This window comes from Tachyglossus aculeatus, chromosome 2 (assembly GCF_015852505.1).
Source record: "Tachyglossus aculeatus isolate mTacAcu1 chromosome 2, mTacAcu1.pri, whole genome shotgun sequence".
Lineage (NCBI taxonomy): Eukaryota > Metazoa > Chordata > Mammalia > Monotremata > Tachyglossidae > Tachyglossus > Tachyglossus aculeatus.
Window position 1 is genome coordinate 134,707,228 of NC_052067.1, and position 72,089 is coordinate 134,779,316.

General features: G+C 44.3%; 1 protein-coding gene and 4 pseudogenes across 1 annotated transcript; 3 read left to right on the forward strand and 2 right to left on the reverse strand.

Moving 5' to 3' along the window:
• Window positions 1–16,239: 16,239 nt before the first annotated feature.
• On the forward strand, window positions 16,240–17,193 carry LOC119919459 (olfactory receptor 52E8-like). Its single transcript, XM_038739880.1, has one exon. The coding sequence runs from the start codon at window positions 16,240–16,242 to the stop codon at window positions 17,191–17,193; it is 954 nt and encodes a 317-aa protein (XP_038595808.1).
• A 13,596-nt stretch (window positions 17,194–30,789) lies between these two features.
• Window positions 30,790–31,725, forward strand: LOC119919515 (annotated as a pseudogene).
• Window positions 31,726–40,494: 8,769 nt separating this feature from the next.
• On the forward strand, window positions 40,495–48,959 carry LOC119942726 (annotated as a pseudogene).
• Window positions 48,960–53,334: 4,375 nt separating this feature from the next.
• On the reverse strand, window positions 53,335–54,293 carry LOC119942732 (annotated as a pseudogene).
• Window positions 54,294–65,253: 10,960 nt separating this feature from the next.
• On the reverse strand, window positions 65,254–66,080 carry LOC119940354 (annotated as a pseudogene).
• Window positions 66,081–72,089: the final 6,009 nt, after the last annotated feature.

Below are 72,089 nucleotides of genomic sequence, written 5' to 3' on the forward strand. Positions count from 1 at the left end.
AGAAGCTCACTTCCAATCCACCACCAAAACCTGCAGGTCTCACGTCCGCAACATCGCCAAGATCCACCCTATCCTCTCCATCCAAACTACTACCCTGCTGGTTCAATCTCTCATGCTATCCCGACTGGATTACTGCATCAGCCTCCTCTCTCATCTCCCATCCTCCTGTCTCTCCCCGTTTCAATCCATACTTCACACTGCTGCCCAGATCATCTTTGTGCAGAAGCGCTTTGGGCATGTTACTCCCCTCCTCAAAAATCTCCAGTGGCTTACCAATCAACCTATGCATCTGGCAAAAACTCCTCACTCTTGGCTTCAAGGCTCTCTATCACCTCGTCCCCTCCTACCTCATCTCCCTTCTTTCCTTCTACAGCGCAGCCTACACCCTCCACTCCTCTGCTGCTAACCTCCTCACCGTGCCTCATTCCTCTCCTGTCCCCACCGTCGACCCCCAGCCCACGTCCTCCCCCTGGCTTGGAATGCCCTCCCTCCACACACCCGCCAAGTTAGCTCTCTTCCTCCCTTCAAAGCCCTACTGAGAGCTCATCTCCTCCAGGAGGCCTTCCCAGATTGAGCCCTCTCCTTCCTCTCCTCCTCCTCCCCCTCCACATCCCCCCACCTTACCTCCTTCCCCTCCGCACAGCACCTGTATATATGTTTGTATATATTTATTACTCTATTTATTTTACTTGTACATATTTACTATTCTATTTATTTCATTTTGTTAGTATGTTTTGATTTGTTGTCCCTGTCTCCCCCTTCTTAGACTGTGAACCCGCCGGTTGGGGTAGGGGACTGTCTCTATAGGTTGCCAACTTGTACTTCCCAAGTGCTTAGTACAGTGCTCTGCACACAGTAAGCGCTCAATAAATATTGAGCCAGGGGAATACGACAGCCTGGACACTATCATGAAGCAGCTCTTGACCAAGTATGAAAACTTGTTTGAGACTTCGTTTCCGTATTCGATGGGCTGGCACGCCCAGCCCGCACCCTCCGCTCCTCTGCCACTAATCTCCTCACCGTGCCTCGTTCTCCTGGCCCACGCCATCCCCCTGGCCTGGAGTGCCCTCCCTCCGCACATCTGCCAAGCTAGCTCTCTTCCCCCCTTCAAAGCCCTACTGAGAGCTCACCTGCTCCAGGAGGCCTTCCCAGATTGAGCCCCCTCCTTCCTCTTCCCCGCTTCTCCCTCCCCATCCCGCCGCTTTACCTCCTTCCCCTCCCCACAGCACCTGTATATATGTATGTATGTTTGTATGTATTTATTACTCTATTTATTTTATTTTGTTAGTATGTTTTGTTTTGTTCTCTGTCTCCCCCTCCTAGACTGTGAGCCCACTGTTGGGTAGGGACCGTCTCTATATGTTGCCAACTTGTACTTCCCAAGCACTTAGTACAGTGCTCTGCACACAGTAAGCGCTCAATAAATACGATTGAATGAAATAAATATGACTGATTGAATGAAAGGGGTCTCCATGGAAGAGCGGTGTGGGAGAAGGAGTTGGATTTTCTGGTTAAAACTGGGTCAGAAGGGAGTTGGCAAAGGGCAGCAGCTGGCCAGAAGATATCCATGGGTGCTGCCAAATGGCAGAAAGTCTAGACGTAATGCCCCCTCCACGAGCCCTTATTTGACTGGTGGAACCAGGAAGACTCGGGGGAGGAAGGTGATGGGGGTGACCAGGAAGAATTGTGATGGGACAAAGTGGCCAATCATTCATTCAGTTGTATTTACTGAGTGCTTACTGTGTGCAGAACATTGTATCAAGAGCTTGGGAGAGTGCAATATAACATAAACATACACAGTCTCTGATCACATTGAGCTTACAGTCCCTTATTATCATAATAACAATAGTAATAGCTTTAAGAATAACAAAAATAATAATAATAGCAATTAAGTGCTTACTGGGTGTGAGGCATTTCATTAAGCACTGATGTAGATACAAGATAAGTCAGTTGGACACAGTCCCTGCTCAACGAGTTGCTTAAAGTCTAAAGAGGAGGTGGAATAAGTTTTGAAATCCCTTTATCCGGAAGAGGAAACTGGGGGACAGGGAAAGCAAGTGACATGGACAAGCTCATGCAGCAAGTGTCAAAGATGAGATTAGAGTCTCGCTCCCACTGGGCCACATATACTTTCTTGAGGGGGAAGGTACTTCTTCAGAAAAGGAAGCCAAGAAATGAGGAGTGATGTTTGATGTACGGTCCGGAGCTCTTTGGTGTTATACCAGGAAGAATATGCATTTATCTTTGGTGCAAAATGTTTTTTTTTTTTGGAAAAATATTTGATTTTAAGTTGTAAAATAATCCTGTTGGTTGTTTCTTCTGGAATTTATCAATATTAACGTGTATTAGTATTATCAATAAACAAATACTAATGATTGATTCTCTGGAACTGGAGATTACTCCCAGGACATATATGCTAGGTAATTAGTTTATCAGTTGAAAGCATTTATCGAGCCCGATACTTGAGCCCTTGCTGGTTCTGTATTTACTGTACTAAACACGTGTCCCAGGTTTGGAAGGAAAAGTCCTTAGCCATCTTGCTGGCTCCAAAGGTCCTGGATAGAAGCACCCAGATGTGGTCCCAATTCTGGTTCAGGAGATGCCTCTGAGGTAAGGATTGAATAGATATCAGGCAGTGTGGTCAGTCTTTTCTTTTATTAGTGGGGGTGAGTGAAGGTGGCTGTGGAGTTTGTGCCCAAGATTCAGGGATTCAGGAGAAAACATTTGGAGTTAGGAGTATGAATGAAATAGAAAAACAGTACTCTGCCAGTTTTGGGCAGCCTGAGCTCAGAAATTCATAAATCTAAGGACCCTCGGACACTGACGTAAGATGTGGGAGCAGGAGCATTCATTTTTGACCAGAAGGATTTTATGCCCTTTGGGTTCTAGTTTCAAGCTAATATTATTATGTGATTACTGTGGCATGTACTAAGTGCTTAGCATTTGTAAGCCCTGGGGTAAATGCAAGGCTATGAGACAGTACCCAATCTCTGTCCCACACAGGCATAACACTTCCACACCCCACATTACATGGAAGCAGTGTGGCTTGGTGGAGAACAGCATGGCTCAATTCAATCAATCAATCGTATTTATTGAGCGCTTTACTGTGTGCAGAGCACTGTACTAAGTGCTTGGGAAGTATAAAGTTGGCAAACATATAGAGACAGTCCCTACCCAACAGTGAGCTCACAGTCTAGAAGGGGGAGACAGAGAACAAAACCAAACATATTAACAAAATAAAATAAATAGAATAGATATGTACAAGTAAAATAAATAAATAAATAGAGTAATTAATATGTACAAACATATATACATATATACAGGTGCTGTGGGGAAGGGAAGGAGGTAAGACTGGGGGTATGGGAGACAGGGACGAGGGTGGGAGAGGAAGGAGGGGGGTTCAGTCTGGGAAGGCCTTCTGGAGGAGGTGAGCTCTCAGTAGGGGCCTTGATGGGAGGAAGAGAGCTAGCTTGGCGGATTGGGCAGAGGGGAGGGCATTCCAAGCCAGGGGGATGACGTGGGCCGGGGGGTCGACCGCAGGACAGGCGTAGAACGAGGCACGGTGAGGGAGATTAGTGGGCAGAGGAGTGGAGGGTGTGGGCTGGGCTGTGGAAGGAGAGAGGGAGGTGAGGTAGGAGGGGGCGAGGTGATGGACAGCCTTGAAGCCGAGGGTGAGGAGTTTCTTCTGCCTGATGCGCAGATTGATTGGTAGCCACTGGAGATTTTTGAGGAGGGGGGCTCGGTGGAAAAGGGCACGAGTTTGGGATTCAGAGGTCATGGGTTCTAACTCCGGCTACTCTCCACTTGTCAGCTGAGTGATATTGGGCAAGTCACTTAACTTCTCTGTGCCTCATTTGCCTCAACTGTAAAATGGGGATTAAGACTGTGAGCCTTACATTCTTGGTACAGAGCTTTCCCAACAATAGGCTTTCAATAAGTGGCCACAACGACTTTATAGTCTAGAAAGGGGAGACAGATATTAATATAAACTGATTACCGATGTATAGTTAAGTACTCTGGGACTGAGGTTGGTCTGAACATCAAGTGCTAAAGAGAAAAAGGCGGTCGGGTAAAAGAGGCTTTAATTGGGAAAAGCCCCTGGGAGGAGATATGACCCTAATAATGCTTTGAAGATGGGGAGAGTGGCGGTCTGCTGTAAATGGAGGAGGACAGTGTTCCAGGTCAAAAGGAGAATGTGGGAAAAATGGTCAGTGGTGAAATAGATGATATGTAAGAAAGAAGTTCCTAACCATGAATAATCTTAAACACAGAGACAGATAAAAATGGACATGGATGACTGCTTATGATGGATTCCCCCTGTAGCAGGAAATGATGATGACATTCAGCCCTGAGACTTCAGAAGCTAGTACCTGCACAGGTGAGTAAATTACAGAGCTAGTATCTTACTTAAATTACTAATTAGAATCTCTTTTCTGCAGAGTCTTTAGAGAAAGAACAGACTCTTCTGTCCTGGTTGAGGGGACGATCTAGAGGCAGAGGAATGGACTAAATGAGGGTGGAAACATTTAGAGGAATAGGAACCTCTGCAATTTCCTTGTCCTCAAATACAGGCAGTGTTAAACCTTCCTGCATCCGTAAATTGATTCAAGTGTTCTCAGCCCTTGCCCTCGTGGGAGGGGGACCCTCTCTCCCCCTCCCCTCGTGGCCCTAAACTAGGGGAGTTGAAAATACAAATACCATATTGAATGAATGAAAGGAGTTCCCCAACAGAAATACAGTGTGTCATTGTGGTTACTGGTTTAGGTATGAAAAACTGGAGGTGGGGAATGTCCACAGAAGCACAACCATGAAGGTCAAGGGGATGAGGAGCTTCCATGTCGCCACTTTCTGATCATGAGTCAAGGTTCCCACAGTCAGTGGGCACCTTTTTGGCAAAATGAAAGACAATCACCTGCCAAGGTGTGAAGCAGACCTGCAGCATGGCTTAATGGATAAAGCACGGGCCTGGGAGATAGAAGATTGTAGATTGTAGTTCCTAATCTTAGCTCTGCCACGTGTCTGCTGTGTGCCCTTGGGCAAGTCACTTCATTTCTATGGACCTCAGATGCCTCATCTGTAAAATGGGGATTGAGATTTTGATCCCCGTAACATCGCCAAGATCCGCCCTTCCCTCTCCATCCAAACCACTACCTTACTGGTTCCATCTCTCATCCTATCCCGACTGAATTACTGCATCAACCTCCTCTCTGATATCCCATCTTTCTGTCTCTCCCCACTTCAGTCTATACTTCACGCTTCTGCCTGGATAATCTCTGTGCAGAAATGCTCTGGGAATGTTACTCCCCTCCTCAAAAATCTCCAGTGTCTACCAGTCAACCTACGCATCAAGCAAAAACTCCTCACTCTTGGCTTCAAGGCTCTCCATCACCTCACCCTCTCCTACCTCACCTCCCTTCTCTCCTTCTACAGCCCAGTCTGCACTCTCCGCTCCTCTGCCGCTAACCTCCTCACTGTGCCTTGTTTTCGTCTGTCCCACCATTGACCCCTGGCCCACGTCCTTCCCCTGGCCTTGAATGCCCTCCCTCTGCACATCCGCCAGGCTAGCTCTCTTCCTCCCTTCAAAGCCCTACTGAGAGCTCACCTCCTCCAGGAGGCCTTCGCAGACTGTGCCCCCTTATTCCTCTCATCTTCCCCAACCCCACCGCCCTACCTCCTTCCCCGCACAGCACCTGTATATATGTTTGTACAGATTTATTACTCTATTCATTTTTATTTACTTTCATGTTACTTGTACATATTTACTATTCTATTTATTTTGTGAGTGATGTGCATCTAGCATTACTTCTATTTATTCTGATGATTTTGACACATACCAACATATTTTGTTTTGTTGTCTGTCTCCCCCTTCTAGACTGCGAGCCCATTGTTGGGTAGGGACCTTCTCTATATGTTGCCAACTTGTATTTCCCAAGTGCTTAGTACAGTGCTCTGCACACAGTAAGCACTCAATAAATATGATTGAATGAATGAATGAATGAATGAATAGGCACTGTGTCCCACCCCAGAGCATAGTACAGTGCCTGGCACATAGTAAATGCTTAACAAATACCACAGCTATTATTATTATAGCTAGCCTAGCTGGTTTTGTTTGGTTTGTGGTTTTCCTCCTAGCAGCTTGATATCAAGTGAAGTGATGTGGGCCTATCTCTGGAGATCTTTATGGAAAGAACTGTAAGTGCTCTTACTGTTCTGGTAGGGGACAAAATACAAATTAAAACACTGAGGAAAGCAGGTTAGAAGTCAACAAATCCAGAAGAGATCAGAATGAATCCTACCAGCACCATGGGCAGCTTTGTCCTGGCAGGGAGGACAGCTGAGTGGAGAACTGAATCAATGGAATGGTTTTTTCTACCCCTTCTTGCCTGGGAAGTTGTTACTTTGCCCATTGCTCTCTTGGGCTCTGAGAAAATAATTGAGTTAACCAAACTCCCTGCCCAAATGGGCTCTGATTTCTTAATGATTCATTCATTCAATGATAATGATGGGGTTGTTTTGTTAAGTGATTACTTTGTGCCAAGAACCATCAGGAGCAGCATGGCTCAGTGGAAAGAACATGGGCTTTGAGTCAGAAGGTCATGGGTTTCAGATCCCGGCCTCCACCAACTTTCAGCTATGTGACTTTGGGCAAATCACTTAACTTCTCTGTGCCTCAGTTTACCTCATCTGTAAAATGGGGATTAAGAACTGTGAGCCCCCCATGGGACAATCCTGATCACCTTTGTAACCTCCCCAGGCGCTTAGAACAGTGTTTTGCATATAGTAAGCATTAAAGAATACCACCATCATCATCATCATCATAATCAAGTTGGACATAGTCTCTGTCCCACATGGGGCTCATAACTTTATGAGATGGAGCCCTGGTACTGATTCCCATTTTACAGATGAGGAGAACCGAAGCAAGAAGGGTGAGTGATTTGCCAGCAGTTATGCAGGGAGGCAGATGACCTGGGTTTCTAATAACCAGCTCTTTCATTTGCTTGCTGTTTGACTTGGGGCAAGTCACTAATGTCTCTGTGCCTTAGTTTTCTTCAACTCTAAGAAATGGGGATTCAGTATCTGTTCTCTCTCTTACTTAGACTTTGAACCCCATATGGGACACGTACCTTGTCCAACTTAACTTGCATCTCCCAGGCACTTGAAACAGTACTTGACACATAGTAAGTGCTTAACAATGATAATAATAATAATAATATGGAGGCAGAATTTGCTGTGACTTTCAGGCCCATGTTTTTTCCATTAGACCACGTCCCGTCTCTCTCATCATCATCACCACCATCTTCAGTATTGATGGATCTTCTGTGTACATATCACATGATTGGGAACATACAATGAAAACAGAAGGTATGGTCCCTGTCTTTGAGGAGTTCACAATCCAATGGGTAAGACAGGCAGACACTGATATCATATCTTGCATTGAGGGAGGCAAGGAGGGGAAATGTAGTTCTAAATGGTCTAGTCTTGTCTTATGCCGTCAAGTTGTTTCCAACCCATAGTGACACCAAGGACACATCTCTCCTAGAACACACTGCTCTCCATCTGCAATTGTTCTGATAGTGTATCCATACGGAAGTGGCTTAACATTGCCGCCTTCCATGCAGTAAACTCGAGTCTCCACCATCGACTCTCTCCCATGCCGCTGCTGCCTAGCATGGGTGAGTTTTGACTTGTATCAGAGTACCTTCCACATTCTAGTTACTACCCTAGCTAGGAACGGAATGGTTAGGCCTCTGCTTGACTGTCCCTCCCATCGCTAAGACTGGTAGTGTTCCGGAAACTCTCCAGTTGCCACCATGAGAGGGGAGATCTAAGTTGGCAACTACAAATGGAAGCCAAAAATGAATATGTAAGTGAAATAAATAAGCAGATAGCCTCTTAAATCCTTAGGTTCATTCATTCATTCAATCAATCGCATTTATTGAGCACTTACTGTGTGCAGAGCACTGTATTATGAGCTTGAAAAGTACAATTCAGCAATAAAGGGAGACAATCCCTGCCAACACCGGGCTTACAGTCTAGAAATGGAGACAGACATCAAAACGAGTAAACAGGCGTTAGTATAAATTAATAGTATTATAGATATATGCACATGAAAAGTGCTTAGCACAGTGCTATGCACACAGTAAGCACCCAATAAATATGATTGAATGAATTAATGAAAACAAGTAAATGGATGGAGAGTGGTGGGAATTAGCTATCTGCATCTGACTTGCATTAAATGTCCTCTCACTCAAGAGGGACATTAGATGTAGTAGTAGTAGTTGTTGTCATGCTAGTAGTATTTCCTAAGCACTTTTCTAATCAAAGGGTAAGAACACACAAGTAGGAATTAGATATGGTCCCTGTTTTCCAGGATGCTCGCAGTCCAAGTGTGGGGAGAAAGGACTAGAAACAGATACATCAGGAAAGATGCAACATTTTGTGATATGTACACAGAACGCTGCAAGCCCCTGACATCCCCCCAGTGTATTCTCCCTTCCTGTCAGTTGGACCTGGCTTATTGGGAAACTGAACCAGAACCCAGAAGGTCAGTGTGTTACTCAGAAGACCACCCATATAACGGGTCAAATTGGAAAGGGATGAGGAATCAAATCACCCAGGAGATAAGGAGATAAACCCAGAAGGAGCAGGGTGATTGAGAGTTATCAACAGCCAAAGAGTCAAGATGTAGGTTTTTCCAGGGTCTTTAGGAGCAGCCAGGCTCTCCTTGTAGAGATCCAGAGGAGCCAGGTTGCAAAGGAAAAGGTCAAAGTAGGTCACTCCAACCTAGAGATGTCTCAACGATTCAGAGGATTGAAGTTAGGAATGCAGGGACTCTTCTGCCCTGCCATTGCAGGTTCCAGGGAGCCTTGAAGGGAGGCAGCTCCCAAGAGGTTCAGGTGCAATAAACATCCCTCCCTTCTCTGGGCAGTACAGGCATTAGATTCAGGCCAATGCTCCTTGTCTGGAGAGCCCCATCCCTGCCAGAGGATTGCTGGGACAGCAGCAGAGACACGTGAGTCTGTTTGGGCTGGGCTGGGAACAAGAAGGGTGAAGGGTGCAGAGACAGACACTGGCTGAGGAAAGGAGAAAGCTGAGCGAAGGAGAAATTCTGCTGGTGCCGATCACCGCAACACCCCATCCTGCCCATACAAAGGAAACACTGGGCTACAGCTCCAAGAGGAGTGATGAGGAGAGGGTGCAGAGGGGGCAGGGGTGGGGTATCTCCAGCAAAGCCTAGGTGATGGATGGGGGATGGTGCAACCCTCCAAGGCAGCACAGAGAGTCTTCTCCAGGCATCTCAGTAGAAAAAATGTCAATGTGTCAGGGTGAGGTCATGTGTACTCTGGGTACAGGGGCATATAGAAAATGTGGATGCTCTTACATAGGGCAGTTCAGACTCCCAAAGATCTGCTGCCTCTTAAGCCATCAAACATTCTGGTCCCCACACTAATTTAGATTTGATTCCCAGCCCTTGCGAGGAGAGATGCTCAACGTTTTTGGCTGGTGGTGATGCACCCTTGGTGAATAAGGTCCTCATAGTCACAATCCTGGGTCTGTCATTCATCAGTCAATCAGTGGCATTTATCCAGCACTTTCTGTGTGAATGATAAAATTGTGTTCTTGGGACAGCATGTTATAACAGAGTCGGAAGATACGTTCCCTGACCACAAGCAGCTTATAGTCTAGAAGTCTAAATAAATATTATTTATTTAATATAGATAAATAAATTATGGATATGTACATAAGGGCTGTGGGGCTGTGGGTGGGATAAATACAGGGTGTAAATCTAAGTGCTAGAGTGATGCATGGAAATTCATTCAGGGATAGAGGTAGCAGGGAAGGTGGGATGGCTCAGTCTGAGACCCTAAGCAACAGTTTGAAAAAGGGGCATAAATCTTGGGTGTAGTGAGTGTGTTCCTGGTAAATGGGGTTTCCAATGATTTGGATTCCAGGTGATTCTAGGTAGGAAAAGAGACAAGATTAGAAAGGAAGAAAGGTAAACACTTGAAACAAAGATCTGACCTCTTCCAATTCTCAAAGCTCCACCTGTTGTAAAGGCAGCAGCAGCAGCAAGAATACATTAATAAAGCCACATTGGGAGAGAAAAGCAGTATTCAATGATGGAATACGTAGTAAGATCCTCTCGATTTTACCTATTCTTCTCTTTAGCAATGGTAGCACCTGTCAAAACTTTCTAATCTACCTCTTTGTATCCTGATCTTCCCCAATCCTTTATTTACCGAGAACAAACCCCCTCCTGATGGCCTTAGTTTCTCTGTCATCTCCCACCTCTATGTCACATAGTTTATTAATATTAATAATAATAATAATAATAATGGGATTTGTTATGCACTAACTTTGTACCAGGCACTGTACTAAGTGCTGGGGTGGGTACAAGCCAAATGTGCTGGACACAGTCCATGTCCCACAGGGGTCTCACAGTCTCAATCCCCATTTTAAAGCTGTGGTTACCGAGGCACAGGGAAGTGCAATGACTTGCCCAAGATAACACAGCAGACAGGTGGTGGAGCTGGGATTAGAACATATGACCTTGAGACTCCAAAGTCCTTGCTCTAACCACTATACTGGACTTCTTCTTTACACCATGCTACTTCGGTAGTTTGAGGCTACTAATTCTTCATCTTCAAAATACTTGTTGAGTCCACCCTGTTTCCATGTACATATTACAGTTCATTATTAGAGTTACTTAGATGACCTGCTATTAACCATGACCTTTTGAGGAAATGGTGCTGCTCTGAACACTGCCTAATACTAGCTGATGTATTTCACAAGTTCATTGACGAGTTTATCTCTGTGTAGCAACCTACAAGTGACTCCAGTAATGCAGATAATGTTAAATGCATTTGGAAGATCCATAAATATAGCAAATAAAGGTCTTTTTGATGTTTCTCCCTGTATGTCCCCTGAATTTCTCATCCTACAGAGATCATGTCTGCTGAGCTGTGTTGTGTTTTGAAGCCCCATTGAAGATCAGATAGTAGGTACATGAAATGCAAATTTTTAAAATGATATTTGTTAAGCTCCTACTATGTTCCAGGCACTATACTAAGCTCTGGGGTAGACAGAAGCTTCATATTTGACATACTGCCACTCTTCCCATATTCAAATCTCTCTGAAAACCATATCTCCTCCAGGAAGCCTTCCTGGATTAACTTGGCATCTTCCTACCCTATTCTCCTTCATTTCTGCATTGCCCCTTCTACGTCTCTTAGGCTCTAGGGTCTGTACCTTGAGATGCAGCATGTCTTAGTGGAAAGAGCATGGGCCTGGAAGTCAGTGGTTGTGGGTTCTAATCCCAGGTCCGCCACTTGTCAGCTGTGTGATTTTGGGCAAGACACTTAACTTCTCTAGCCTCAGTTACCTCATCTGTGAAATGAGGATTAAGACTTGTGAGCCCCCCCATGGGACAACCTGATTCCTTTGTACTTATCCCAGTGCTTACAGCTGCGTTTGGCATATAGTAAGCGCTTAACAAATACCATTATCATTATTATTATTATTACCTTCTAAGAACTTTGAGAGTCACCCCAACCCCACACAATTTAGGCAAATATCCTTATACTCTGCTTCCTGTATCTACTCCAGCACTTAGAGCAGCGCTTGGCACATAGTAGGCACTTAACAAGCACGCTGGAGAAGCAGCGTAGCTCAGTGGAAAGAGCCTGGGCTTTGGAGTCAGCATTCACGACTTCAAATCCTGACTCATCTGACTTGTCAGCTGTGTGACTTTGGGCAACTCCACTTCTCTGAGCCTCAGTTACCTCATCTGTAAAATGGGGGATTAAGACTGTGAGCCCCCTGTGGGATAACCTTATCAATTTGTAACCTCCCCAGAGCTTAGAACAGTGCTTTGCACATAGTAAGTGCTTAAAACATGCTATTGTTAATTAATTAATTTACAAATGTCATTATTATTATCATTATTATTTTTCCCCTGTGTGTAATTTATTTTGTTTATTGTCTCCCTTGCTAGATTGTTAACTCCTAGAGGACAGGAATCATTTCTACTAACTCTATTGTATCTACCAAGTGCTTAGTACAGTGCTTTGTCCCAGTACCTGCTCAATAAATGCCATGGATTTGACTGATTTCTCTGGAGAATAAAAAAATATGTAGTGTGTACAGAACATGGAGTTATTTACATGCAAAAGCTTATCAATTTCATGTCACAGCAAAGAATCCCTCAACAGTATAGTAGGACTTAGCGGCATGTCCTGTTACGACCTTCATCTAAATTAAGACTATTATTCCATAATATGGCATTGTGTCTATTGGTTCCTCTCTTGGGGTAAGGTTGGCAGCCATCTCACTCCCTGACAATGTGCTGGTACTTATGGATGTCTCCCTGATAACTTTTCTAGCTGGAGCATCCAAGTCCTAGTATTAGTTGTTGCCTAAATCTGGGATTTCCCATCATGTCCTACTCCTCTGGTCATCCAGCTGGGTGCCCCTCTTGGATATATTGTGAGGCTGCACATATGTGATTCATCCTGATTCTACTATACTATACTATAGAGAAGCACAATGGTGTAGTGGATAAAGCACAAGCCTGGGAGTCAGAAGGTCATGGGTTCTCATCCCAGATCTGCCACTTGTCTGCTGCATGACCTTGGGCAAGTGACTTCACTTCTCTGTGCCTCAGTTTCCTCATATGAAAAATGAGGATTGAGCCTGTGAGCCCCAAGTGGGACAGGGACTTTGTCCAACCCAATTTTTTTATGTTCTCCCCAGCACATAGCACAGTCTCTAGCACATAGTAAACACTTAAGAAATGTCATAATAATGATAATAGTAATAACAATAATAATAATAATGACACTCCCAGATATCTTTACATAGCTTTCCACTGTGGTGACAGAACTAGTGATAATTCAGGGTCGTCATGTCGAGGCAAGGGACAGAAAAATCTGTGGACAACAGAGCTACGGGGAAACGCAATTCTGATGCATGGCTGATTTTGGTTCTTCCCTCTTTCCTAGGATTAGCCAGATCATAATAATAGTAATAATAATAATGATGATGTTATTTTTTAAGCAGCTACTATGTGCCAAGCACTGTTCTATGTGCTGGGGTAGATAAAAGGTAATCACATTGTCCCACTTGGGGCTCACAGTTCTAACCCCTGTTTTACAGATGAGTTAACTAAGGCACAGAGAAGTGAAGTGACTTGCCCAAAGTCACACAGCTAATAAGTGGTAGAGCTGGCATTAGAATCCATAACCTCTGACTCCCAAACCTGTTCACTTTCCACTAAGTCACGCTGCTTTGTCCAGGAATTGTTTCAATTCTTTAGAGAATCTGGGTTCCAGAAGGGGGACAGAGAGGAGATCATTTCTTTCAAAGACTGCACTCTGAGCACAGACTTTCGATTTTGTACTCTCCCAAGCATTTAGTACAGTGTTCTGCACTCAGTAAATATTCAATTAATAACACTGATGATTGACTGACTGATTGACTCATTGATTCATTGACCAGAAAATCCTATTTGCTCTGCTGGCCCAGGATCAGTGCAAGGATCATGATGGAGTGATTCAGTCGGGATTCCACAATCAATCAATCAATCAATCAATCAATCGTATTTATTGAGCGCTTACTGTGTGCAAAGCACTGTACTAAGCGCTTGGGAAGTACAAGATGGCAACATATAGAGACAGTCCCTACCCAACAGTGGGCTCACAGTCTAAAAGGGGGAGACAGAGAACAAAACCTAACATACTAAAAAAATAAAATAAATAGAATAGATATACAAGTAAAATAAATAAATAAATAAATAGGGTAATAAATATGTACAGGCATATATACATATATACAGGTGCTGTGGGGAAGGGAAGGAGGTAAGATGGGGGGATGGAGAGGGGAAGGAGGGGGAGAAGAAGAAGGGGGCTCAGTCTGGGAAGGCCTCCTGGAGGAGGTGAATTCTCAGTAGGACCTTGAAGGGAGGAAGAGAGCTAGCTTGGCGGATGGGCAGAGGGAGGGCATTCCAGGCCCGGGGGATGAAGTGGGCCAAGGGTTCATGGCGGGACAGGTGAGAACGAGGCACGGTGAGGAGATTAGCAGCAGAGGAGCAGAGGGTGCGGGGTGGGCTGTAGAAGGAGAGAAGGGAGGTGAGGTAGGAGGGGGCGAGGTGATGGAGAGCCTTGAAGCCCAGGGTGAGGAGTTTCTGCCTGATGCACAGATTGGTAGCCACTAGAGATTTTTGAAGAGGGGAGTAACATGCCCAGAGCGTTTCTGGACAAAGACAATCCGGGCAGCAGCATGAAGTATGGATTGAAGTGGGGAGAGACATGAGGATGGGAGATCAGAGAGAAGGCTGATGCAGTAGTCCAGATGGGATAGGATGAGAGCTTGAACAAGCAGAGTAGCGGTTTGGATGGAGACGAAAGGGCGGATCTTGGCAATGTTGCGGAGCTGAGACCGGCAGGTTTTGGTGACGGCTTGGATGTGAGGGGTGAATGAGAGAGCGGAATCGAGGATGACACCAAGGTTGCGGGCTTGTGAGACGGGAAGGATGGTAGTGCCGTCAACAGAGATGGGAAAGTCAGGGAGAAGGCAGGGTTTGGGAGGGAAGACAAGCAGTTCAGTCTTGGACGTGTTGAGTTTCAGGTGGTGGGCAAACATCCAGATGGAGATGTCCTGAAGGCAGGAGGAGATGTGAGCCTGGAGAGTGGGGGAGAGAGCAGGGGCAGAGATGTAGATCTGGGTGTCATCAGCGTAGAGATGATAGTTGAAGCCGTGGGAGTGAATGAAGTCACCAAGGGAGTGAGTGTAGATCGAGAACAGAAGGGGACCAAGCACTGAACCTTGGGGAACCCCCACAGTAAGGGGATGGGAGGGGGAGGAGGAGCCTGCAAAAGAGACTGAGAAAGAACGACCGGAGAGATAAGAGGAGAACCAGGAGAGGACGGAGTCTGTGAAGCCAAGGTTGGATAGCGTGTTGAGGAGAAGGGGGTGGTCCACAGTGTCGAACGCAGCTGAGAGGTCGAGGAGGATTAGGATAGAGTAGGAGCCGTTGGATTTGGCAAGCAGGAGGTCACTGATGACCTTTGAGAGGGCAGTTTCCATGGAATGTAGGGGACGGAAGCCAGACTGGAGGGGGTCGAGGAGAGAGTTTGTGTTGAGGAATTCGAGGCAGCGTGTGTAGACAACTCGTTCAAAGAGTTTGGAAAGGAATGGTAGGAGGGATATGGGGCGATATCTAGAAGGTGAGGTGGGGTCAAAAGAGGGTTTTTTTTAGGATGGGAGAGATATGGGCATGTTTGAAGGCAGAGCGGAAGGAACCAGTGGAGAGTGAGTGGTTGAAGATGGAAGTTAAGGAGGGGAGAAGGGATGGAGCGAGAGATTTCATGAGATGAGAGGGAATGGGGTCAGAAGCACAAGTGGATGGAGTAGCACGTGAGATGAGGGAGGAGAGCGCCTCTGAGGATACTGCTGGGAAGGATGGGAGAGTAGCAGAGAACGTTGAGAGCCGGGGGGTTGGAGAAAGAGGGGGAGTGACTTTGGGGAGGTTGGACCTGATGGATTTAATTTTGTTAATGAAGTAGGAGGCCAGATCGTTGGGGGTGAGGGAAAGAGGAGCGGGATGAACCGGGGCCTGAGAAGGGAGTTGAATGTATGGAAGAGCTGGCGGGGATGATGGGCATGGGTGTCAATAAGGGAGGAGAAATAGTTTTGTCTGGCAGAGGAGAGGGCTGAGTTAAGGCAGGAAAGGATAAACATGAAGTGAACGAGGTTAGCATGGTGTTTAGACTTTCGCCAGCAGCGTTAGGCAGCTCGAGCATAAGAGCGAAGGAGGCGGACAGTGGCAGTGATCCAGGGCTGTGGGTTAGTGGTACGAGAGTGGCAAAGGGAAAGGGGAGCGAGTGAGTCTAGCTGAGTAGAAAGGGTAGAGTTGAAAGCAGTAATCTGATCATCAAGACTGGGTAGAGAGGAGAGGGCGGCGAGGTGGGGTGTCAGGCGCTCAGAAAGATGGATGGGGTCAAGAGAGCAGAGATCTCTGTGAGGTACTAATGCGATGGGACAAAGACGATGTTGTCTGGTTCATTCTCGGCCAAGCATCATTATTGTTATAGTTATATATGTAGCATCTTTCCTAAAGAGAAACCAAGAAAAACAAATGGATTCTACTTGGATAGGTAAGCAATAACATATTTTCTTTAGGTCTTTCCAGAACTCACGATAAGTGACATAAGGAGGATGGAGTCTCTTCCAGTAATCCCCATGGCCAACAGCAATCACAATAACACCCAGTACCATCCCTCTTCCTTCCTCCTGCTGGGGGTGCCGGGGCTGGAAGCTGCACACTTCTGGATGGGCTTTCCCTTCTGCACCGTGTACCTGATTGCGTTCATGGGGAACTGCACCATCCTGTTTGTGATCAAGATCGAGCGGAGCCTCCACCAGCCCATGTTCTACTTCCTAGCCATGCTGGCCACCATTGACCTCGGCTTGTCCACGGCCACTATCCCCAAGATGCTGGGCATCTTCTGGCTCCACCTACGGGAGATCAGCTTTGAGTGCTGCCTCACCCAGATGTTCTCCATCCACATGTTATCTGGCATGGAAAGCACAGTGCTCGTGGCCATGGGCTACGACCGCTACGTAGCCATCTGTAAGCCCCTTCAGTACTGCACCATCCTCACCAATAAATCCATTAGGGTTATCCTAGGGTTAGCTGTCCTGAGGAATTTTTCTCTGATGTTTCCGATGGTGTTTTTTCTCTTGAGGTTGCCCTACTGCGGCCACCGAATTATCCCCCACACCTATTGTGAGCACATGGGCATTGCCCGATTGGCGTGTGCAAGTATAAAACTTGACATCATTTATGGTCTATGTGTCATCTGCCTAGTTTTTTTGGATATACTGCTCATCGCCATCTCCTACATCAGGATTCTCTACACTGTCTTCAGACTCCCCTCCCAGGACGCACGACTCAAAGCCATAAACACTTGCATCTCCCACATCTGTGTCATTCTGGCCTTCTTCTTCCCGGTCCTCTTCTCCATCCTCACCCATCGCTTTGGACACAACAAAATCCCCGGCTACATCCACATCCTCCTGGCCAACCTGTACATTGTTGTTCCTCCCGCCCTCAACCCCATAGTCTATGGGGTGAGAACCAAGCAGATCCGTGAAAGTGTATCCAGCATTTTCACAAAGAAGCAGTCATTCTGATGGGAACAACTGGAAGAAAGTCCATCTGATCATTCCCTGCTGGTTCCCATAATGCAAATAGAAGCTAATAATATAATTGGGGACTGGCACCAGGTAACTAATCTTTTGTTTTAGATGAAGGCACTGCTAATAGTGAAGTACTTTCCATGGAATAGAATTTGTTCCATGAAAAAAACTATGTTTACAAAGCCCTCATGAAGGAAGGTGGTAGACCAGCCATCTCATATCAAATTTGCAATGATAGCATTTTCTTAGTCTTGAGTCTGTACCATAGAATTTTCTCACAATGAACACATCCACAGTTTTAGTAACTCACCATTCCCAACCTTACACCCTACTTTATGCGCTATTCCCTGCCACGACTATTCCCAAATTGAAAGTCATTTACTGTAACTACTGAGCAACTTGAAAATGTACCCTAAAACCTGTCATGGAATCAATTATTATTCAGCTGTCTAATCCAGCATTGTGGTAGAAAAGTCAGCAGCCTTACCAGCTTTCTGTCCCCTTCCCTAAAGAAGGATAAAGATACCAGAACACAAGACAAAAAGATATCCCTCTTTTATTAAATAAAGGACTTTCCCTGAACTAAAGATAGGCTTGAAAATTAGCTAAAAGAATTAATCAACAATGAGCATTGAGAAAATGTAAATGGTATGAATTCTAAGTAAGATGAGCAACAGCCAAAAGGATCATAAAATATTATCCAGGACCATAAAGCAATATTTCTCTACCCAAGGCTCCAAACTCAACTCAATTTTCACAGTCTTGGGAATCCAACACAGTTTTCTCTGCCCATCCAGTTTCAGGGAGGCCTTTTCTCTCAGCTCTGCCCAGTCAAGAGCAGAAGCTTCTCATTTGCCTCCATTTCATCCTTTCTCTAATCCTGATCCTGGACCCAATTCCCACTCTTGCATTGGATTGGCTTCCTGTCCAGCCCAGGTGATGCTCTATCCTTACAGGTGTCTGCCATTTTCTTTTTGCTCCTTTTTGGAAGCCTGGGAAACAGCAAATAACTTTCCTTTATGGATCCTTTATGTGTGCATGGGCCTTATAGATCAATAATATTCATTGAGAAATTACTGAGTGGGGAGCACTGTACGGAGCACATGGAAGAGCACAACATAACCAAGTTGGTAGTCACATTCCCTGCGCACAGCAAGTTTGCAGTCTAGAGGGGCAGACAGACAATTATCTGAATGAATAAATTAAATAACAGTTATGGACATAAGTGCAAAGGGGCTGAGGGAGGGATGAATAAAGGGAGAAAATACAAGTGCAAGGGTGACGCAGAAAGGAGTGGGAGAAGAGGAATGAAGGCCTAATTGAGAAGGCCTCTCTAAGGGCTGGCCCTTAACATAGTGTTAGTGACAGTAATAGTAGTAGTAGTAGTTTGTAGACTGTGAAACTGTTGTTGGGTACGGACCTTCTCTGTATGTTGCCAACTTGTATTTTCCAAGTGCTTAGTATAATGCTCTGTACACAGTGAGCGCTCAATAAATACGATTGCATGAATGAATGAATGAGTTGTAGTAGTAATTGTAATGGTATTTATTGAGTGCCGGTTGCATGCAACACACTGTACTATTCTCATCGGAATGTACAGCAGAAGTAAAACATACATTTCCTACCCACAAAAAGCTTACAATCTAATAGGGAGACAGATGTACAAGATTTATGCAAATAATGGGAATTATTGAAAGAAGATGAAGCTGTTCTCAACAACCACATTCCATCAACAGTGTATAAGGCTTCCTGTAAGAGAAATGTCCTCCCCCCCCCAAAAAAAAATAAGGGAAAGAACCCTCCATAGCCTTAGTATAATTACCAATCCAATGGGAAAACACACTGAATGATCCACAACCATGTAGTGAGTTGGTTCGCCTTTACACTGGTTCAGGCATCAATGGACTCTGACCTAAGAGCAATGATCATTGTCCCCTGGACCCTTTTAATACCCTCCAACTTTACTTACTCCTTGGTTCACTCTGAAGGTGGCCTTCCTTGCTTCTGACTGAAGCCTGCGTGGTCTGGAGTGTTCCTGAGGTACATCTGCAAATATTGGGGTGTCCCTTGGCTAGGAAGCTGCACAGTCCTTGCAATGCGGTCATAGTGGGGTAAGCTAAGCTAGTATGACCTTGGGATGACTATCCAGTGAAGAAAAGGGGGGAAGATTTCCTTCCCCTTCAATATTGCCAATATCAGGTTTTCCTGGTGATGACTGGATTATCTATTCCTTGTTGTCATTCTATTATCCTTTGTCCATTATGCTTGTAACTGCCCCAATCCCACCACCCTTTCATGTTCTATTGACTATTCTGTGGCTACTGGTCCCTCACTTCTTCTCCCACTCCCTCCTGCATCACCCTTACTTGCTCCCTTTATTCATCCCCTATCCCAGCCCCACAGGACTCATGTACATACCTGTAATTTATTTATTTATATTAATGTCTTTGTCCCCAGCTAGAGTGAAAGCTCGTTGTGGACAGGGAATTTGTCTGTATACTGTTATAGCACTCTCCCAAGTGCTAACTACAGAGCTCTGCACACAAGTACTCAATAAATACAATTGAATGAATGAATGAATGAATGAATGAATAGCCGATGGTGATGTAGACTGAGATTCATGAAAATTCAGGTTCTGTGCCCTCTGAATAATTAAAAATATGAATTACGGTACTTATTAGCAATTATCATGTGCCAAGTACTGTTTTAATCCCCGTGGTAGATACAAATTAGTCTCGTTGGGCACAGTCCCTGTTCCACATATGGCTCACACTCTTAATGGCTTCAACTGGGTAGTAAAAGGGGTAAAAAGAAATACATGTAGCAAAACATGTAGAGAAGCAGCGTGGCTAGAGAAGCAGCATGGCTCAGTGGAAAGAGCCCGGGCTTTGGAGTCAGAGGTCATGGGTTCAAATCCCAGCTCCACCAATTGTCAGTTGTGTGACTCTGGATAAATCAATTCACTTCTCTGGGCCTCAGTTCCCTCATCTGTAAAATGGGGATTGACTGTAAGCCCTCTGTGGGACAACTTGATCACCTTGTAACCTCCCCAGTGCTTAGAACAGTGCTTTGTACATAGTAAGCGCTTAATAAATACCAATATTATTATTATTATTATTAAAACAGTATGGCCAGTGGATAGAATGTGGGCTTGAGAGTCAGAGGAACTGGGTTCTAATCCTGGCTCCTCCACTTACCTGCTCTCTGACCTTTGGCAAGTCACTTAAATTCTATGAGTCTCCTTCCCACTTAGATGGTGAGCCCTATAGGGTGGTGTAGTGGAAAAAGTCCAGGGTTGGGAGTCAGAAGGCAAGGGTTCTAATCCTGGCTCCGTCACTTTGTCTGCTGTGTAACCTTGGGTAAGTAACTTTACTTCTCTACGCCTCAGTTACCTCAACAGTAAAATGGGGATTAAGACTGTGAGCCCCACTTGGAACAATCTGATTACCTTGTATCTACACCAGCACTTAGAACAGTGCTTAGCACATAGCAAGCACTTAACAAATACCATCATTATTATAATTATATATCTACCCCAGGGCTTAGTACAGTGCTTGGCACATAGTAAGCACTCAAAAAATACCATGATGATGATGATAATTATAATGATGATGATGATGATGATGATGATAATGATGATGCCCTTTGGGATTGGGACCACAGTCGTCTTGTGGGCCGGGAATAGGCCTACTGATTCTGTTGCATTGTACTCTCCCAAGAACTTAGTATAGTGCTATGTGCACAGAAAGCACTCAATAGATACCATTGATTGGTGGAGTGAATGAAAGAAGAATCAGGTAAGGGATGGGGAGAAAATTCAGTAAGCACCGCCCCTCTCTAAAATAAAAAAATATAAGCAACCTTCCTCAGTGGCTTTGGGCACTCCTGACTATGATCAGCCACCTTAGGGCCATTAAAACTGGATTGGAACCCCTCACTCTTCTGTCCTTTCTCTCTGTGCCTATTGGATCTGCCCATAATTTATTTTGCTCTCCATCCCCCTACAAATGACTTTCCTTGCATCGTACGTTTCCCCAAGCACTGTCTTCCTAGAAGATGCTTGAATTTCCATTTAAGATTCACCCATTTCCAGGTTTCCACTTGGCCCAAGAGAGCCATGAGGTCCTACATTACACTGCAAAACTCCTCTCCTTCCAGAGTCCCCACATGTCTGCCTGTCAGTGCCATATAAGTCTCGGTGAGCTGACAGCTCACATGAAGAATGTCTGGAAAATCCTTTCTCTGTTTGGAAAGGATCAGGTCCCAAACAGGCAGTGGACATTGGCCTTGGTTAATCAAACCCCGGATCTTGCTACTGGCCACCAGCCCAGCCTTCTTACATCTCACCGTAGTAGTTGTTCCAGTAGTATTTACTAAGCGCTCTACTAAGCACAGGGTAAGAATACACAGTTGATGATGATGATGGCATTTATTAGGCACTTACTATGTGCCAAGTACTGTTCTAAGTGCTGGAGTAGATACAAGGTTGTCAGGTTGTCCCATGTGGGGCTCATGGATTTAATCCCCATTTTACATATGAGGTAACTGAGGCACAGAGAAGTGAAGTTACTTGCCCAAAGTCACAAAGCTGATAAGTGGTGGAGCCAGGTTGAGAACCCCGACCTCGACTCCCAAGCCCATGCTCTTTCCACTAAGCCACACTGTTTCTACAGGTGGAAGTTCAATCACTCATCATATCTTGACTGGATTACGGCATCAGCATAGTTTATGATCTTCCAACCTCCTGTCTTTCTATTATTCACTCTGCTGCCCAGATTATCTTTCTACAGAAATGCTCTGGGCATGTTACCCCCCTCCACAAAAATCTCCAGTGGTTGCCTATCCACCTTCCTATCAAGCAAAAACTCCTCACTATTGGCTTCAAAGCTCTCATCACCTTGTCACCTCCTACCTCACCTCCTTCTTTCCTTCTACAGCCCAGCCTATACACTCCTTTCCTCCGCCACTAACCTCCTCATCGTGCCTCATTCTTGCCTGTCCCACCATCGACTCCTGGCCCACATCCAACCTCTGGCCTGGAATGCCGTCCCTCCTCACATCCACCAAACTAGCTCGCTTCCCCTCTTCAAAGCCCTACTGAAAGTTCACCTTCTCCAGGAGACCTTCCCACACTGAGCCCCTTTTTCCCATACTCCTCCCCCCTCCCCCCACTCCCTCCTTCTGCCCCACCCCCTCCCTTCCCCAGAGCACTTGTGTATATACATATACATATATAATACATATATTACTATATAATGCTTTATAATATACTATACTATATAATACTATATATATAGTATAGTATATAGTATATATAATACTATATATAGGTATATATAGTATATATGTGTATATACAGTATTATATAGTATAGTATATAGATTATATAGTAATATATGTATTATATCGTATAGTATATATAGTTATATATATATATATATTAGTCTATTTCATTAATGATGTGTATTTATCTATAATTCTATTTATTTATTTTGAAGCTATTGATGCCTGTCTACTTGCTTTGTTTTGATGTCTGTCTCCCCCCTCCTAGTCTGTGAGCCCGTTGTTGGGTCAGTATTGTCTCTATCTGTTACTGAATTATACTTTCCAAGTGGTTAGTACAGTGCTCTGCACACAGGAAGCACTCAAAAATAATGAATGAGTGAATGAATAAATCAGTTATACATCAGCAACCATAGAGTCAAGATTTAGGTTTCTCCAGGGTCTCTAGGAGCAGCCATGCTCTCCTGGTAGGGATCCAGGGGAGGAAGATTTCAAGAGAAAGGGTTAGAGTCGCTTAATCCAGCCAAGAAATGGCTCACCAATTTAGATGATCAGAGTTAGGAATGCAGGGAGGCTCCTGCCCTGCCACTGCGGGCTCCAGGGATCCTCGAGGGGAGGCGGCTCCCAAGGGGTTCAGGTGCAATAAACTTCCCTCCTTTCTCTAGTCCATAAAGGCATCACATTCAAGGTGATGCCCTATGGCTTGGCAGCCCCATCCCTGACAGAGGATTGCTGGGACCACGGCAATGTTGCGTGAGTCTGCTTGGGCTGGGCTGAGAAGAAGAAGAGTGAGGAAGGTGAACCCCAATGACCCAACCTGGGTTTAGCAGAGACAGACAAAGGCTGAGGGAAGAAGGGAGCAGGAAGGTCTGCTGGTGCCAAGCACCACAACACCCCATCCTGGAAGTAAAAATGAGACACTGGGCTACAACTCCAAGAGGGCAGTGAAGTGATGACGAGAGGGTGCAGAGGGGGCAGGGGTGGGGTATCTCCAGCTCAGCCTTGTGATGGTGGGACCCTACAGGGCAGCACAGAGAGTCTTCTCCAGGCATCTCAGAGGAGAGCATGCCAGGGTGTCAGCCCGAGATCAGATGTACTTAGGACTCCGGGATGTAGAGGCAATGGAGATGTTTTTACACTGGGCAGTTCAGGCTCCTTGGGAGACTCCCAAGGAGCTTCTGCCTCTTCGGTCATCAATCAACCTGGTGCGCACACTGATTTCAGTATTATTTCACCCCACCCCCTGAAAGGAGAGGTTCTCAAGGCTTTTGACATATGGATGATACAACCTTGGTGAACAAGGGATTCATAGCCATAACCCTGGGTCTTTGCCATTCATCAGTCAGTGCTATTTATTGAACACTACAGTATGCTCTTGGGAGAGCATGATATAACATAGTTGGTGGACACTATCCTTGGAGCTTGCAGTCTAAAGGGGAAGGCAGGGATCCTTATAAACAAATGAATTATAGATATGCACATAAGTGCTGTGGGTCTGAGGATGGAATAAATAAATTGTGTAAATCTAAGTGCAAGGGCAACACGTGGAAATTCATTCAGGGCAGAAGTAGCAGGGCTCAGTCGAGAACTTGGGCATCAGTACAAAAGCATGTATATATCGTGAGTTCTCTTCCTCCCTTCAAGGCCCTACTGAGAGCTCACCTCCTCCAGGAGGCCTTCCCAGACTGAGCCCCCTCCTTCCTCTCCCCCTACTCTCCCTCCCCATGCCCCCCACCTTATCTCCTTTCCCTCCCCTCAGCACCTGTATATATGTATATATATATATAGATAGATAGATAGATAGATAGATAGATAGATATATGTTTGTACATATTTATTACTCCATTTATTTATTTTACTTGTACATATTTATTCTATTTATTTTATTTGGTTAATATGTTTTGTTTTGTTGTCTGTTTCCCCCTTATAGATTGTGAGCCCACTGTTGAGTAGGGACCGGCTCTATATTTTGTAAACTTGTACTTCCCAAGCGCTTAGTACAGTGCTCTGCACACAGTAAGCACTCAATAAATACAATTGAATGAATGAATGAATGAATTGTTCAATCGTATTTATTGAGTGCTTACTGTGTGCAGAGCACTGTACTAAGCGCTTGGGAAGTACAAATCAGGAACATATAGAGATGGTCCCCATCCAATAATGGGCTCACAGTCAAGAAGGGTGTAATCAGTGTGCTCCTGGAACTTGGTGTTTCCAGCAGTCTGAGATCCAGCTGATTCTAGGAACACAAAGAAATGACCTCTCCCAATTCTCAAAGCTCCAATGCTTGCAAAACCAGCAGTCTGGTCACTGACATTTTTCTAATGAATACCTACTTCATGTAGTACACTGCTTTTATTCAAGACCTGTTGGCTTGAACAGCATCTTCCTCTGGCCATTTTATTAGGCTATAGAGACATACAAAATATTCTCAAAGAATATTTTAATGGAGCTTATTTACTAAGAGAGAAAAGTGAAATAGGGGATGGAGGAGAGTAATAGATGGGGAGAGAGAGAGAGAGAGAGAGAGAGAGAGAGAGAGAGAGAGAGAGAGAGATGGGGAGAGAGAAAAAAGCAGTTTTATGTTTTTCTTGGAAGTTGTCAGTGGTGTGAATTTGGGCAAGTCACTTAACTTCTCTGTGCCTCAGTTACCTCATCTGTAAAATGGAGATTAAGACTGTGAGCCCCATGCGGGACAAAATGATCACCTTGTATCCCCCCAGTGCTTACAACAGTGCTTTGCACGTAGCAAGTGCTTAGCAAATACCATTATTATTATTATTATCATTACCAGTAAGATCCTATCTGTTTCATCTAATCTTCTCTTCATCACTTGCAGAACCTCTCAGTGTTTTCTAATCTACCTCTTGGTTTCCTAAACCATCCCCCAGCTTTTATTCATTGAGAACATCCTCTCTCTTGATGGCCTCAGTTTCTCTGGCTGTCATGTCCCAACTCTATGTCACATTGTTTGAGACTAGGAATACTTCATCTTGAAAATTCCTGTTGAATTCACCCTACTTTCATGCGCACATTTCAGTTCATCATTAAGGAGTTGCTTAGATGACCTGTTATTTTCCATGACCTGCCAGGGAAGCTATGTTACTATGGACATTGCCTATTGCTAGATGTCTGTATTCCACAATTTCACTGGCAAGTCTGACTTGCCAGACATAAATCAATGGGATTTATTAAGTGCCTTACTAAGTGCTGAACTCTGAGGTAGATACAAGGTGATTTGATTGGACACATGGAGTTCAAAATATCCCCTCCCCATTTTATATGGGAGGAAACTGAGGTCTGGGGAGATTAAGTGACTTTCCCAAGTTCACAGATCAGGCCAGTGGCAGAACTGGCAATTGAATTCTTATCTCCTAATCCTCAGTCTTGTGCTCTTTCCACCAGACCACATTGCCTCTACCACCTGATGTTGAATGTGGTTCATAAATGACCACTGTCCTTAAAAATCCACGCAGAATAAGCCATCATAAGATTTCTTTATGAGAGAGGGCAACACCACAATGTTAAAACCTTAGTAATAAAGCCCTAAGTCCCATTTTGGGGGATTGCTAGGGCATGCCATATTTCTTGATTTCATTTTCTCCTTCTTTATCCACCTATGCATGTTAGATAGGGATCTTTTGAAGTAACAGAATATAATAACAGTATTATAGTTTGAATATGCAATGAAGAATTTTGGATTTGTATAGGATCTCTCCCCTCTCAGTGTTGCACCTGGAGAGTTTCCAGGACTCTACCAATCTCAGCATGGGAGGAAAAGTCAAGCAAGGGGCTACTCATTCTATTCCTAGCTTGGGCAATGGCTAGCAAGTGGAGGGCAATCTGCTACATGTTAAAACTCACCCGTACTGGTCTGCAGTAGCATGGGAGAGAGTCGAGGGTGGAGACTCAAGTTTACTGCGTGGAAGTAGGCAATTTCATTCATTCAATTGTATTTATTGAGTGCTTACTGTGTGCACAGCACTGTAGTATGTGCTTGGAAAGTACAATTTGACAACAGATAGAGAAAATCCTTATGGTAAACCACTTTCATATTTTTACAAAGCAAACTCTATGGATACACTACCAGAATGAATGTAGATGGAGAACGGGGCATTTTAGGAGAGAAGTGTCTGTGGTGGCGCTTTGGGTCGGAAATGACTTGATGGCATAAGACAAGACAAGGATTTCTCTGATTCAAATTAGTTCATAGACATCATTATCATTCAGATCAACTTCAGTTACTGAGTACCTAATAATGATGATAATATCTGTGACATTTGTCAAGTGATTACTTTGTGCTGAGTACTGTGCTAAGCCCTGGGGTAGATACAGTACAATCAGATCAGACACTGTCCATGTCCCACATTAGGCTCAAAGTCAAAAGGGGAAGGAAAATCAGTTTTAACCCCCATTTTACTCACTTGAGGAAACTGAGCCCCAGAGAATTTAAGTGATTTGCCCAAGATCAACCAGGAGGCAAATGTGGGGTGCTGGGATTAGAACCCAGGTTCCCTTACTCCCATTCCTATGCTCTATCCAACAGGTTGAACGGTGAATCTACTATGAAAAGTACCGAATCTCACATTATTTTTAAATATAATACCTGGAAAAGACAAGCAGACATATACTGATGAATACCCCAAAATTGAAACAGGGAAAACACAAACCCAAGTAGATAAATAAACCGATTTTGAAATAACAGAATGGATTAGTGAACGTGGGGCTCAGCTGGTTGATAGAATGATATGATAAAGAAGGGGTGCTCTCTTTCAGGCTTACTGTCCCTTCTTATGGCTGAGCTGAACCCCTGGGGTCTAGACCCCAGTGGGCATAGTGGGAGGGGGTCTCTCCCTGAGTGGAGAGGGTTGGTAGTGGGTGGGTGGCAGCGGTGGTAGTGGTGGAGCAGATTACTGGATGCAGTCTAGGTGAGAGGCACCCCTTGGAGGGATCGGGTGCTGTTTCTTAGTGGATAGAGCATGGACCTGGGAGTCAGAAGGGCCTGGGTTCTAATTCTGGCTCCACCACTTGTCTGCTGTGGGACCTTGGGTAAGTCATTTCACTTCTCTTTGCCCTGTTATCTCATCTGTAAAATGGAAACTGGAGCCCCCTGTGGGACATGGACTGTGTCCAATCTGATGAGCTCTTATCTAGCCCAGTGCTTAGTACAGTGCATGGCACATAGTAAGCATTTAACAAATACCATAAAAAAACTCATGTGCGTACCCCTCAAATGTCATTTCCGGCATCCAGCAGCTCATAAACATCCTATGATACTCGTGGCCTGTTGAGTGGTAAGCATTTCCCAAAGGATCAGAAGCATATTTTGCTATCAGTTTCCAGACCCCTTGTTGCACTCTCCAACATTGCAGCATGGATATACTAAGCAAGTGTGAACCGTCCACACCTCCCTGCTCTAGTCTAATGGTTACATGGTAGTTCTGCCATGACTAGCATGCTATTATGGACTCAGATTGTGATCTTTTATGTAATGGTGCTTGGTTTGTGCTTACTATGTGGCAAGCACCGTACTAATTGCTGGAGCTCATAGTCTTAATCCCCATTTAACAGACAAGGTAAGTAGAGAACTTAAGTACTTTGCCCAAGGTCATGCTAAAGATGAGGTGGATTAGAACCCAGGTCCTGTGACTCCCAGGCCCATGGTCTTTCCACTCAGCCATGTTGCTTCTTTATCTGAGGAACTTTTCTCGGCAGCCTAATTTGCAGAGTTGTTGCCGGACTCCAGTGACGCAGTTCATGTTAAATGCATTACAGAAGATTGAGAAAAATAGCTAATAGAGGTCTTCTTGGTGTTCTCCCCTGTATGTCCCCTGAATTTCTCAAGATCATGTCTGCTGAGCTGTTTTGTGTACTGAAGCCCCATTGCACTTCATGTAGTAAATACATGATATGCAATTTTTTAATGATGTCTGTTAAGGGCTTACTATGTGCCTGGCACTGCATTAAACTCTGGGGTAGGTACAAGTTAATCAGGTTTGGACACAGTCCAAATCCCAGATGGGGCTCAAAGTCTTAATCTCCATTTTACCGATGAGGTAAGAAGCCCAGAGACGTGAAGTGACTTGCCTAAGGTCACACAGCAGACATGTGACAGAGCCTGTATTTGAACTCAGGTCCATCTGACTCCCAGGCCCAAGTTCTAAACCCTAGGCCATGCTGCTTCTCTACTAGGGCTTGATCCAGAAGGAGTTTACCTGGGATCCTGCACAGAATGGTGAGATACCCAAAAAATGCCTATCAGGTCTCTCAACTTTTTTCTTGAAAAAGGTGATTATTGCTCCAGCCTTGGAGGCCTGGGTCATTCCTACTAGTTGAATTAGCTCATCTGGATGTGTAAACATTTGGTTTCCTCTTTTCAGAAAGATTTCTGAAGGAACACCATCTGATTAAGTTTTATGACTATTTTCAAGACTTTAAGATGGTGCTAGACCATGCCTTCACATTTGGGTTGTTTCTCTATTCTATAAAGGACCTCAGCTTTGATGATGAAAGGGTGTTCAGAATCTCTTCGAAAGATTACTGGAAAAAAAGAAGTTCAAAACCACAATGAAATGAAATTCATAAATAGGTCAGAGGAGTAACTACAGAGAGAAACAGTGTGGGCTAGTGAAAACAACATCACTTGGGTGTCAGAGAAACTGGGTTCTTCATTTCTCTGTACTTCGCATATTGGTAATTTACTTCGATGATTGTCTCTCTCGCTAGATTGTAAGTTCTTTGAGGGCAGGAATCGTGTCTACCAACTCTTTAATATTGCACTCTGCCAAGCACTAAGTACAGAATTCTGCACACAGTGATATCATTGATTTGAATGATTGATTTCTCCAGAGAATAAAAATGTGTAGTGTTACAGAATACAGAGCTATTTACCACAAATATACCTTATCAATTTTGTGTCACACCAAAGTATCCCTCAGTAGTGTAGTAAGACTTAGCAGAGTGTTCAGACACAACCTTCTGCCAAATTTGAGACCACTTTTTTCCAAAATATGGCACACTGTCTATTTGTTCCTCTCTTGGGGTAGGGCGGCAGCCATCTCGCTCACTGACAATGTGCTGGTATTTCTGAATGTCTCCCCAATAAATTTCCTAGCTGCAGCAGCCTGGCCCTCATATCATTGGTGCTTAAAGCTGGGATTCTCCTGTCATGTCCTACTCCTCTGGCCATCCCACTTGGTGACACTTTGGTCACGCTGAGAAGCATGTTACCTAGTGGATAGAGCGTGGGCCTAGAAGTCAGAAGGATCTGTTTTCTAATCCCACCTCTGCCTCTTGTCTGCTCTGGGACCATGAGCAAGTCATTTAACTTTTCTGGGTCTAAATGACCTCATCTGTAAAAAAGGGATTAAGACTGTGAGCCCCACGTGGGGCAGTGACTCTGTCCAACCCGAATTGCGTGTATCTACTCCAGAGTTTAGTACAATGATAATAATAATAACAGCTATGGTACTTGCTAAACACTTACTATGTACTATGTATCCCAGCTCTGCCACTTGTCAGCTGTGTGACTTTGGGCAAGTCACTTAACTTCTCTGGGCCTCAGTTACCTCATCTGTTAAATGGGGATGAAGACTGTGAGCCCCACATGAGACAACCTGATTACGTTGCATCCCCCCAGCACTTAGAACAGTGCTTTGCACATAGTAAGAGCTTAATAAATGCTATCATTTTTATTATTATTATTACTAAGCATTACTCTAAGCTCTGGGGTGGATGCAAATTAATCAGGGTGACAAAGCCCCTCTCCCACGTGGGGCTCACACTATTCCCAATTTACAGTTGAGGTAACCAAACCCAGAGAAGTTAAGAGAATTGCCCAAGGTCACACAGCAGACATGCACTAGAAATGGGTTCTAATCCTTGTTCCTTCTGACACCCAGGCCTTTGCTCTATCCACTAAGCCACACACAATTATTATTATTATTATTAGCAGTAGTAGTAGTAGCAGTAGTAGTGGTGCATAATGTGAGGTTGTTTAAATCTGGGATCATTTTTTCATTGTCCCACTCCTCTGAGCATCTGACTCTGGAACACTCTGACACTCTGGGAAATATTTTGAGGATACACATATGTGATTGTAAAGGTTCTATGAGGGATTTGTCTCTAGATTGAGGTAGCATCTTTCACAAAGAGAGTCCAAGACAAAGATTACTGGGAAAAACAAATGGATTCCACTCGGGTAGCAGAGCAATAATGTATTTTCTTTAGGTCTCTCCAGAACCCATATTGAATGAAACAAGGAGAACAGAGTCTCTTCCAGTAATGTCCACGGACAACAGAAATCACAATGGCACCCAATTCCACCCCTCCTCCTTCTTCCTGCTGGGGGTACCAGGGCTGGAAGCTGCACACAACTGGCTGGGCTTCCCCTTCTGTGCCGTGTACCTGATCGCTCTCATGGGAAATGGCACCATCCTGTTCGTGATAAAGACCGAGCAGAGCCTCCACCAGCCCATGTTCTACTTCCTGGCCATGCTGGCCACCATCGATCTGGGCTTGGCCTCGGCCACCATGCCCAAGATGCTGGGCATCTTCTGGCTCCACCTGCAGGAGATCAGCTTTGGGGGCTGCCTCACCCAGATGTTCTTCATCCATGTGTTCACCGGCATGGAGAGCACCGTGCTTGTGGCCATGGGCTACGACCGCTATGTGGCCATCTGCAAGCCTCTCCGCTACTGCACCATCCTCACCAATAAATTCATTAGGTTATTCCTAGGTTTAGCTATCCTGATAAATTTCTCTTGGTTGATTCCCACGGTATTTCTTCTCATGAGATTGCCCTATTGTGGGCACCAAATCATCCCCCACACCTATTGTGAGCACATGGGCATTGCCCGCTTGGCATGTGCAAGTATCAAAATCAACAACATTTATGGTTTATGTGTCATCTGTCTTTTTCTTTTATACATGCTGCTGATTGCCATCTCCTACATCAGGATTCTGTATACTGTCTTCAGACTCCCCTCCCGGGATGCATGACTCAAAGCCATAAACACTTGCAACTCCCACATCTGTGTCATCCTGGCCTTCTTCACCCCGGCCCTCTTCTCCTTCCTCACCCACCGCTTTGGGCACGACAAAATCCCCGGCTACATCCACATCCTCCTGGCCAACCTGTACGTGGTCATCCCACCCGCCGTCAACCCCATCGTCTACGGGGTGAGGACCAAGCAGATCCGTGAACGTGTATACAGCATTTTCACAAAGAAGCAGTCATTCTGACCAAAACAACCTGAAGAAAGTCCACCTGATCATCCCCACTGGTTCCCACAATGAAAATACATGCTATTAATATAATTAGGGATAGTCATCAGGCAGGTAATTTTTGTATTCAGTGAAGGCACTGCTAATAGTGAAGAATTCTCTGTGAAGTAGAGGTGTTTACGTTGGCAAAACCCACATGAAGGAAGGTGGTAGACCAGCCACCTCATATCAAATTTGTGATGGTTGCATTTTCTTTCCCCTTAGTTTGTGCCATTGAATTTCCTCACACTGAACATGTCCAAGGTTTGGTCACTCACCACTCCCAACTTTACACCCTAGTTTATGGTGTATTTCCTCTGAAGACTATCCCCAAAGTGAAAGTCATTTATTGTCACTACTGAACAATTTGAAAACTTACCCTAATAAAAGTCATGGAATCAATTAGGACTCAGCAGTCTATCCCAGTGCTGTTGTAGAAAAGTCAGCAGTCTTACCAAGTTTTTGCTAGCTGCTGTAAAGAAGGACACAGATACCTAGAACACAAGGCACAGAAATATCTTTTTTATTAAATAAATTATTTTTCACCAATTAAAGGTAGGTTTGAAAATTAGCTAAAAGGATTAATCAACAGTGAGCATGGAGAAAATATAAACTGTACAAATTCTAAGCAAGACCAGCCACAGCCAAAAAGAGCATACTAGTAAATCCAAGTACAGAAAGCAATATTTCTCTACTCAAGGCTCTATCCTCAACTCATTTTTCACAGCCAGGAGTACAACACAGTTTTCTCTGTCCATCCATTTTCAGAGGAGGTCTTTTCTCTCAGCTCTGCCTAGTCAAAGACAGAGCTTCTCATTTGCCTCTATTCCATCCTTTCTCTAATCATGATCCTGCACCCAATTTCCACTCTGGCATTGTTCGGCTTCCTGACCAGCCCAGGTGGTGCTCCATCATTGCAGGTATCTGCCATTTTCTCCCAGCTCCTTTTTTGAAACAGACAATAATTTGGAGCCCCTAAATAGCAAATCAGTTTCCTTTATTCATTCAGTCATATTCAGTGAGCATTTACTGTGTGCAGAGCACTGTACTAAGCGATTTAATAGATCCTTGATACAAGCGTAGACTTTATCAATCATTTGTATCTTTTGAGCACTCACTGGGTGTAGTGCACATTGGAATGTGTCTGTTATATTGTTATGGTGTACTTTCCCAAGCACTTAGTAAAATGCTCTGCACATAGTAAGCACTCAATAAATGTGATTGACTGAGTGTCTGGCTGATTGTCATGAGAGAGTACAACAAAACAAAGTTGTTTCTTGCCCAACCCAGCCCACACACTTGGTTCCTCTAATGACAACCTTTTCACCGTACCTCAGTCTCACCTATTTCACTGCCGACTCCTTGCCCACGTCCTCCTGGAACAGTTGGCCTGGAACACTCTCCCTCCTCAAATCTGACAGGCAATTCCTCTGCCCCCTTTCAAAACTTTATTGAAGGCATATATCTTCCAAGAGGCCTTCCCAAACTAAGCCCCCCCTTTCCTCATCTCCTTCTCCCTTCCGCATTGCCCTGACTTGCTTCCTTGGCTCTTACCTCCTCCCTCCCCCATAGCACTTAGGTACATATTTGTGGCTTATTTATTTGCATTGATATCTGTCTCCCCACCTTGAGACTGTAAGGTTGTTGTGGGCAGGGAATATGCCTGTTTATTTTTGTATTCTACCCTCCCAAGCGTTTAGTATACTTGTTCTGCACACAGTAAGTGCTCAGTTCATAGGATTGAGGGAATGAGTGAGCGTACAGTCTACAGGGGAAGACAGACATTAATCTAATTAAGTAATTTAAATTACAGATATGCACATCATCATGCTGTAGGAGGGATGAATAAAGAAGCATAGAACAGTGTCTGACACAAACTAAGTGCCTAACAACTACCAATGGCCAGGGTGATGCGGAAGGGAGTGGGAGAAGACGAAATGAAGGCCTAATAATAATACTAATGGTACTTGTTAAGCTCTTACTATGTGCCAAACACTGTTCTAAGTGCTGGGGTATGCTGGGGTAGATACAAGGTAATCAGTTTGCCCCCCATGAGAATAATGTAAATCCCATTTTACAAATGAAGTAACTGAGGCCCAGAGAAGCTGAGTGGTTCCCCAAAGTCACACAGCAGACATGTGGCGGAACCAGGATTTGAACTCATGTCCTCTGAACATCTTCGGTACCCAAGCCCTTGCTCTTGCCACTAAGCCACGCTGCTTCTCTTAGTTAGGGAAGGTCTTTATAAGGGAAGGCTGTTATCTTGGGGTTAGCTTCAAAAACAGTTAATTGGAGTACTGATAGTAGCAGTAGCAATAGTAGCTGTAGTAGTGGTATTTATTAAATTCCTATTGAGTGCTTTGCACTGCACTAAGTGCATGGAAATGTACAACAGAGGTAAAGCATGCATTTCTTGTCCACAAAGAGCTTACAATCTACTGGAGAGACAGATGTACAAAATTTACAAAAATAATGGGAATGATGGAAAGAAGAAGGATCTGTTGTCAACAGCCACCCCACCCCACCCCACAATGTACAGGGGTTCCTGTAAGAAAAACGCCGACCCGTTCCACCCAAAAAAAGGAAATTCTGGTATAATTGCCACTCCAGTGAAACGGCATGTCAAGAAGTCTGCAACAATGTAGTTAACTGGCTCTCCTTTATGTTGGTCTAGGGATCAATGGACTCTGACCTACAGAGAAAAGATCATTGTCCCCTTGACCCCTTTTATACCCTCCAACACTCCTTTTCCCCTCCCCAGTTCTGCCCTGAAGGTGGGCTTCCTTACGTCTGGCATCAGCCTGCTGGTCTGGGGAGTTATGAGGTGTGTCTGCATATTTTGGGTTGTCCCCTGGTCAGGAAGCAGCACGGTCCTTGCTAAAGGGTCATGGTGGGGTCAGCAAGCATGGCTTTCTTAGGATGATTGTCCCGCGAAGAAAAGGGGGAAAATTTTCCGTCCTCTTCAATATTGCCAATATTGGGTTCTTCTGGTGGTAACAGGATTATCTATTCTTTGTTGTAACTCTTTTATCCTTTCTCCACTGTGCTTGCAACCGCCCTGATTGCATCCTACTTTTCAGTTTTATTTACTATTTTGTGGCTTCATACCTGCCTTTGTACTACTGCCAAGAACTGCCTGCCCTACTCTTTCTCCTGCTCCTTCAAGTATTCCCCATATACATAATTTGAGTACCTTAATATTGTCCGTAGGGCCCCTTTACCTCAATGCATGATCAGTTAAGAAGTAGAATGATATGATTAATTAATTGATTGATACGCCAGGTTAAAATAACTGCATAAATCAGAATAATAATAATGATGATGGTGATAATGTTAAGTGCTTACTATATGTCAAACACTATACCAAGTGCTGGGGTGGATATCAGATAATCAGATTGGACACTCCGAGAAGCAGCATGGCCTAGTGGAAAGAGCACGGGCCTGGGAGTCAGATTATCTGGATTCTAATCCCAGCTATGCCAATTCCTCTATCAGTTTGCTTGTTGTGTGGCCTTGGGCTAATCAATTCTCTCTGCCTCAGGTTTCTCAACTTAAAATCTGGATTCAAGAGTTGTTCTCCTTCCTACTTAAGAGTTTGAGCTCCATGCAGGAAGGAGAATGTGTCAGACTTACTCTCCTTGTACCTTCCCCAGTGCTTAGAGTAGTGTTTTACAAATACCATAAAACAAGCATCCCTGTCCCACAGGGACGGTCTACCTCAGTCTAGGTAGGAGGGAGAACAGATATTGAATTCCTATTTTATAGATGAGGAAACTGAAGCACAGAGGAGTTAAGGGATTTCCACACATTCACACAACAGGCATAACTGTGATGAAGATGGGTTCAAATGCATAAGTCTTAGGGTTGGATATTAGGTTGATTCATCCTTGGAGTTTTGGGAATGAATTAGGAGAGCCCACTGGAAGAAAAGACATTTAGTCCGGGGAAATTTTCTAGGAAAATTGAAGATTTTGAAAATTGAAGAACCTGGGAGGGGAGGGTGCTGACTGTGGAGTAAGTCAGAGGTAGTTAGAAGACCTCTGGAGAAACTCTGGGTTTAGGTATCAGACAGACTTCTGTGCTTATGCAGCCTAATGTAAAGATGCCTTGGGCATTGGAGAGGGGATGGAGTTAGCCTGGAACTCCTACCCATGTGCCTGGAAATTATCTTAGTCCTCCTAGTTGCCATTCCTAGCTTCCCCCAATCCCCCCCTTCCCCCAAACTGCCCCACCACTCCCAAATTCAGCTACATTTCTACACCTTGGAAGTTGTTCTCTCTCTGAGTCATTAACCGTTCTTGTTCAAAGGGAAAATCTAATTCAGAGTTACCCACCCCCTCTAACCTTCCTGGGTGCCCAGAGGAGAACTGGCATATCCTGTTATGCAATAAACATGTTTTCTCAGTATTAGAGGTAAAAGTTTTAAATTCTTGGTTATTCCACCCTATTTTCCCCAGACCACATGTCATCTTCCCTTGGCTACACATGTGTTCTTTAGCAATGGGGTAGATACAAGATAAGTAGGTTGGGCACAGTCCCTGCTCAACAAGTTGCTTACAGTTCAAATAGTTGCCGATTTGTACTTCCCAAGCGCTTAGTATGGTGCTCTGCACATGGTAAGCACTCAATAAGTGCGATTTGATGAATGAATGAATAAATAGGAGGGAGGCTAAGTGTTCAATTCCCTTTGTTCAGAAGAGGAAACTGGGGTACAGGGAAAGTAAGTAACTTCTACTACCACACGTGGCTCAACGGAAAGAGCCCAGGCTTGGAAGTCAGAGGTCATGGGTTCTAATCCCGGCTCTGCCACATGTCTGCTGTGTGACCTTGGGTCAGTCACTTAACTTCTCTTAGCCTCAGTTTCCTTGTCTGTCAAATGGGGATGAAGACTGTGAGTCCCATGTAGGACAACCTGATCACCTTGTAACCCCCCCAGAACTTAGAACTGTGCTTTCCATGTAGTAAGCACTTAACAAATGCCATAGAGAAGCAGCATGGCTCAATCGAATGAGCTCGGGCTTTGGAGTCAGAGGTCACGGGTTCAAATCTCAGATCTGCCAATTGTCAGCTGTGTGACTTTGGGTAAGTCACTTAACTTCTCTGTGCCTCAGTTACCTCATCTGTAAAATGGGGATTAAGACTGTGAGCCCCCCATGGGTCAACCTGACCACCTTGTAACCTCCCCAGTGCTTAGAACAGTGCTTTGCATATAGCAAGCACTTAATAAATGCCATCATTATTGTTAAGTTCCAGAGATGGGATTAGAACCCAGATCCCTGCTCTCCACTAGGCTACATTGCTTTTTAAGGGGAAGGACCTTCTTCAGAAGAGGAAGCCAAGGAATGAGAAGATCAACAGTGGTGCTTCATGTATTGTCCAGAGCTACTTATTTCATGACAGGAAGAATACCCATATATCTTTTGCATAAATGTTTTCTTTGAAAGTGTTTTGACTTGATTTCTAAAATGTTGGCCATGTTGGCCATTCCCAGAATTTATCAGTTCTAAAGAGTGCTTGTCAATACTATCAATGAAAAATTATAGACTGTGAGCCCATTATTGGGTAGGGACCATCTCTATATGTTTCCAACTTGTACTTCCCAAGCACTTAGTACAGTGTTCTGCACACAGTAAGCACTCAATAAATATGATTGAATGAATGAATGAATAAACAAATACTAAGGATTGATTCTCTAGAACTGGAGATTACTCCTAGACATATAGCTAGTTAATCAGTCAATTAATTCCAACACAGAGGAATTAATGATAGAACTAGTGGCTTGTATCCATGACTAAAGAGAATCTCTTTCCCAAAAAATGTTCACAGAAAGGATAACCCCTTCTGTCCCAGTTGCGGGAAGTTCTAGAGGCAGAGGAATGGACTATAAGAGGATGGGAACAACAGTTGGTTGACTAAGAGGCCCTAGACTCACTTTCTCTCAAATACAGGCAGTCTTACCCCACCTCCCTTCTCTCCTTCTACATCCCAGCCTGCAAACTCTGCTCCTCTGGTATGAACCTTCTTAATGTGTGTTGATATCACCTGTCCCACTGCCGACCCCTGGGCCATGTCCTGCCTCTGGCCTGGAACACCTTCCCTCCTCAAATCCTCCAAATGACCACATTTCCCCCCTCAAAGCCCTGCTGAAGGCTCACCTACTCTAAGAGGACTTCCCAGACTAAGCCCCCCTTTACCTCAGTTCAACCTCCCCTCCCCCTTGCCCTGATTCTCTCCTTTTACCCCTCTACCCCCACCCCCGCAACACAGCACTTGTGTATATATGTACATATCTATCATTCTATTTATTTATGTTAATGCCTGTCTGTTGTATCTATCATCTCTCTCTCTCTCTCTCTCTCTCTCTCTCTCTATCTATCTATCTATCATTCTATTTATTTCTATGGATACTATTGATGCCTGTTTACTTGTTACTGTCTCCCCCCTTCTAGACTGTAAGCCCATTTTGTGCAGGGATTGTCTTCCTTTATTGCTGAGCTGTACTTTCCAAGCACTTAATACAATGCTCTGGAAACAGTAAATACTCAGTAAATACGATTGAATGACTGCATGAACAAATGTTAAACATTTTTGCATTGCTGAAATTCATCTAAAGTGTTCTCAGGCCCTACCATCCTGGAATAGCACTCTCTTTGAGTGCTAAACTAGAAGGAGTTGAAAATACAAACACAAGTAGGGGTATTGCTGACTAGGCAATCCCACCAGAAATAAAGTGTCTTGTTATGGTTATGAGTTTAACAATTCATTCATTCATTCAATCGTATTTATTGAGCACTTACTGTGTGCAGAGCACTGTACTAAGCGCTTAGAACTGGGGCAGGGAAGAACAACCAAGAAGGTCAAGGAGATGAGGAGTTTCCATGTGGCCACTCTCTGCCCATGAATCAAGGTGCCCCCGGAAAAAGTGTTCTCATTTGACAAACAGGACAATCACCTGCCAACATGCAAAGGAGAGCTCTTCATGCCTTGCTGACTTCATTTGGTTTGGGTTTTTCCTCCAAACAACTAGCCTTTAGTTGAATGGTGGGGGTCTACTCTGAAAATCCTCATGGAAAGAAACGGCACTGCTCTAACTTTTCTGGTAGAGGATAGTTGGAAAAGAATTGAAAATACTGAGGAAACAAGTTAAAATTCAACAAATCCAAAGAAATCAGAATGTATCCTGCAGACTCCCTGGGCAGCTTTATCCTGGTAGGGAGGACAGCTGGGTGGAGAGCTGGAATCGGGGAATTGTTGGGAAGTTCTTGCTTGGGAAGTTATTTTGCTCAGACCCTCGTGGGCTCTCAACAAAATAATGATTTCACCACACCCTCTGCCCCACTGGGCTATGATTTCTTAATAATGATGAACGCGTTTTTTGGTTAATTTATTTCTATGTGCTAAGAGGTGTAGTAAGTGCTTGGGCAGGTACAAGATAATCACGTTGGCCGCAGTACCCATCCAACATGAGGCTCATGATTTTAGTGGGGTGGAGAACAGGTATTGATCCTCCTTTGAAAGATAGGAAAACTGAGGCAAGGAGAAGAGTAGTGACTTGCCCAAGGTCACCCATCAGGCATGAAGTAGAGCTGGATTTAGAACTGAGTTCTCTGACTACCAGATCTGAGCTCTTTCTCATAGGTCATGCTGCTTCTAGGAGGTGCACAGAGACAAATGAAGAGAGGAAAGAAAACCTTTGCAACATTGTCCAGATCCACTCCTCCCTCTCCTTCCATCTTACAGCCACCATCATGTTCCAAGCTCTCATCATCTCTTGCCATACTAATCCAGCAACATCGTTATGGGCATCCTCATCTCCAGTCTATCCCCTTCCTTACCTTCCACTCCATTTACCATATCAAGCTCCCTAAACTACAATTCAGAAATGATCACTTCCTTCCTCAAAATCTCCAGTGATCACTCACTTCTGTCTGCAAATCTGAATTTCACAGAATCAAAGAGAAATTCTGAACGTTAGATTTTTGGATCTCCACCAGCTGTATCTTTACATCTCTCCTCTCCACCCCTTCTGAATCCTAGCTCCTTATCTTTCCTTATCCCAAGCTACCCTTCTTACATGAATAAATAATTACATAATTGAGTAATAGCCTAAGTGACAAAATTAATAAAATCTATTACTTTTCTTCCTGTTCCCTCTGTATGTAGATGATGTGTGTATGCCTGCATTCTCTTCGGTTTCCTAAACTTCTGAAAGAAAGAAACATGAGTTTTCACTTTTACTGTACACTTCCAAGTGATCACTACAGTGATCACTACCCAGTAGGTGCTCAATTAATACTGATTATTAATATGCTTATGATAATGGTAAAGGGGAGGAGGAGGAGGATGACGACAATGACGATGCAAAGAGGGGGATGAAGACTAGGATGAGGTGGATGAGAAGGAGTAAGAGGATGAGGATGAGGAAGATGAGGAGAACAAGGAAGGGGGCAAGGACAAGGAGGATGAGGAGGAGAAAAAGGAAATGGAGGAGAGGGAAGAGGAGGAGGAGGAGCCCTTATTAGAAAAAGCTGAGCGGGTAGGGAATATTCAGAAGACAGAGTCTAGCAGTAAACTAATCTTATTTTTTATGGTAGTGAGTGACTGACTTTATTGCCACTGAAAACAGAACAAGCAAATGGAAGAAAGGATGATTTAGGATAGACAGAAACAAGCATACTGACAGTGAGGATTGTTAACACTGTGTTTGATCAATACTGGGGTAGTTGCTGAATGGAGCTCTAAAAAGAAATGTGCCATGCTTTCAACTGGGGTGAACTTTTCACTTTTCTCACCAAGATACTGCCCTTCTGCCGCAGCCATGTCATCCCCCCATACCTACTGTGACCACATGTCTGTAGCCAAGGTTTCTTGTGGTAACATCAAGGTCAATGCTGTCTATGGGCTGATGGTTGCCATTCTTATTGGGGGATGTGACATCCTCTGTATATCTGCATCCTACACTGCAATCCTTAGGGCTGTGGTGAGCCTGTCTTCAGCAGAGGCACAGCACAAAACCTTCAGCACCCATACTGCTCACATTACTGCCATCATTATCACTTATGTCCCGGCCTTCTTCTCCTTCTTCACCCAATGCTTTGGGGGGAACACCATCCCCCACCACGTACACATTATCATTGCAAATTTGTACCTAGTGCTGCCCCTGATGATGAACCCAGTTGTCTACAGGGTGAAGACCTGAGCCCACTGTTGGGTAGGGACCCTCTCTATGTGTTGCCAACTTGTACTTCCCAAGTGCTTAGTACGATGCTCTGCACACAGTAAGCACTCAATAAATACGATTGATTGATTGATCTGGGAAGCTGTGGTCAGGCCGTTGGGTGGAAAAAGGGGACACTGAGGAAAGGGGGCACTGAACCCCCTGACCTTAGAGACCAAGACTGACCTTGGTCCAACTAGACTGGGGAATAATAATTATTATTATTGTTATTATAGTAATAGTCCAGTGCTCTGCACACAGTAAGCGCTCAATAAAAGCAATTGATTGATTCATTGAAATGGTGGACCCCAGGATTAAAACCCGGGAGCTCTGGCACCCAAGAACATGCTTTCCACTAGGCCTGTATATATAATAATAATAATAATAATAATAATAATAATAATAATAATAATAATAATAATAATAGCTTTTGTTAAGTGCTTACTATGAGCAAAGCACCATTCTAAGCGCTGGGGAGGTTACAAGGTGACCAGGTTGTCCCACGGGGGGGCTCATAGTCTTCATCCCCATTTTACAGATGAGGGAACTGAGGCCCAGAGAAGTGAAGTGACTTGCCCAAAGTCACCCAGCTGACAATTGGCAGAGCCGGGATTTGAACCTATGACCTCTGACTCCAAAGCCCGGGCTCTTTTCCACTGAGCCACGCTGCATATATGTATATTCATGCATATATGTATATGCATGCGTATATATATATATATATATATATATATATATATGCATCTGTATATATGTATACATGTTTGCGTATTACTCTATTTTATTTGTACATATTTATTCTATTTATTTTATTTTGTTGATATGTTTAGTTGTCTGTCTGCCCCTTCTAGACTGTGAGCCCGCTGTTGGGTAGGGACCGGCTCTAGATGCTGCCGACTTGGACTTCCCAAGTGCTTAGTACAGTGCTCTGCACACAGTAAGCGCTCAATAAATACGATTGAATGAATGAATGAATGAATAATAACAATAAGAATAACAAAAATAACAATAATAGCATTTAAGTGATTACTTTGCGTGAGGCATTTCACTAAGCACTGGTATAGATATACGGTAAGTAGGTTGAACACAGGCCCTGCTCAGTGCATTGCTTAAAGTCTAAATTGGAGGGGGAATAACTGTTGAAATCCCTTTTTCCAAAAGAGGAACCTGGGGGACAGGGAAAATAAGTGATTTGCACAAGTTCACGGAGCAAGTGTCACAAATGAGATTAGATTCTCACTCTCCAATAGGCCACGTTACTTTTTGAGTGGAAGGCACTTCTTCAGAGGAGCCAGCCAAGAAATGAGGAGGCCAGGAGTGATGTTTGGTGTATGGTCCAGAGCTCCTTGGGTTATACCTGGAAGAATATGCGACTATCTTTTGTGTAAATGGTTTTTCTGGAAAATATTCGGATTTTTGAGTTGTAAAATCATCCTGTTGGCTGTTTCTTGAATTTATCAACACTAAAGTGTACTTGTCAATATTATCAATAAATAAATACTAATGTTTGAGTCTCTGTAACTGGAGATTACTCCTCGACATGGCTAGGTAATCAGTTAACCAATCGAAAGCATTTATTGAGCACTTACTGAGCCCTTACTATTCTGTACTTACTGTACTAAACACAGCCCAGGGTTTGGAAGGAAAAGCCATTAGCCATCCTGTCGGCCTGAAGGTCTGGATAGAAGCACAAAATATGGCACTGATTGCGGTTGAGGGGTTGCCTCTGAGGTAAGGATTGAATCGATATCAGGCAGTGTGGTCAGTCTTTTCTTTTGTTTTGGGGTGAGTGAAAGTAGCTGGGGAGTTTCTGTGGAAATTCGGGGAGTAGGGAGAAATCATTTGGAGTTAGGAGTACACATGAAACAGAGTGCAATACATTGCCAGTTTGGGGAGGCTGAGCTCTGACAGTTTATAAACCTAGGACTGTCGGACACTGGCATAGGATGTTGGAGCAGGAGCATTCATTTGTGACCAGAATTGATTTTACGCCCTCTGGATCTAGTTTTGAGGTTATTTTATTACGTGATTACTAAGGCATGTACTAAGTGCTTACCATTTGTAAACCCGGGGTTAAATACAAGTTTATGAGAAAGGACCCAGTCTCTGTCCCTCAAAGGCATAACACTTCCACATTATATTGTAATAATAATAATAATAATAACAATAATAATAATAATAATGGTATTTGTTAAGCTCTTACTATGTGCCAATCACTGTTCTAAGTGCGGGGGTACATAAAAGATAATCAGATTTTCCCATGTGGGTCTCACAGTCTTAATCCCCATTTTACAGATGAGGTAACTGAGGCCCAAAGAAGTTAAGTGATTTCCCCAAGGTCACAGAGCAGGCAAGTGATGGAGCCGGGATTAGAACCCATGGCCTTCTGACTCCCAGGCCCATGCTCTAGCCACTACACCATGCTGGAACTTGAGATACAGAGAGGTTAAATAACTGTTACAAGGTCACGCAGTTGGCCAGGCAAAGATGGGACACAAACCTGAGTCTCCTGACTCCCAGTCTTGGGCTATTTCCATTCAGTCTTTCCAGCTCCATACGCTTCTTAGATGCTGAAATTATTCATTATTATTTTTACATTTGTTATGTGGTTACTATGTGCCAAGCCCTGTGGTAGTTATGATATCATCCCATCTGACACAGTCCTTGTATCTCCTAGGACTCCCGGTTTAAAGTATGAGAGGAGATAATCATTCAATCCCCGTTTTACAGATGAGAAAACTAAGGCACAGATAAGTCAAGTCAAGCCAAGCCAAGAATCTCAAGGCAAATGTCAGACTCAGGTTTAGAACCCAGCACTGTTCTAAGCGCAGGGGAGGATACAAGTTGATCAGGTTGTCCCTCGAGGGGATCACAGTTTTAATCCCCATTTTACAGATGAGGTAACTGAGGCACAGGGAAATTAAGTGTCTTGCCCAGAGTCATATAGCTGACAAGCTGCGGAGCAGGGATTTGAACCCATGACCTCTGACTCCAAAGCCCGTAGATCATAGTTTCTAATCTTAGCTCTGCCTCCTGTCTGCTGTGTGCCCTTGGGCAAGTCAAAGTATTTTCCTAACTCTTTTGGAAAGTATGACAGAAGGAAGACACTAATTTCCTGACCTCATGAAGCTTACAGTGCAATGGCATAGGCAGACACACAAAAGGAATTGGCAAATAGTGGAATCGGGAGGAAGAACAGAGACCATATAGGAGGTATGGGAGGGAGAGTCAGACAGCGGCCTACCCATTTCTTACTTGGATGGTGGCTAGCAAGTGGAAAGCAATATGGTACAAGTCAAAATTCACCTGTGCTGGGCAGCAGGGGCACGGGAGAGAGTCGAGGGCAGAACCTCAAGTTTACTGTGTGGAAAAAGGCATTGGTAAACCACTTCCATATTTTTTACACAGAAAACTCTATGGATACACAACCAGAATAATTGCAGATGGAGAGCGGAGCGTTCTGGGAGAAATGTTCCCCTGGTGTCACTATGGGTCGGAAAGGACTCGACAGCATAAGACAAGACAAGACTAATATAGCAGGATTAGATGGCTGAATAAAAAGGAATATACAATTATCAAGTTTGAGGTTCCAAACTCTGGTATGTATACCTATAATACAACACACATGATACTTTTTTTAGTATCTGAAAAAGCAGTAGAAATATTTTCCTACAGCTATACAGCTGCTTTAAGCAGCAGGTAAGGTCACAGAAACTGGTAGAGACGCTGGGAAGTGGCATGGCCCAGGGGAAAAAGCACAGGATTGGGCATCAAGAGACCTGGGTTCTAAACCTGGGTCTGCCATTTGCCTTGAGCAAGTCACTTGACTTCTCTGGGCCTCAGGTTCCTCATCTGTAAAATGGGGTTTAAATGATTATCTCTTCTCCCCCCTTAGACTGTGAGTCCCAGGAGAGACATGGACCGTGTCTGATCGGATTATGTAGTATCTACCACGGGGCTTGGAACATAGTAAGCACATAACAAATGTCATAATAATAAGAATGATTCTATTTAGCATTCAGCAAGCATGTGAAACTGGTAAACCCAAGTAGAAATAGCACAAGTTTGGGAGTCAGGAGATCCAGATTAGAGTACCATCTTTATCAGGCCTATCATATGACCTTGGAAAAGTTATTTAACCTCTCTAGACCTCAACTTCCTCATATGTAAAGTGGGGCAAGGTAGTGCTATACCCATGTGGAGCAGGGACTCAGTCCTATCTCTTAACCCTGTATTTACTCCAGGGCTTAGCACACTGGAAGCGCTTAGTAAATGACGTAGTCATCCCATAAGAAAATAATTTCAAAACTAGATCCAATGGGACTAAAATCAGTTGCTTGTCACAAATGAATGCTCCTGCTTCCACTTCTGATGCCAGTGTCTGACAGACTTTAGTTTTGAAACTGTTTGAGCTCAGCTTACCCTGACTTGCAGAGTACTGCTCTCTGCAACAACTCTCTCCTCGACCCCCTCCAGTCTGGCTTCTGTCCCCTTCATTCCACGGAAACTGCCCTCTCAAAGGTCACCAATGACCTCCTGCTTGCCAAATCCAACGGCTCATACTCTGTTCTAATCCTCCTCGACCTCTCAGCTGCCTTTGACACTGTGGACCACCCCCTTCTCCTCAACATGCTATCTGACCTTGGCTTCACAGACTCCGTCCTCTCCTGGTTCTCCTCTTATCTCTCCGGTCATTCTTTCTCAGTCTCTTTTGCAGGCTCCTCCTCCCCCTCCCATCCTCTAACTGTGGGGGTTCCCCAAGGTTCAGTGCTTGGTCCCCTTCTGTTCTCAATTTACACGCACTCCCTTGGTGACCTCATTCGCTCCCACGGCTTCAACTATCATCTCTACGCTGATGACACCCAGATCTACATCTCTGCCCCTGCTCTCTCCCCCTCCCTCCAGGCTCGCATTTCCTCCTGCCTTCAGGACATCTCCATCTGGATGTCTGCCCGCCACCTAAAGCTCAACACGTCGAAGACTGAGCTCCTTGTCTTCCCTCCCAAACCTTGTCCTCTCCCTGACTTTCCCATCTCTGTTGACGGCACTACCATCCTTCCCGTCTCACAAGCCCGCAACCTTGGTGTCATCCTCGACTCCGCTCTCTCATTCACCCCTCACATCCAAGCCGTCACCAAAACCTGCCGGTCTCAGCTCCACAACATTGCCAAGATCCGCCCTTTCCTCTCCATCCCAACCGCTACCCTGCTCATTCAAGCTCTCATCCTATCCTGTCTGGACTACTGCATCAGCCTTCTCTCTGATCTCCCATCCTCGTGTCTCTCTCCACTTCAATCCATACTTCATGCTGCTGCCCGGATGATCTTTGTCCAGAAACGCTCTGGGCATATTACTCCCCTCCTCAAAAACCTCCAATGGCTACCAATCAATCTGTGCATCAGGCAGAAACTCCTCACCCTGGGCTTCAAGGCTGTCCATCACCTCTCCCCCTCCTACCTCACCTCCCTTCTCTCCTTCTACTGCCCAGCCCTCACCCTCCGCTCCTCCACCGCTAATCTCCTCACTGTACCTCGTTCTCGCCTGTCCCGCCATCGACCCCCGGCCCACGTCATCCCCCGGGCCTGGAATGCCCTCCCTCTGCCCCTCTGCCAAGCTAGCTCTCTTCCTCCCTTCAAGGCCCTGCTGAGAGCTCACCTCCTCCAGGAGGCCTTCCCAGACTGAGCCCCTTCCTTCCTCTCCTCCTCGTCCCCCTCTCCATCCCCCCATCTTACCTCCTTCCCTTCCCCACAGCACCTGTATATATGTATATATGGTTGCACATATTTATTACTCTATTTATTTATTTATTTATTTATTTTACTTGTACATTTCTATCCTATTTATTTTATTTTGTTGGTATGTTTGGTTTTGTTCTCTGTCTCCCCCTTTTAGACTGTGAGCCCACTGTTGGGTAGGGACTGTCTCTATGTGTTGCCAATTTGTACTTCCCAAGCGCTTAGTACAGTGCTCTGCACATAGTAAGCGCTCAATAAATACGATTGATTGATTGATTGATTGCTTCATGTGTGCTCCTAACTCCAGATGGTTTCTCCTGACTGTCCCAGTTCTGGGCCCAAGCTCACCAGCCAGCTTCACTCAACCGAGGACAAAATATAAAAAGAGAGTGACTGCACTCCCTCACTTCTATTCAATCCTTCACTGGCCCTTGAACCGGAATTGGTATCTGGTCCCGCTATCCAAACTTTCAGAGCCAGCTCAATAGCTAAATGACTTTTCTACAATACTCTGGACAGTGTTTAGTACAGTTTTCTGCACACAGAAAGAGCTCGAGAAATACTATGGATTGATTGACCGATTAACTAGCTATATGTCTAGGAGTAATTTCCAGTTCTAGGGAATCAATCCTTAGTATTTGTTTATTCATTCATTCATTCATTCAATTCAGTTGTATTTATTGAGCACTTACTGTATGCAGAGCACTGTACTAAGTGCTTGGGAAGTACAAAACGGCAACGACGGTCCCTACCCAACAATGGGCTCACAGTCTAGAAGGGGGCTCACAGTCTAGAATTTGTTCATTGATAGTATTGACAAACACTCTTTAGAACTGATAAGCTCTGGGAACAGCCAACATGACGATTTTAGAAATCAAGTTGAAATACTTTCAAAGAAAACACTTTTGCAAAAGATATATGGGTATTCTTCCTGGCATAAACTAAGGAGCTCTGGACAATACATGACGCATCACTGTTGATCTTCTCATTCCTTGGCTTCCTCTTCTGAAGAAGGTCCTTCCCCTTAAGAAGCAAGGTAACCTTGTAGAGAGCAAGGATCTTGGTTCTAATCCCATCTCTGGCCCTTAACAATAATGATGGCATTTATTAAGTGCTTACTATGTGCAAACCACTGGGGAGGTTACAAGGTGATCAGGATGTCCCTCGAGGGGCTCACAGTTTTAATCTACATTTTACAGATAAGGTAACTGAGGCACAGAGAAGTGAAGTGACTTACCCAAAGTCACACAGCTGACAATTGGCGGAGCCGAGATTTGAACCCATGACCTCTGACTCCAAAGCTGCACTCATTCCATTGAGCCATGCTGCTTCTCTATGGCATTTGTTAAGTGCTTACTATGTGCAAAGCACTGTTTTAAGCGCTGGGCAGGTTGCAAGGTGATCAGGTTGTCCCACGTGGGGCTCAGAGTCTTCATCCCCATTTGACAGACAAGGGGACTGAGGCTCAGAGAAGTTAACTGACTGGCCCAAGGTCACACAGCAGACATGTGGCAGAGCCAGGATTAGAACCCATGACCTCTGACTTCCAAGCCTGGGCTCTTTCCATTGAGCCACGTGTGCTAGCGCAAGTTGCTTACTTTCCCTGTACCCCAGTTTCCTCTTCTGAACAAAGGGAATTGAACACATAGCCTCCTTCCTATTTATTCATTCATTCATCAAATCATATTTATTGAGTGCTTACTGCATGCAGAGCACCGTACTAAGCGCTTGAGAAGTACAAATCGGCAACTATTTGGACTGTAAGCAACTTGTTGAGCAGGGACTGTGCCCAACCTACTTATCTTGTATCTACCCCATTGCTAAAGAACACATGTGTAGCCAAGGGAAGATGACATGTGGTCTGGGGAAAATAGGGTGGAATAACCAAGAATTTAAAAATTTTACCTCTAATACTGAGAAAACATGTTTATTGCATAACAGGATATGCCAGTTCTCCTCTGGGCACCCAGGAAGGTTAGAGGGGATGGGTAACTCAGGATTAGATTCTCCCTTTGAACAAGATCAGTTAATGACTCAGAGAGAGAACAACTTCCAAGGTGTAGAAAGGTAGCTGAATTTGGGAGTGGTGGGGCAGTTTGGGGGAAGGGGGGGATTGGGGGAAGCTAGGAATGGCAACTAGGAGGACTAAGATAATTTCCAGGCACATGGATAAGCGTTTCAGGCTAACTCCATCCGCTCTCCAGTGCCCAAGGCATCTTTACTTTAGGCTGTATGAGCACAGAAGTCTGTCTGATACCTAAACCCAGAGTTTCTCCAGAGGTCTTCTAACTACCCCTGACCTACTCCAGAGTCAGCACCCTCCCCTCCCAGGTTCTTCAATTTTCAAAATCTTCAATTTTCCCAGAAAATTTCCCCTTACTAAAAGTTTCTTCTTCCAGTAGGTTCTCCTGATCGGTTCCCAACACTCCAAGGGTAAATCAACCTAATTGCCAACCGTAACGCTTATATATTTGAACCCATCTTCAGCACAGATATGCCGGTTGTGTGAACGTGTGGAAGTCCCTTAACTCCTCTGTGCTTCAGTTTCCTCATCTATAAAATAGGAATTCAATATCTGTTCTCCCTCCTACCTAGACTGAGGTAGACCGTCCCTGTGGGACACGATGCTTGTTTAATGGTATTTGTTAAACACTGCTCTAAGCTCTGGGGTAGGTACAAGTAAATTAAGTCTGACACATTCCCCATCTGGCATGGAGCTCAAACTCTTAAGTAGGAAGGAGAACAAGTCTTGAATCCGGATTTTAAGTTGAGGGAACCGAGGCAGAGAGAAGTGATTAGCCCAAGGTCACACAACAAGCAATTGGCAGAGGAATTGGCAGAGCTGGGATTAGAATCCAGATATTCTGACTCTCAGGCCCGTGCTCTTTCCACTAGGCCATGCTGCTTCTCAGAGTGTCCGGTCTGATTATCTGATATCCACCCCAGCACTTGGTATAGTGTTTGATATATAGTAAGCACTTAACAAATACCATTATCACCATCATCATTATTATTATTCTGATTTACTCTGTTATTTTAACCTGGTATATCAATCAATTAATTGATCATATCATTCTACTTCCTAACTGATCATGCATTGAGGTAAGGAGGCCCTATGGCCAATGTTAGGGTACTCAAATTGTGTATATGGGGAATACTTGTAGGAGCAGGAGAAAGAGTGGGGCAGGCAGTTCTTGGCAGTAGTACAAAGGCAGGTATCAGGAGCCACAAAGTAGTAAATAAAACTCAAAAGTATGATGCAATCAGGGCAGTTGCAAGCACAGTGGAGAAAGGATAAAAGAGTTACAACAAAGAATAGGTAATCCTGTTACCACCAGAAAAAACCAATATTGGCAATATTGAAGAGGAAGGAAAAATTTCCCCCTTGTCTTCGTGGGACAATCTTCCTAAGAAAGCCATACTAGCTGACCCCACCATGACCCTGTAGCAAGGCCCGTGCTGCTTCCTGACCAGGGGACAACCCAAAATATGCAGACACACCTCACAACTCCCCAGACCACCAGGCTGATGTCAGAAGTAAGGAAACCCATCTTCAGGGCAGAACTGGGGAGGGACAAAGGAGTGTTAGAGGGTATAAAAGGGGTCCAGGGCACAATGATCTTTTCTCTGTAGGTCAGAGTCCATTGATCCATGGACAAATATAAAGGAGAGCCAGTTAACCACATTGTTGCGGACCTCTTGACATGCCGTTTCATTGGAGTGGTAATTATACCAGTATTTCCCTGTTTTGGGGGGGGCAGGGGTTGGCGTATTTCTTACAGGAACCCCTGTATATTGTGGGGTGGGGTGGCTGTTGACAACAGATCCTTCTTCTATCCATCATTCCCAATATTTTCATAAATTTTGTACGTCTGTCTCCCCAGTAGATTGTAAGCTCTTTGTGGACAAGAAAAGTATGTTTTACTTCTGTTGTACATTTCATACACTTAGTGCAGTGCAAAGCACGCAATAGGAATTTGATAAATACCATTACTACAGCTACTACAGCTACTACTGCTACTGCTACTATTAGTACTCCAATTAACTATTTTTGGAGCTAACCCCAAGATTATCTTATAAAGATAATCCTTTATAAAGATAAGCCTTCCCTTATAAAGACCTTCCCCAACTAAGAGAAGCAGCGTGGCTTAGTGGCAAGAACATGGGCTTGGGTTCAGAGGATGTACGGAGGACGTGGGTTCTAATCCCGGCTCCGCCACTTGTCTGCTGTATGACCTTGGGCAACTACTTAGCTTCTCTGGGCCTCAGTTAGCTCGTTTGTAAAATGGGGTTTACATTATTCCCATGTGGGACAAACCAATTACCTCGTATCTACCCCAGCACTTAGAGCAGTCTTTTGCACATAGTAAGTACTTAAGAAATACCATTAGTAATAATAATAATAATAATAATAATAATAATGACATTTACTAAGTGCTTACTATGTGCAAAGCACTGTTCTAAGCGCTGGGGAGGTTACAAGGTGATCAGGTTATTCCACGGGGGGTTCACAGTCTTAACCCCCATTTTACAGATGAAGGAACTGAGGCACAGAGAAGTTAAGTGACTTGCCCAAGGTCACATAGCAGGTAATTGGTGGAGCCAGGATTTGAACCCGTGACCTCTGACTCCAAAGCCAAGGCTCTTTCCACTGAGCCACGCTGCTTTATTAGGCCTTCATTTCCTCTTCTCCCACTCCCTTCCGCATCACCCTGGCCATTGGTAGTTGTCAGGCACTTAGTATGTGCCAAACACTGTTCTATGCTTCTTTATTCATCCCTCCTTCAGCCCCACAGCATGATGTGCATATCAGTAATTTAAATTACTTAAATAGACTAATGTCTCTCTTGCCCTGTAGACTGTAAGCTCATTCATTCCTTCAATCCTATTAACTGAGCACTTACTGTGTGCAGAACTCGTATACTGAATGCTTGGGAGGGTAGAATACAAGAATAAACAGGTATATTCCCTGCCCATAACAACCTTACAGTCTAAAGGTGGGGAGACAGATATCAATGCAAATAAATAAATCATAGATATGTACCTAAGTGCTGTGGGGCTGGGAGGAGGTGAGAGCAAACGAAACAAGTCAGGGCAATGCAGAAGGGAGAAGGAGATGAGGAAAGATGGGGCTTAGTCTGGGAAGGCCTCTTGGAAGATATATGTCTTCAATAAAGTTTTGAAAGGGGACAGAGGAATTGCCTGTCAGATTTGAGGAGGGAGAGTGTTCCAGTCCAGCTGTTCCAGGAGGACGTGGGCAAGGAGTTGGCAGTGAGATAGGTGAGACTGAGGTATGGTGAAAAGGTTGGCATTAGAGGAATCAAGTGTGCGGGCTGGGTTGGGCAAGAAACAACTTTGTTATGTTGTACTGTCTCATGACAATCAGCCAGCCATTCAGTCAATCACATTTATTGAGTGCTTACTATGTGCAGAGCACTGTACTAAGTGCTTGGGAAAGTACACTATAACAATATAACAGACACATTACAATGTGCTCTACACCCAGTGAGTGCTCAAAAGATACAAATGATTGATAAAGTCTACGCTTGTATCAAGGATCCATTAAATTGCTTAGTACAGTGCTCTGCACACAGTAAATGCTCACTGAATATGACTGAATGAATAAAGGAAACAGATTGGCTATTTTAGGGGCTCCAAATCATTGTCTGTTTCAAAAAAGGAGCTGGAAGAAAATGGCAGATACCTGCAATGATGGAGCACCACCCGGGCTGGTCAGGAAGCCGAACCAATGCCAGTGTGCAGGATCATGATTAGAGAAAGGATGGAATAGAGGCAGGTGAGAAGCTTCTATCCTTGACTAAGCAGAGCTGAGAGAAAAGGCCTCCTCTGAAAATGGATGGGCAGAGAAAACTGCGTTGTATTCCAAGCTGTGAAAATTGAGTTGAGGATAAAGCCTTGAGTAGAGAAATACTGCTTTTTGTATCTGGATTTAGCACTATGTTCCTTTTGGCTGTGTATGGCCTTGCTTAGAATTTGTACATTTTATATATTCTCAGTGTTCACTGCTGATTAATCCTTATAACTAATTTTCAAACCTACCTTTAATTTTTGGATGATAATTTATTTAATAAAAAAGATATCTCTATGTCTTGTGTTCTAGGTATCTGTGGACTTTTTTAGAGCAGCTGGCAGGAACTTGGTAAGGCTGCTGACTTTTCTACCACAGCACTGGGTTAGAGAGCTGAATCCTAATTGATTCCTTAACTGGTTTTCGGATAAGTTTTCAAATTGCTCAGTAATGACATTAAATGATTCTCAATTTGGGGATAGTCTTCACAGGAAATACACCATAAACTAGGGTGTAAAGTTGGGAGTGTTGAGTTACCAAACCTTGCACATGTTCAGTGTGAGGAAATTCAATGGCACAAACTAAGGGCAAAGAAAATGCAACCATCGCAAATTTGATATGAGGTGGCTGGTCTACAACCTTCCTTCATGTGGGTTTTGCCAACGTAAACACCTCTACTTCACAGAGAGTTCTTCACTGTTAGCAGTGCCTTCACTGAATATCAATATTAGCTGCCTGATGACTGTCCCTAATTATATTAATAGCTTCTATTTTCAATGTGGGAACCACTGGGGATGATCAAATAGACTTTCTTCAGGTTGTTCTGATCAGAATGACTCTTTCTTTGTGAAAACGCTGGATACACGATCACGAATCTGCTTGGTCCTCACCCCGTAGATGATGAGGTTGAGGGCAGGTGGGACGACCACATACAGGTTAGCCAGGAGGATGTGGACGTAGCCGGGGATTTTGTTGTGTCCAAAGCGATGGGTGAGGAAGGAGAAGAGTGCCGGGGTGAAGAAGGCCAGGATGACACAGATGTGGGAGATGCAAGTGTTTACGGCTTTGAGTCGTGCATCGTGGGAGGAGAGTCTGAAAACAGTGTACAGAATCCTGATGTAGGAGACGGCGATCAGCAGTATGTATAAAAGAACTAAACAGATGACACATAAACCATAAATGATGTTGATTTTGATACTTGCACATGCCAACCGGGCAATGCCCATGTGCTCACAATAGGTATGGGGGATGATTTGGTGCCCACAGTAGGGCAACCTCAAGAGAAGAAATACCATGGGAATCAACGAAGAGAAATTTGACAGGACAGCTAACACTAGGAATAATCTAATGGATTTATTGGTGAGGATGGTGCAATAGTGGAGAGGCTTGCAGATGGCCACGTAGCAGTCGTAGCCCATGGCCACGAGCACCATGCTCTCCATGCCAGTGAACACATGGATGAAGAACATCTGGGTGAGGCAGCCCCCAAAGCTGATCTCCTGCAGATGGAGCCAGAAGATGCCCAACATCTTGGGGATGGTGGCCGAGGCCAAGCCCAGATCGACGGTGTCCAGTATGGCCAGGAAGTAGAACATGGGCTGGTGGAGGCTCTGCTCGGTCTTGATCACAAACAGGATGGTGCAGTTCCCATGAGAGCGATCAGGTACACGACACAGAAGGGGAAGCCCAGCCAGTTGTGTGCAGCTTCCAGCCCTGGTACCCCCAGCAGGAAGAAGGAGGAGGGGTGTAATTGGGTGCCATTGTGATTTCTGTTGTCCATGGACATTACTGGAAGAGACTCTGTTCTCCTGGTTTCATTTAATGTGGGTTCTGGAGAGACTTAAAGAAAATACATTATTGCTCTGCTACCCGAGTGGAATCCATTTGTTTTTCCCAGTAATCTTTGTCTTGGACTCTCTTTGTAAAAGATTCTACCTCAATCGAGAAACAAATCCCTCGTAGAACCTTTACAATAGTGATGCTTATCTTGACCGAGAATGGATCAGAGAAGACTTATCTTTGTGATATCCCCACTGAGTCACCCCGTCATGATCCTTGCAGTGGTCTTGGGCCTGCAGACTACAGAGAATTTTCCAATCGATCAATCAATCAATGAATCAATCAGTCAGTCAGCCAATTACCAGTGGTATTAATTGAGCACTTACTATTGAGTGCAGAACACTGTACTAAATGCTTATGAGAGTACAAAGTCCAAGATCAGGCTCAGAGTGCAGTTACTGAAAAAAATAATCCCCTTCCTTTTGCTCTTCTAGAACCCAGACCCTCTCCAGAATTGGGGTGAGTCCTGGTCATCCTCAAGTTATGTCTGCCTAATAACTCTGTCTTCCAGGAGAGAGGGAAGAAACAAAATCAGCCATGTACTGGAATGGTGTTTCCCCTCAGCTCTGTTGCCAACAGGTTTTTGTGTCACTCGCCCCTGCACAGTGGCCCTGTAAAATGGGAATAGTGTGAGCCCCACGTGGGACAGGGGCTTTGTCCACCCTGATTAATTTGTATCCACTCCAGAGCTTACAGTAATGCTGAGTAATAATAATAATGATAAAAATAATGGCATTTAGTAAGCACTTAATGTGTGCAAAGCGCCATTCTAAGCGCTGGGGGGATACAAGGTAATCAGGTTGTCCCATGTGGGGCTCACAGTCTTCATCCCCATTTTAGAGATGAAGTAACTGAGGCCCAGAGAAGTTAAGTGACTTGCCCAGTCACACAGCTGACAAGTGGCAGAGCTGGGGTACATAGTACATAGTAAGTGCTTAGCAAGTACCACAGCTGTTATTACCATTATCATTGTACTAAACTCTGGAGTAGAGACAAGCAAATCGGTTTGGACAGAGTCACTGCCCCACATGGGGCTCAAAGTCTTAATCCCTTTTTTACAGATGAGGTCATTTAGACCCAGAAAACTTAAATGACTTGCCCATGGTCACAGAGCAGACAAGAGGCAGAGGTGGGATTAGAAACAGATCCTTCTGACTCCTAAGGCCCCGTGCTCTATCTGCTAGGTAACGTGCTTCTCATGCGTGATCCAGAGTGTCACCAAGTGGGATGGCCATGAGGAGTAGGACATGACAGGAGAATCCAGCTTTAAAGCACCAATGATATGAGGGCTAGGCTGCTCAAACTAGGAAATTTATTGGGGAGACATTCAGAAATACTTTGGTGTGACACAAACCTTGATAAGGTATTATGTTGTTGTAAATAGCTCTGTATTCCTGTAACACTACACATTTTTATTCATCTGGAGAATCAATCATTCAAATTCAATGATATCACTGTGTGCAGAATACTGTACTAAGCACTTGGCAGAGTGCAATATTACAGAGTTGGTAGACTACGATTCATGCCCTCAAAGAATTTACAATCTAGCGATAGAGACAATCATTGAAGTAAATTACCAATATGTGAAGCAGCAGAATTTAAGGATTATTTGCCTAAATTCTGTGTAGGTAGAGTGAAATATTCAAAGTTCCTAGAATGGAACAGATCATAGGGCCTAGGAGAAGGAGAAGGAGCAGAAGGAAGGGAGTATAGGGTGGGTAAATGAGATGCTAATCATGAAGGGCTCAATGTAGCAAGGAGAGTAGAATAGGGTGGGGAAGATCTAATGTTAATCTGGGAAGGCATCTTGGAAATTTGGTTTATAAGAGGGGGATTTGAAGTATGGAAATAGTGCATGTTCTGTCAAATAGCGAAGGGGGAGGGGTTGCAGGTCAGGGGTACAGTGGTTGAGAGAGGAAGAGGATGGAGGCATCGGTTGGTGTTAGAAGATCATATGGGTGGGTTGGGTTGTGGTGGAAGAGGAGAGAGCTGAGATAAGAGGGGGAGAGCTGATTGAGAGCCCTTAAGTTGATGGCGAGGAGGGAGAGCACTGACATTATATAGAGTTCTACTTTTACTGGACACAGACGTAGTTGGGGACGAAATTGAATTAGCTGGCCAGATGGAACTCCAGGCCTGATTTTGCACTGCTCTATTCCAAGAGAGATTCTCCCTATGGAGCAAGTCGTGCCCTGTTATTGGGAAGCAGGAATTTACAGCAGGTAACAAAGAACTGCAACCTTGTACACAAGTTGCATTTTTGCGGATTGTTTAAATGTGAACCCCTTAATTTTTCTGCACCCAATATAGATTCTACATACCATCTAGTTTTACAAATTGTGTCTATGTCCTATACTGCTCTCACAAGCGGCTTTGGCACAAACTAGTGAAATTTATTTTGGGTGCAGAAAATAGAATAAATAATCAATTGTGGTATTTGTTAAATGCTTACTATGTGCCAAGAACTCTAACTAAGCACTGGGGTAATCAGGTAATCAAGTGATCAGCTTGGACACAGGCGCTGTCCCACATGTGGCCCACAGTGTAAATAGAGAGGGAGAACAAGAATTTAATTCCCAATTTCTGAGGAGGAAACAGAGGCACAGAGAAATGAAGAACCCAGTTTCTCTGATTCCCAAGCGATGTTGTCTTCACTAGCCCACACTGCTTCTCTCTGTAGTTACTCCTCTGACCTATTTATGAATTTCATTTCATTGTGGTTTTGAACTTCTTTTTTTCCAGTAATCTTTCAAAGAGATTCTGAACACACTTTCACCATCAAAGATGAGGTCCTTTATAGAATAGAGAAACAACCCAAAAGTGAAGGCATGGCCTAGCACTACCTTATAGTCTTGAATATAGTCATAAAACTCAATCACATGGTGTTCCTTCAGAAATCTTCCTGAAAAGAGCGAACCGAATGTTTACACATCCAGATGAGCTAATTCAACTAGTAGGAATGTCGCAGGCCTCCAAGGCTGGAACCATAATCACCTTTTTCAAGAAGGAAGGTGAGAGAGCTGATAGGCATTTCTTGGCTAGCTCACCATTCTGTGCAGGATCATAGGTAAACTCATTCTGGATCAAGGCCTAGTTGAGAAGCAGCAAGGCCTAGGGGATAGAGAGTGGGCTTAGGAGTCAGAAGGGCCCAAGTTCAAATACGGGCTCTGCCACTTGTCGGCTATGCGACCTTGGGCATGTCAGGCATGTCACTTCACTTCTCTGTTCCTCTTACCTCATCTATAAAATGGAGATTAAGAATTTGAGCCCCATCTGGGACTTGGACTGTCTCCAACCTAATTAATTTGTACCTACCCCAGAGTTTAATGCAGTGCCGGGCACATAGTAAGCCCTTAACCGACGTCATTAAAAAATTGCATATCATGTATTTACTACCTGAATTCCAATGGCGCTTCAGTACACAAAACAGCTCAGCAGACATGATCTTTGAAGAATGAGAAATTCAGGGGACATACAGGGGAGAACACCAAGAAGACCTCTGTTAGCTATATTTCTCGATCTTCTATAATGCATTTAACATCATCTGCATCATTGGAGTCTGGCAACAACTCTGCAAATTAGGCTGCCTAGAAAAGTTCCTCAGATAATAAGGAAGGAGCATGGCCGAGTAGAAAGAGCATGGGCCTGGAAGTCAGAGGACCTGGGTTCTAATCCCAGCTTCACCTCATCTTTGGTATGACGTTGGGCAAAGTACTTAAATTCCCTAGTTACTTTGTTAAATGGGGATTAAGACTGTGAGCTCCAGAACATACTACGGTGCTTGCCACGTAGTAAGCATATACCAAGCACCATTATAAAAAAGATCATAATCTGAGTCCATAATAGCATGCTAGTCATGGCAGAACTACCCTGTAACCATTAGACTAGAACAGGGAGGTGTGGACGGTTCAGATCTGTTCAGTACATCCAGGCTGCAATGTTGGAGAGTGCAACAAGGGATCTGGAAACTGATAACAGAATATGCTTCTGATCTTTTGGGAAATGCTTACCACTCAACAGGCCACGACCATCATAGAACGTTTATGAGCTGCTGGATGCTGGAAATGACATTTGAGGGACATGCACATGAGTTTTTTTATGGTATTTGTGAAATGCTTACTATGTGCTATGCACTGTACTAAGCACTGGGGCTAGATAAGAGAGCTCATCAGATTGGACACAGTCCTATGTCCCAACAGGGGGCTCCAGTTTCCATTTTGCAGATGAGATAACAGGGCAAAGAGAAGTGAAATGACTTACCCCGAGGTCCCTCAGCAGACAAAGTGGTGGAGCCGGAATTAGATACCCAGCCCTTCTGACTCCCAGGTCCTGCTCTATCCACTAAGAAACAGCACCCCGATCCCCTCCAAGGGGATGCTCTCACCTACACTGCATCCAGTAATCTGCTCCACTGCTTACTACCGCTGCCACCCACCCACTACCAACCCTCTCCACTCAGGGAGGAGACCCCCTCCCACTATGCACACTGGGGTCTAGACCCCAGAGGTTTCAGCTCAGCCATAAGAAGGGACAATAAAGCCTGAAAGAGAGCACCCCTTCCTTATCATATCATTCCGTCAACCAGCTGAGCCCCACATTCACTAATCCAATTCTGTTATTTCAATATCGGTTTATTTATCCACTCAGGCTTACTTTTACAGTTTTAATTTTGGGTTCTAATCCCAGCACCTCACTTATCCCCCAGTTTGCCTCCTGGTTGATCCTTGGGCAAATCACTTAAATTCTCCTGGGGCTCAGTTTTCCTCAAGTGAGTTAAAATGGGGTATAAAAACAGATTTTCCTTCCCCCCCTATTGACTTTGAGCTCATGTGGGACACGGGCAATGTCTGATCTGATTGTACTGTATCTACCCCACGGGCTTAGCACAGTACTCAGCACAAAGTAATCACTTGACAAATGTCACAGATATTATCATCATCATTATTAGGTACTCAGTAACTGCTGTTGATTCTGAATGATAATGATGTCTATGAATCTGAGAAATCATCATCTTCTTCTTACTGCCCATCAATTCATTTCTGACCCATAACGCCACCCACAGACACATCTCTCCCAAAATGCCCCGTTCTCCATCTGCTTTCATTCCGGTAGTGTATCCATAGAGTTTTTCTCTTGTAAAAATATGGAAGTGGTTTACCATAGGGATTGTCTCTATCTGTTGCCGAATTGTGCTTTCCAAGCACATAGTACAGTGCTGTGCACACAGTAAGGACTCAATAAATACAATTAAATGAATGAAATTGCCTACTTCCATGCAAACCTGAGTCTCCACCCTCGACTCTCTCCCTTGCCACTGCTGCCCAGTATGGGTGAGTTTTAACATGTAGCAGATTGCCTTCCACTTGCTAGCCACTGCCTAAGCTAGGAATAGAATGGGTAGCCCCCTGCTTGACTTTTCCTCCCATGCTGAGATTGGTAGAGTCCTGGAAAATCTCCAGGTGTGACACTGAGAGGGGAGAGATCCTATACAAATCCAAAATTCTTCATTGCATATTCAAACTATAATACTGTTATTCTATTCTGTTGCTTCAAAAGATCCCTATCTAACATGCATAGGTGGACAAAGAAGGATAAAATGAAATCAAGAAATATGGCATGACCTAGCAATCCCCCAAAATGGGACTTTGGGCTTCATTACTAAGTTTTTAACAATGTGATGTTGCTCTCTCTCATAAGGAAAACTTATCATGGCTTATTCTATGTGGCTTTTTAAGGACGGTGGTCATTTATGAACCACTTTCAACATCAGATGGTAGAGGCAATGTGGTCTGGTGGAAAGAGCACAAGACTGAGGATTAGGAGATGAGAATTCAATTCCCAGTTCTGCCACTGGCCTGATCTGTGAACTTGGGAAAGTCACTTAATCTCCCCAGACCTCAGTTTCCTCCCATATAAAATGGGGAGGGGATATTTTGAACTCCATGCGTCCAATCAAATAACCTTGTATCTACCTCAGAGTTCAGGACTTAGTAAGTCACTTAATAAATCCCATTACTATAAAGACAGACTTGCCAATGAAATTGTGGAATACGGACATCTAGCAATAGGCAATGTCCATAGCAGCATAGCTTCCCTGGCAGGTCATGGAAAATAGCAGGTCATCTAAGCAACTCCCTAATGATGAACTGAAATGTGTGCATGAAAGCAGGGTGGATTCAACAAGCATTTTCAAGATGAAGAATTTCGTAGTCTCAATGTGACATAGAAGGTGGGAGATGACAGCCAGAGGAGGAGCTGAGGCCAAAAAGAGAGAGGTTGTTCTCAATGAATAAAAGGCTGGGGGATGGTTGAGGGATACCAAGAGGTAGATTAGAAAACACTAAGAGGTGCTGCAAGTGATGAAGAGAAGATTAGGTTAAACAGATAGGATCTTACTGGTAGTTCCATGAACTTCCAAGAAAAGCCTCAAACTGCCTTTTTCTCTCTCCCAATCTCTCTATATCTATCTACTACCCATCTATTACTCTCCTCCATCCCAATATTTCACTTTCTCTCTTAGTAAATAAGCCTCCATTAAAATATTCTTTGAGAATGTTTCATTTGTCATCCCATAGCCCAATAAAATGGCCAGAGGAAGAGTTGTTCAAGCCAACAGGTCTTGAAATAAAAGCAGTTGTACTACATAATGTAGGTATTCATTACGAAAATGTCAATGACCAGCCTGCTGGTTTTTGCAACCGTTGGAGCTTTGAGAATTGGAAAAGGTCATTTCTTTGTGTTCCTCAAATCAGCTGGAATCTCAGACCATTGGAAGCACCACCGTTCCAGGAGTCACACTGATTACACCCTTCTTGACTGTGAGCCCTCGTTATTGGGATGGGTGAACGTCTCTATATGTTGCTGACTTGTACTTCCCAAGCGCTTAGTACAATGCTCTGCACATGGTAAGTGTTCAATAAATATGATTGAAAGAAATTAACCCAAGATATATACCCGTTTTCGTACTGATGCCCAAGTACTCGACTGAGCCCGCTACTTCTGCCCTGAATGAATTTCCCTGTGTTGCCCCGTTGCACTTAAATTACACCATTTATTTATCCCCATCCCTCAGACTCACAGCACTTATGTGCATATCTGTAATGCATTTGTTTATAATAATCCCTGCCTCTCCCCTTTGGACGCAAGCTCCAAGGATAGTGTTCCACCAACTCTGTTATATCATGCTCTCCAAGAGCTTAGTGCAGTGCTCAATAAATACCAATGACTGACTGATGAATGACAAAGACCAGGGGTGTGGCTATGAGTACCTTGTTCACAAGGGTGCATCACTCATATGCCAAAAGCCTTGAGAACCTCTCCCTTTCAGGGGGAGGGGTGAAATAGAACTAAAATCACTGTGAGCACCAGATTGATTGATGACCCCGAAGAGTAAGCAGCTCCTTGGGAGTCTCCCAAGGAGCCTGAACTGCCCCTGTGTAAGATATATCTCCATTGCCTCTATATCCTGGAGTGCTGAGTACACCTGATCTCAGGCTGACACCCTGGCATGCTGTCCTCTGAGATGCCTAGAGAAGACTCTGTGCTGCCCTGTAAGGTCACACAATCCCAAGGCTGAGCTGGAGATACCCCACCCCTGACCACTCTGCACCATCTCCTCATTGCTTCACTGACCCTCTCGGAATTGTAGCCCACTGTCTCATTTTTACTCCAGGATAGGGTGTTGTGGTGCTAGCAACCAGCAGAACTACTTGCTCCCCCTACTTCCCTCAGCCCGATGTCCTGTCTCTGCTAAACCCTAGTTGGGTTCATTGTGGGTTTCACCCGCCCTCAACCCTTCTCTCTTCAGCCCAGTCCAAGCAGACTCAGCATCTCTGCTGTGGTCCCAGCAGTCCCTCTGTTGGCGGTATGGGGGCTGCCCAGCGATGGGGGTATTGGCAGGCGTCTGATGCCGTTATGGCCCAGAGAAGGGAGGGAAGTTTTATTGCACCTGAACCCCTTGGGAGCTGGCCTCCCCTCGAGGCTCCTGGAGCCTGCAGTGGCAGGGCAAGAGCTCTCCCTGCATTGGCTAACCCTGATCATCTAAATTGGTGAGCCATTTTCTAGGCTGGATTGACTGACTCTTACCCTTTCTTCTTGCAATCTTCCTCCTCCTGGATCCCTACCAGGAGAGCCCCCTGGCCCCTGCTCCTAGAGACCCTGGAGAAATCTACATTTGACTCTATGGTTGTGCTGTGTCTAACTCACTTATTCATCACTCATTCATTCATTATTTTTGAGTGCTTTCTTTGTGCTTGGAAAGCATAATTCATCAACAGAGACAATGCATACCCAACAACAGGCTCACAGACTAGCAGGGGGAAGCAGACAACAAAACAAAGCAAGTAGCATCAATAGCTTCAAAATAAATAAATAGACTTATAGATATATACACATCATTAATAAAATAAATAGAATTAATGAAGATGCACATATATACACAGGTGCTTTTTTTGGGGAGGGAGAGGGGGTGGTAGCAGAAGGTGGCCCATGCCGCTTCCCAGCGTCTCAACCAATTTCTGTGGTCCTTACCTGCTGCTTAAAGCAGCCGTATAGCTGTAGGAAAATATTTCTACTTGCTTTTTTCAGGATACCAAAAAAGGATCATGTGTGTTGTATTATAGGTATACATACCAGAGTTTGGAACCTCACACTTCATAATTAGTGTATATTCTTTAATTTATTCAGCCAGCTAATCCTGTTATATTAGTCTTGTCTTCTCTGATTGCTGTCGAGTCCCTTTCCGACCCATAGCGACACCAGGGGCACATTTCTCTCAGAATGCCACGCTTCTCCCTCTGCAATTATTCTGGTTGTGTATCCATAGAGTTTTCTGTGTAAAAAATATGGAAGTGGTTTACCAATGCCTTTTTTCCACACAGTAAACTTGCGGCTCTGCCCTCGACTCTCTCCCATGCCCCTGCTGCCCAGCACAGGTGAATTTTGACTTGTAGCAGATTGCTTTTCCACTTGCTAGCCACTGTCTAAGTAAGAAATGGGTAGGCCGCTGGTCTGACTCCTCCCTCCCATACCTCCTATATGGTCTGTGTTCTTCCCTTCCGATTCCACTATTTGTCAATTCCTTTTGTGTGTCTGCCTATGCCATTGTACTGTAAGCTTCATGAGGTCAGGAAATTAGTGTCTTCCTTCTGTCATACTTTCCAAAAGAGTTAGGAAAATGCTTCGTTTTTTCTGCATGTTACATAATAAATAATGTAACCAATAATAATGTCCATCACCTCGCCCCTCCTACCTCACCTCCCTTCTCTCCTTCTACAGCCCACCCTGCACCCTCTACTCCTCTGTTGCTAATCTCCTCACCGTGCCTCGTTCTCGCCTATCCTGCCATCGACCCCCGGCCCACGTCATCCCCCGGGCCTGGAATGCTCTCCCTCTGTCCATCCGCCAAGCTAGCTCTCTTCCTCCCTTCAAGGCCCTACTGAGAGCTCACCTACTCCCAGGAGGCCTTCCCAGACTGAGGCCCCTTCCTTCCTCTCCTCCTCGTCCCCCCTCTCCAACCCCCCATCTTACCTCCTTCTCTTCCCACAGCACCTGTATATATGTATATATGTTTCTACATATTTATTACTCTATTTATTTTATTTATTTATTTATTTTACTTGTACATATCTATTTTATTTATTTTATTTGTTAGTATGTTTGTTATTTGTTCTCTGTCTCCCCCTTTTAGACTGTGAGCCCACTGTTGGGGTAGGGACTGTCTCTATATGTTGCCAACTTGTACTTCCCAAGTTCTTAGTACAGTGCTCTGCACACAGTAAGTGACTCAATAAATACGATTGATTGATTGATATAAACATCGATACTATTGATCGATAAGGCCCATGTTCACTTCAGGGATCCATTAAAGGAATGTTAATTTGCTGTTTCCCAAGGCTCCAAATCATTGTCTACTTCCAAAAAGGGAGAAAGAAGAAAATGGCAGAGGATAGAGCCTCACTGGGGCTGGATAGGAAGCCAAACCAATGCGAGAGTGGGAAATTGGGTCCAGGATCAGGATTAGAGAAAGGATGGAATAGAGGCAAATGAGAAACTTCTGCTCTTGATTGGGAAGAGCTGGGAGAAAAGGCCTCCTCTGAAACTGGATGGGCAGAGAAAACTGTGTTGGATTCCCAAGACTGAAAATTGAGTTGAGTTTGGAGCCTTGGGGTAGAGAAAATATTGCTTTTATGTTCCTGGGTTTTATTTTGTGCTCCTTTTTGCTATTGCTCATCTTAACTTAAGAATTTATGCCATTTACATTTTCTCAATGCTCATTGTTGATTAATACTTTCAGCTAATTTTCAAAGCTATCTTTAATTTGGGGAAAGTCTTTTATTTAATAAAAGAGATATATCTATTTGTCTTGTGTTCTAGTATCTTTATCCTTCTTTAGGGCAGGGGGGCAGAAACTTGGTAAGGCTGTTGACTTTTTTACCACAACGCTGGGTTAGACAGCTGAATGATAATTGTTCCAATGACAGGTTTTAGGGTAAGTTTTCAAGTTGCTCAGTAGTGACAGTAAATGATTTTCAATTTAAGGATCGTTTGTGGTAGGAAATGCCCCATAAAGTAGGATGTAAGGTTGGGAGTGGTGAGTGACCAAAACTTTGGATATGTTCAATGTAAGAAAATTCTATGGCACAGACTTAAGATTAAGAAAATGCTATCATCACAAATTTGATATGAGATGGCTGCTCTACCACCTTCCTTCATGAGGGCTTTGCAAACATAGCTTTTTTCATGGAATAAATTCTATTCCATGGAAAGTACTTCACTATTAGAAGCGCCTTCATCAAATACAAAAAGTTAGTTACCTGGTGCCAGTCCCTAATTGTATTATTAGCTTCTATTTGCATTATGGGAACCAGCAGGGAATGATCAGATGGACTTTCTTCCAGTTGTTCTGATCAGAATGACTGCTTCTTTGTGAAAATGCTGGATACACGTTCACGGATCTGCTTGGTCCTCACCCCATAGACGATGGGGTTGAGGGCGGGAGGAATAACAATGTATAGGTTGGCCAGGAGGATGTGGACGTAGCCGGGGATTTTGTTGTGTCCAAAGCGGTGGGTGAGGAAGGAGAAGAGGGCCGGGGTGAAGAAGGCCAGGATGGCACAGATGTGGGAGATGCAAGTGTTTATGGCTTTGAGTCGTGCATCCTGGGAGGGGAGGCTGAAGACAGTATAGAGAATCCTGATGTAGGAGATGGCGATCAGCACTATATCCAAAAAAGCTAGGCAGATGACACATAGACCATAAATGATGTTTGAGTTTGATACTTGCACATGCCAACCGGGGCAATGCCCATGTGCTCACAATAGGTGTGGGGGATGATTCGGTGGCCACAGTAGGGCAACCTCAAGACAAAAAACACTAACGGAATCATCAGAGAAAAATTCCTCAGGACGGCTAACCCTAGGATAACCCTAACGGATTTATTGGTGAGGATGGTGCAGTACTGAAGGGGCTTACAGATGGCTACATAGCGGTCGTAGCCCATGACCACGAGCACTGTGCCCTCCATGCCAGACAACATGTGGATGGAGAACATCTGGGTGAGGCAGCCCCCAAAGCCAATCTCCTGCAGGTGGAGCCAGAAGATGCCCAGCATCTTGGGGACGGTGGTCGTGGACAGTCCGAGGTCTATGGATGCCAGCATGGCCAGGAAGTAGAACATGGGTTGGTGGAGGCTCTGCTCGATCTTGATCACAAACAGGATAGTGCAGTTTCCCATGAGTGCAATCAGGTACACGGCGAAGAAGGGAAGCCCATCCAGAAGTGTGCAGCTTCCAGCCCTGGCACCCCGAGCAGGAGGAATGGAGGAGGGGTGGGACTGGGTGTTGTTGTGATTGCTGTTGGCCACGGGATTACTGAAAGAGACTTCATCCTCTTTATGTCACTTACCATGGGTTCTGGAGAGACCTAAAGAAAATATGTTGGTTGCTTCTAGACGTGAGCCCACTTCTAGGCTGTGAGCCCACTTTCTAGACTGTGAGCTCACTGTTGAGTAGGGACCATCTCTATATGTTGCCAACTTGTACTTCCCAAGCGCTTAGTACAGTGCTCTGCATACAGTAAGTGCTCAATAAATACGATTGATTGATTGATTGATTGATTGATCCAAGTAGAAACCATTTGTTTTTCTTGGTTTCTCTTTAGGAAAGATGCTACATCAATCCAGAAACAAATCCTTCATTGACCTATAACAATAATGATGCTTGGCCGAGAACGAACCAGACAACATCATCTTTGTGGAATCCCCTTTGAGTCACTCCATTGTGCTCCTTGCAGGGATCCTGGGCCTGCAAACCAAATAGGATTTTCCAGTCAATGAATCAATGAGTCAGTCAGTCAATAATCAGTGGTATTAATTGAGCCACCTTACTGAGTGCAGAACGCTGTACGAAATGCTTGGGGAGAGTACAAAGCGTAAAGCCTAAGCTCAGAGTGCAGTCCACTTGAAAGAAATGATCTCCTCTCTGTCCCCTACTGGAACCCAGATTCTCTAAGGAATTGAAAACAATTCCCTGGACAAAACAGCATGAATTTGTCAAAAGTGAACGGGCATGGAAGTCAGAGGTTATGGATTCTAATCCCGGCTCTGCCACTTATTAGCTGTGTGACTTTGGGCAAGTCACTTCACTTCTCTTGGCCTTAGTTACCTCATCTGTAAAATGGGGGATTAGAAACTGTGAGCCCCAAGTGGGACAATGTGATTACCTTTTATCTACCCCCAGCACAGAGAACAGTGCTTGGCACTTAGGAGCTGCTTAACAAATAACGTTATTATTATTATTACTATTGTCATTATCATCTGGCTAATCCTAGGAAAGAGGGAAGAACTGAAATCAGCCATGCATCAGAATTATGTTTCCGCATAACCCTGTTGCCAACATATCTTTCTGTCCCCTTGCTTCGATATGACAGCCCTGAAATTATCACTGGTTCTGTCACCCCAGTGGAAAGCCATGTTAAAGACATCTGGGAGTATCATTGTTATTATTATTATCATTATTGTAGACCCCTGGCCCACGTCATCCCCTGGCCCTGGAATGCCCTCCCTCCCCACATCTGCCAAGCTAGCTCTCTTCCATCAAGGCCCTACTGAGAGCTCACCTCCTCCAGGAGGCCTTCTGTATATGTATATATGTTTGTACATATTTATTTATTCTATTTATTTATTTATTTTTACTTGTACATATCTATTCTATTTATTTTATTTTGCTAGTATGTTTGGTTTTGTTTCTCTGTCTCCCCCTTTTAGACTGTGAGCCCACTGTTGGGTAGGGACTGTCTCTATATGTTGCCAACTTGTACTTCCCAAGCGCTTAGTACAGTGCTCAGCACACAGTAAGCACTCAATAAATATGAATTGATTGATTGATTGATTGATTTGATTGATTCCCAGACTGAGCCCCCCTCCTTCCTCTCACCCTCACCCCCCTCTCCATCCCCCCGTCTTACCTCCTTCCCGTCCCCACAGCACCTATATATATATGTATATATGTTTGTACATATTTATTACTCTATTTATTTATTTATTTTACTTGTACATATCTATTCTATTTATTTTATTTTGTTAATATGTTTGGTTTTGTTCTCTGTCTCCCGCTTCTAGACTGTGAGCCCACTTTTGGGTAGGGACTGTTTCTATATGTTGCCAACTTGTACTTCCCAAGCGCTTAGTACAGTGCTCTGCACACAGTAAGCACTCAATAAATACGATTGATTGATTGATTGATTATTATTATTATTATTATCATTATTATGACATTTCCTAAGTTTTTACTATATGCCAGAGACTGTCCTATGTGCTGGGGAGAATACAAACAAATTAGGTTGGACACAGTCCCTGTCCCACATGGGGCTCACAGTCTCAATCCTCATTTTACATATGAGGAAACTGAGGCACAGAGAAGTGAAGTCACTTGCCCAAGGTCATGCAGCAGACAAGGAGCAGATCTGGGACAATAATAATAATAATAATAATGGCATTTATTAAGCACTTACTATGTGCAAAGCACTGTTCTAAGCACTGGAGAGGTTACAAGGTGATCAGGTTGTCCCATGGGGGGCTCACAGTCTTAATCCCCATTTTACAGATGAGATAACTGAGGCCCAGAGAAGTTAAATGACTTGTTCAAAGTCACACAGCTGACAAACTGGCGGAGCCGGGGTTTGAACCCATGACCTCTGACTCCAAAGTCTGGGCTCTTTCAACTGAGCCAATGCTGGCTTTGACCTTCTGACTCCTACACTTTGTGCTCTATCCACCTACACCCATCGTGCTTCTCTATAGTATACTGTAGTAGAATCAGGATGAGTCACATATGTGCCGCTTCACACTATATCCCAGAGTGTTACCCAGTTGGACGCCCACAGGAGTAGGGAACCTGAAGGAGAACCCCAGATTTCAGCATCAACCTAATACTAGGACTTGGATGCTCCAGCTAGAAAAGTTATCAGGGAGGCATCCATAAGTTACCAGCACATTGTCAGGGAGTTAGATGGCTGACAACCTTACCCCAGGAGAGGAACCAAACAGACACAATGCCATATTATGAATAATAGTCTTAATTTGGATGAAGGTTGTAACAGGACACCCTGCTAAGTCCTACTATACTGTTGATGGATTCTTTGCTGTAACATGAAATTAATAAGCTTTTGCATGTAAAATAACTCCATGTTCTGTACACACTACATAGCTGTTTTATTCCTTTCAGAGAAATCAGTCAGTCAAATCAGTGGTATTCATTGAGCACTTACTGTGGACAGAGCACTGCACTAAGTGCTTGGTAGATACAATAGAGTTTGTGGAAATGATTCCTGTCCTCTAGGAGTTAACAATCTAGCAAGGGAGACAATAAATAAAGTAAATTACCCACAGAGGAATAATAAATAACTGATAATAGTAATATTGAATAATGATGAAATTTGTTAAATTAATTAATTAATAATGTCATTTATTAAGTGCCTTACCTATGTGCAAAGCACTGTTCTAAAATGCTGGGAAGGTTACAAGGTGATCAAGTTATCCCCATGGTGGGGGGGCTTCACAGTCTTAATCCCCCCATTTTACAGATGAGGAAACTAAGCTGCTCAGAGAAGAGTGAAGTGAGTTGCCCAAATTCCACAGCTGACAAGTGGTGGAGTCAGGAATTTGAACCCAATGAACGCTGACTCCCAAATCCTGGGCTCTTTCCACTGAGCCATGCTGCTTCTCCAGTGTGCTTGTTAAGTGCTTACTACGTGCCAAGCACTGTTGTAAGTGCTGGAGTAGATACAAAAAGCAGAGTATAAGGCTATTTGCCTAAATTGTGTGGGGTGGGGGTGACTATCAAAGTTCTTAGAGAGTAATGATAATTAATAATAATAATAATAATAATAATAATAATGGTATCAGCCGTCTCTCTGGTCTACCATCCTCGTGTCTCTCTCCACTTCAATCAGTACTTCATGCTGCTGCCCGGATTGTCTTTGTCCAGAAATGCTCTGGGCATGTTACTCCCCTCCTCAAAAATCTCCAGTGGCTACCAATCAATCTGCACATCAGGCAGAAACTCCTCACCCTGGGCTTCAAGGCTCTCCATCGCCTCGCCCCCTCCTACCTCACCTCCCTTCTCTCCTTCTACAGCCCACCCCGCACCCTCCACTCCTCTGCCGCTAATCTCCTCACCGTGCCTCGTTCTCGCCTGTCCCGCCGTCGACGCCCGGCCCACATCATCCCCCTGGCCTGGAATGCCCTCCCTCCGCACATCTGCCAAGCTAGCTCTCTTCCTCCCTTCAAGACCCTACTGAGAGCCTAACCTTCCTCCCAGGAGGCCTTCCCAGACTGAGCCCCCTCCTTCCTCTCCCCCCTCTTCCCCTCTCCATCCCCTCGTCTTACCTCCTTCCCTTCCCCCCACAGCAACCTGTACTATATGTATATGTGTTTGTACATATTTATTACTCTATTTACTTATTTACTTTTGCTCTGTATATATCTATTTTATTTATTTTACTTTTGTTAATATGTTTGGTTTTGTTCTCTGTCTCCCCCCTTCTAGACTGTGAGACCACTGTTGGGTAGGGACTGTCTCTATATGTTGCCAACTTGTGCTTCCCCAGACGCTTAGTACAGTGCTCCTGCACACAGTAAGTGCTCAATAAATACGATTGATCTGATTGATTGATTGATTGGATATCTTGTTAAGTGCTTAACTATATGCAATTACTCTTGTAAGCACTGGGGTAGATACAAAGAAATCAGGTTGTCCACACGTGGGGCCTTACAGTCTTAATCCTCATTTTACAGATGAGGTAACTGAGGCCTAGAGATAAATTAAGTGTCTTGCCCAAAATCACACAGCTGACAAGTGGCGGACCTGGGAATTAGAAACCACAACCACTGACTTCCAGGCCCATGCTCTTCTCCACTAAGCCGTTGCCTGCTCCTCAAGGTACAGACCCAAGAGCTCTAGGCAATGAAGAAGGGAATTGCAGAAAGGAAGGAGAATAGGGTGGGAAGATGAGCAGGTTAATCCTGGAAAGCATTCCTGGAGGAGATATGGTTTTCAGGAGATATTTGAATATGGGAAGAGTGGCAGTATGTCAAATATGAAGCTTCCATCTCACCCCAGAGTTAGTTACAGTGTCTGGCACATAGTAGGACGCTTAACCAAATATCATTTTAAAAATTTGCATATCATGTATTTGCTACCTGACCTCTCAAAGGGGCTTCAAAACACAACACAGCTCAGCAGACATGATCTCTGTAGGATGAGAAATCTCAGGGGACATACAGGGAGCAACATCAAAAAGACCTATATTTTGCTCTGTTTATGGATCCTTCCAAATGCCTTTTAAACATTATCAGCACCCCTGGGAATTAGTTATAGGTAGCTAGACAGAGGTAAACTTGTCAGTGAAATTGTGAAATACAACAACTAGTATTAGGCAATGTTCAGAGCAGCTTAGTTTCCCCCAACAGGTCATGGACAATAGCATGTCACCTAAGTAACTCTTTAATAATGAACTGTAATATGTACATGAAACAGAGTGATTCAACAAGTATTTGAAGATGAAGAATTACTAGTCTCAAAACTACAGAAGTAGCATGGTTAAAGATGCAGTCAGGTACGCTGGTTTGAGCAAGGACTTTGGAGTCACAAGATCATAGGTTCTAATCCCAGCTCCACCACTTGTCTGCTGTGTTATCTTGGGCAAAGTCACTTCACTTCCCCTGTGCCTCGGTTAACCGCAACTGTGAAATGGGGGGTTGAGACTGTGAGCCCCATCTGGGACAGGGACCTGTGAACAAACCCATTCTGGCTTGTACTCCACCCAAGCACTTAGTACAGATGCCTGGCCACAAAAGTTAATGCATAACAAATACCCATTATTATTATTATTGTTACTTATTAATAACCTACATGACTTAGAGTTGGGAGATGACAGTTAGAGAAAACTGAGGCCATCAGGAGGGGGTCTGTTCTCAAAAAATAAAGGATTGGGGAAGATCTGGATACAAAGATGTAGATTAGTAAATTTCGACAGGTGCTGCCATTGGTAAAGAGAAGAATAAAGTAAAATTGAGAGGATCTTACTACCCAATTCCATCATTTAATACTGCTTTTCTCTCCCAATGAGGCTTTATTAATGATTCATCTGTCTGTTTATCTATCTTTTCCTTTCTCCCATCCTTTCCCCCTATTATTCTCTTTCTCTCCCTATATAAAATATTGTTCAAGATGCTATTCCTCCA

Excerpts from the sequence above, each read along its gene's own strand:
- LOC119919459 (XM_038739880.1), top strand. The coding sequence starts at position 16,240 with ATGGCCAACAGCAATCACAATAACACCCAGTACCATCCCTCTTCCTTC.